The 72,089-nt window shown below is 42.2% G+C and overlaps 1 protein-coding gene across 1 annotated transcript; it reads right to left on the bottom strand.

Annotated features, from left to right (window-relative positions):
• Window positions 1-22,305: 22,305 nt before the first annotated feature.
• On the bottom strand, window positions 22,306-60,373 carry LOC145404382 (allatostatin-A receptor-like). The gene is made up of 5 exons (XM_080275904.1): window positions 60,254-60,373; window positions 59,010-59,103; window positions 56,258-56,457; window positions 22,968-23,126; window positions 22,306-22,491 (listed from the first exon to the last, which is right to left on the bottom strand). Exons 1-5 carry the CDS (start codon window positions 60,371-60,373, stop codon window positions 22,306-22,308), a joined length of 759 nt encoding a protein of 252 aa, XP_080132030.1.
• Window positions 60,374-72,089: the final 11,716 nt, after the last annotated feature.

Raw genomic sequence — 72,089 nt, 5'->3', positions numbered from 1 at the left:
CGAGGTTGTTGACAAAGATTATGTCCAGCCAGAGGAGGAGGAAACCACCAGCAGTGACGAGGAGGTCCCGTCCCCCAGGAAGCGGCAGTAAGTGACTTATCGTGCTGCTAGAGAGGGGCAGCAGGCACAAAAACAACGTGCAACATCCTCTAGCCGCCCCAACGTGATTTGGAGCCCAATTTTGATGACAAGGACAAGGACGAGGATGGAGCCGTGGGATGTGCTGCCACGTGGAACTGCCGAGAAGTTATCACTCATCGTGGCCCCGAGCGCACACCACGTCATACGAGCAGGTATGTGCCTAGTCTTTTGTTTGGGGAGGTAGGAAGTGCCATGGAGGGAGTGGGGAGTGAAAGGGAAAGTGCAGCGAGGAGTATTGAAAGTGAGAGTGGCGGGAGTGAGTCATCGCTCTCCCGTGGTGGTGTGAGGCGGCGGGGTGTATCACGTGGGCGACTGAGGGTGCGTGATGAATCACGTGGGCGACTGAGGGTGCGTGATGAATCACGTGGTGTTGTCATGCAAGGGGTAGGTGGGGAAGAACCACACCCCAGCACATCTTATGCTCCCGAATATTCCCAGACTTCATCCCCACAGCCCCCTAATGTTCCACAAGGCCATAAGGGTAAGGGAAAGGGAAATGGTAAAGGCCGAGGGAAGAGTAGTGTGAGTGGGGAAGCCCTCCGCACTCCTCCCCAACCTCCCCCACCAGCATCTACTCCCCACCCAGACGAATGTGACGATGGGGATGATGAGGACGAGGGATTTGTTTCATGGAATTGGGAGGATGGGAGTGATTTTTCTCCCATCATTCACCCCTTCACTGAGCAGGGGCGCGCTGGCTGCATTGCTCCCGGAATTCACCCTAATTCCACCAGGCTGGATTTTTTCCATCTTTTTTTCAGTGAGGGTTTTGTGTAGCAGATAGTTGACCAAACAAACCGCTTTGCTAGCAGCCAGTGCTGTGAGAGAGAAAGATTGGGCACAAGGAGCAGGCATTCTATCATATATGATTACCCAGTCTCCCTTTCAGAAATGTTTTTATTTTTTGCCCTGGTCCTTGTGATGGGTATTATACGAAAGAACAGAATTCCAGAATACTGGACAAGGGACCCTTTTATTCTGACATCAATATTTGGCTAAGTCATGAGCCGTAATCTCTTCCAACAAATTCTAAGTCGCCTCCACTTTTATGATGCTGATGATCCCGCAAATGCGAATGACACAGATAAGATGAGGCGTATTAGGTTGGTCTTTGCTCACCTGAGGCAAACATTTTATTCGCCATTTTATCCCTATAGAGACCCCATCATAGACGAGAGTCTCGTGTTGTGGAGAGGCAATATTTAATTTCTGGAGTACAAACTCAGCAAAAGGCACCGTTTTGGGTTCAAGATCTTTGTTATGTGTGACTGTAGGACTGGTTATGTGCAAGACATAGTCTTGTACACCAGTGCACGGACAGACATAATAGAAGATCGGAGTATTGGACTGTCGGGAGCAGTGGTAAAGACAATGATAGAAGACTACCTTCATCGTGGTCACGTCCTTTATCTGGACAATTGGTACACTAGCCCTCTTCTTGCTCGTTATCTACACAGGCATGACACGGGAATCTGTGGTACCGTCAAGGTGAACTGGCGTCACATGGTCAAGGTGGGGCAGAAACTTGACAGAAATGAGGGTGTCTTCTTCCAAGCAAACAACATACTTGCAACTGTGTGGAACCATAATAGAAAAGTAAGTCTCTTGTCCACGGTTCACCGCCCCTTGATGCACCATACTGATTCCATGGATTACCGAAGCGAGAACAGGCGCCACATATGGAAACCTGAGTGTATCCTAGTTTATAACATCAACATGCGCCTGGTGGACCAGTCGGGCTCCATGATATCCATGGTCGAGTGTGCCAGGACCACAATGACGTGGTATAAGAAAGATATAACTGCTCTGAATTGCCACCATCTGCATGCCATGACAACAGGAGTTCAGGAAACCTTAGAAGGGTTTGTGAGGGAGCTAACAAGAGAGATTTTTTCCCGGTATGCGGTTGAAAGACCCCAACACCGCACTCGCACTGCCCCTGTTGCCCAAACTCCCCTGAGAATATCCGCCCGTCATTTCCCCACGCCTATCCCTCCCCAGCCAAATCGACCTAGGCACCAACGCAGGTGTCACGTGTGTAGCAATTCCGGGGTGAGATCCACCACTCAGAGGAAAGACACCCTCTATGAGTGCGTGGAGTGTGACGTGGGTCTCTGTATTCACCCATGTTTCAGCGAGTGTCACACCTTGATGCACTTTTGATATGATGTGAATGCGATAGGACGCTGATACTCAGAAATAAAAACAACAAACAGACGCTCAGTGTAATTATAAGGCCCATAGATCTGTAAATAGTTGTATAAAGTGGAAATGGGTGTAATATAAGTGGAAAATTAGTATGTAAGTGTAAAAATATGATCTAAGTGGAAACATACCAAGCGAGGGTAGTTTGATGCGATATTTAGACGCTCAATGGAATAAATAAGGCCCGTAGGTATGTAAATATTTGTATGGAAAATGCAAACGGGTGTAATATAAGTTGAAAGTTTTGTAAGTGCTGCAATTTATTCTAAGTCAAAATATTCCTAACAAGTGTTTATAGATGCGATTTCCTGATGATCAGTGGAATTAATAAGGCCCGTAAATATGTAAATAGTAGTCTACAAGTGGAAACGGGTGTAATATATGTGAAAAATTAGTATGTAAAAGTGTGAGTATTATCTTAGTCGAAACATTCATCGCGAGGGTATTTTGGTGCGATATTCTGATGCATGGTTGAATAAATAATGCTAGTAAATATGTACAGTGCAGTATAGGGTGTAAAAGGGTGTAATCTAAGTGGGAAAGTATATTGGGAGTGAAAAAATAAAGTAGAAGTTGAAACACGAGTCGTAGAGATTGTGCTTGCTACGTGAATATGTGCTAGCACTTCGCTAAATGCCCTCGTAATGATTGTAAATAATTGAAAAGATTTACAGTGGTGGAGGAAAGGTTTTATGTAAAGAAAATAATATTATGAAAGTGATAAAACAATATGGTATGTTGAGATACGAGTCATAGCGAGTGTGCTGAGTAAGCAGATATGCGCTATAGTTATGCTACATGTCATCGTAATGAATGAAAACAGCTGAAAACAATTACATACAGTACAAAACGGTAAAACGGCATTGAAACAGTAGTATACAAGTAGAAAAAAATGATATGTTGACTGAAACAAGAAACTTAGCACATAGCGTGTTACCACTCTGATCCAACTCGCTATGCTTGCGCGAAGGTACAATGCTTATTTTTCATATATATGTCACTGAAAACCACTATATTGTTATTCTTATTGTTTATTAGTTCAAATTCAATACATGTAGAGGTGTTGTTTGTGGTTTCTCCCAAATTTACGTACCATAGAAACCGTGAGTGACTCACACGTCAGTGATAGAATATGATACCTGGCGCGGGGGACCTCACCTGTTCCAACCACTTATGGACCATGGTAAGCCCTTTCTTGGTGATTTTCCTTTGTTTCTCAACAAAAGCGGAAGCTTTAGCCAAAAATTTTTTTTCCAAAATTGCTCGGGATTGGGGGATATCGGAGGTGCGAAATAGCTCGGGACGTGACGGGTAAGGAGACATTTTTATAAATTTCTTGTGTTTCGGGTGCCTTTCAAGAACATTAATTGTATTTGAGACTTCTTTAAAGTGATCATCATAATTTGGGTTATAGGTTGTTATATATGGTATTGTATGTGTATCACTGGCTGTTTCTCTATTACTGGAGCTCCGAAGGTTGCCTATGGGTATTTGTTTTGTTCTTTCTATGCCAGTTTTTATTATACTTTAGAGATATCCACGTTGTTGAAGACAATTTTTCAGTTCACTTAATCTTGTTTCTTTTAACTCAGGTTCTGAGACTCCGTGGATATCCTCCATGCTAAATTAAATGCTATGTTATTTTTTTTATGTGTCTGGGGTGATTAGAACTGTATGTTAGATAATGTTTTGTATCAGTTTCCTTGTAGTGAATGTCAGTAATTATTTTCTTATCCTGTTTAATGAGTTTTATGTCTAGGAAAATGACTGTGTCTCCGCATGTGTCACATGTATATGTTAGTTTCGGGTCCAGGTATTCATGATGTTTATGACTGTTGAGAAATATCCATCTCTCTCTTCCCAAATCATAAAGATATCATCTAGGTATCGCATATAGTTCTTTTTCATTTTATCTGCTATTCTTTTACTAAAATGTGATGACACCTAAGAATATAAAATGTTTTCTAAGTAACCCAACACAAGATTAGTATAATTTGGTGCAAATTTTGTCCCCATTATTGTTCCAGATACTTGTAAGTAATTTTGTCCATTAAATTCGAATGAGTTATTTTCCAAAATTAAACTGTATCATTCTTTTATTAGGTTTTCAGGTATACGATTTGTATTATCATAGTGTTCAACAATCCAGTAAGGCATATCCAAGTTCATGACGAATATTGCTGTATAGGTTTACCACATCAAGATTTACAAAAATTTCATTATTATCTAATTTAGTAAGACTCTTGTTTAAAAGTCTAGATTGTTTTTAATATATGAAGGTATTTATTTCGGAAAGGGATGCAGTAATATGTCTAAGAAGTGACTGAGGCGGTGGGTAGGGCAAGGTGGTCCCGCAATAACTGGTCTCATTTGAAGGTCTACAGGCTTTGTTATGGAGATCACTTCTGTATTACAACCATTAACTTGATCAATTATCAATTTGGACCTATGCACTTTTGGTAAACCGTAAAATAAGCTTGTCTTACATTTAAAGTTGGTTAAGTAATTAACTTCATATCCTTATAATTATGAATTACCCTTTTTACTTTATTCATTGTTTTTTGGTCCATATTATTTGGTATCTTTTCATATGTATCCTGATCCTTTAAAATATCCAACACTTTTTGTTCATAAAACTCTTTATCAGCTTCTTTAATTACAACATCAATGCAGATCTTAAGGGCTTTTATATCTTTTTGTTCACCAGGTGTTAAATCATACTTAGGTTTACTGTTTTGTCTGGTGGCATTATATCGACTCAGTCTTAGGAAATCAACTGCAGCATCGAGAGTGGAGTTTCTGCCAGTATTTGGTTCCCATGTACTTTTAGGTATTACTAGTGATTCATTATTTAACACACTGTTGTGGAAAAATTCCTTTAATCTTAATTTTCGGCATAACTCATCAATATCATTATTAAGTTCCTCGTGAATGAGTTGATATGGTGTGGGGCAATATTTTAGTCCCTTAGTAAGTAAGGATTTTTCATTATCACTCAGTGTGTAAATTGAAAGGTTTATTATCTTTGGGTCTACTCTCTGACTTCCTTCCAATTCTGATTTCTCCTGAAAAAATTCTGATTATTATTTCTTTCACGTAATGTCTTGTGAGGCCACATTCAGTATAGAGAAAGGTTCCCCAGTTCATTCATCCCTGAAACATAATTGTCTCTGTCTCTTAAAAAGTCAAAACAGAGAATTTAATGGACAAAATTACTTACAAGTATCTGGAACAGCAATGGGGACAAAATTTGCACCAAATTATACCAATCTTGTGTTGGGTTACTTAGAAACATCTTATATTCTCAGGTGTCACCACATTTTGGTAAAACAATTGCAGATAAAATGAAACAGAACTATTTGCGATACCTAGATGATATCTTTATGATTTGGGACGAGAGAGATGGACATTTCTCAACAGTCATAAACATCAAGAATAACCTGGACCCGAAACTAACATTTACATGTGACACACGCGGAGACACAGTCACTTTCCTAGACATAAAACTCATTCAGCAGGATAAGAAAATAATTACTGATATTCACTACAAGGAAACTGATACAAAACGTTATCTAATATACAGTTCTGATCACCCCAGACACATAAAAAAAAAATAATAATAACATAGCATTTAATTTAGCACGGAGGATATCCACAATAGTCTCAGAACCTGAGTTAAAAGAAACAAGATTAAGTGAACTGAAAAATTGTCTTCAACAACGTGGATATCCCTAAAGTATAATAAAAACTGGCATAGAAAGAGCAAAACAAATACCCATAGGCAACCTTCGGAGCTCCAGCAATAAAGAAACAGCCAGTGATACACATACTGAACAATACCATATATAACAACCTATAACCCAAATTATGATGATCACTTTAAAGAAGTCTCAAGTACAATTAATGTTCTTGAAAGGCACCCGAAACACAAGAAATTTATAAAAATGTCTCCTTAATTAAAGCAAAGCGACAACCCAATAATTCAAAAAGAATTTTAACAAGGGCTAGGTTTAATAATATATCTAGTTTCAAAGGGAGGAAATGTGAAGACAAAAAATGTAAACTTTGCACGGAAATAACTGAAGGCAGTCAGTTTACTTTTCCCAGTGCCAAGTATACATTCCAAATTAAAGAAAAAACATGGGATGCTCGACACAAACTGCATTTCTGTAATTCACTGCAGTGGATGCAAAGAGATTTATATAGGCGAGACCTCAAATCTCAGGCTCCTTAATTCATATGAATCACTGTAAAGGTTTATATGTTAGTACCCACAGAGCTAAATGTGCAAAAAAATGTTCTCCAAAGTTCAATATTATGCCCTTCTATAAAGTAAAAAAGGATGATCCCACATTAAGAAAGTCAATGGAAAAATATTTCATAAATAAATTTAAACCATTACTGAACAGAGATCTATGAGACACTGACCCAGTTACAGCATCAATAAACAAACCTTTTTTCGAATTACGAAAGTGGGGCAACTGAAGCTTCACACAACTCGAAATGAAACTTACAGTACAACAGGGGACATTTCATACCAAATATCGGTGGTTATCAATTACTTGTAGAAAGCACACCTCTTCCTGGGCCACAATTTTTATAACTGGTGATCTAGGAAACTAGAGAAATGCATGTTAATTAAACTTTGATTTTAATTTACAATGTACAATTGTAGTACATACCTCCTGTTTGTGTGCATGTTGTCGATTTTCTAATAAAAGGCATCAGTGTGTATACATATTTGTACATACTTCTCCCCAAAAGAATTATAGTTTCATGTCTTATAAGACTATATATATATATATATATATATATATATATATATATATATATATATATATATTATGCGAGGAAGAAGGAACCAAAGGCCGCGAGCCCGCAATTATTGTTCTTTCCAAGAGAAAAACAAAATACAAGAGAGAAATAAATTCAAGATCCGATTATTTCGAGATGCCTGGACACACTGAGTTTGAAAGACTGGAGATCATAGGAAGCAGGAAATACAGACAGCAGGGGACAGTTCAAGAGTTGACCTATTGCATAAATGAAGAACTGGGAGTAACGGTTAACTCTTGCATTAGAGAGTTGGACAGAAAAAGGATGATAGTTTGCTGCTAGACGGGTGCGACGCACCTGTCGTAGAGGTGGAGGAATACATGCAGACAGTTCAGAGGAGCAGTGACCATTGAAGTAGCGATAGAAAAGAGATAAAGGTGCAACAGTGCAACGAAGTGACAGAGGTTGAAGGGAGTCAGTAAGAGGAGGAGAATTAATGAGACGAAAAGCCTATGATTCCACTTTATTAAGAAGAGCTGTATGTGGGGAGCCTCCCCACACATGAGAGTTGTACTCCACACAGGGGCAGATAAAACCTTTGTATAGAGTCAACAACTGTGCAGGGGTAAAGAAGGAACGGAGTTGGCTTAGCACACCTAATCTCTTGGAAGCAGATATTTCAAGAGATGTAATATGATCATTCCAAGATAAGTTCCGAGTAAATGAAACTCCAAGCATGTTCAAGGAAGACGCAGGATTAAGCTGAATATTATTAAACATTAGTGGGAATACCTGTGGAAGATTTTGTCAGGTTAATATGTGTAAAAACTGAGTCCTTGATGCATTAAAAACAACCAGATTATTTTTACCCCAGTCAGAGATACGAGCTAAGTCAGACATTAGGCGTGCCATAGCGTCATCCTTTGTTTGTTGAAGTAACTGCTGAGATGGACGTTGCGGGAACCGAATGGAAAGGTGAAGGGTGGAGTCATCAGTGTAGGAGTGGATACGGTTAAATGTACAGCTTAGAAGGTCACTGATGAATAAAAGGAAGAGAGTTGGTGATAGGACAGAGCCCTGAGGAACACCACTGTTAATAGATCTAGGAGAAGTACGATGGCCGTTTACAACAGCGGCTATGGAATGACCAGAAAGGAAGCTAGCGATGAAGGCACAGATAGAAGGATAGAAACCGTAAGAGGGCAGTTTGGAAATTAAAGATTTATGTCAGACTCGATCTAAAGCCTTTGAGATGTCAAGTGCAATGGCAAAGCTTTCGCCAAAGTCCCGAAAGGATGATGACCAGGAGTCTGAAAGGTAGGTAAGAAGATGGCCAATGGAGCGTCCCTGACGGAACCCATACTTACGATCAGAAAGAAGGTTGTGATAGGAGAGATTCTTTAAAATTTTTCTATTAAGATTTGACTCGAAAACTTTTTAGATACAGGATGTTAAAGCAATTGGACGATAGTTAGAGGGGTGGGAATGGTCACCCTTCTTTGGGACTGGCTGAATGAGAGCAAACTTCCAGCAAGAAGGAAAGGTACAAGTCGATAGACAAAGGCGAAAGAGTTTACCTAGGCAGGGTGTAAGCACAGAAGCACAGTTCTTGAGAAAAACAGGAGGGACCCCATCAGGCCCATATGCTTTATTAGTATTGAGGTCTGTGATGGCAGAAAATACATCAGCTGAAGAAATTTTAATGTCAGCCATGAGAAAGTCAGAGGGGGGAAGTGATGGAGGAACAGCACCGGAATCATCTAAGGTGGAATTGGAGGAGAAAGTCTGAGCGAAGAGATCTGCTTTGTCAGTAGAAAAAATAGTTACAGAGCCATCAGAGTAGAAAAGAGGAACGATGGATGATGAGGTAAAGTTGTTAGAAAGGTCTTTGGCAAGGTGCCAGGAGGGGCGGGAAGAATTCGAGTTGGAGAGTTGAGAGCATTTAGTCCGGATGAAATTATTGTTAGCAGAGCGAAGAACAGACTTAGCACGATTCCGGGCAGAAACGTATAAAAGATGTGATTCAGGGGTGGGTTAGCTCCGGTACCTTTTATAGGCCCTCTCCTTCTTGTGGACAGCATTAGAACAAGCGTGATTAAACCAAGGCTTTCTTGCATTAGTCAAAGGATATGAGAAAGAAATGTATGTTTCCATGTCCGAGAGAATGACCTCCGTAATGCACAAGACACACTCAGATGACTCCCGGCCATGGAAGGAATAATAATTCCAACGAAAATTAAAGAAGTACTGCCTGACTGCCTGAGGGCCTCCCAATCCGCAGCTCCAAAGTGCCACAGATGAGGTTTCTTTGGAGGGTCCACAGGCCGTACCGGAGCGATAGGACAGGTTAAGGTGATAAGGTATATATATTTTACTATAACAAAATTTTCGATCATATTTTTCTATAGCCTTTGACGCCATAATAGTTGTATAGGAGACAACTTCCTTACAGCCCGTCCATCACCGCAGCCAGCGACACGATAATGATAATTTGTGGCATTTAAAGCTTACGACACAAGCACCAGCGACCACGGTCGTAGGAAACAACTCCATCACCATCACTACCACCACCACCACCACCACAACCAACGGCAACCACACATACTGTAAAACCCCAACGTAGTTACATAATATTTTTATCCATGACCTCGAAAACAACAACACCCACATCTGACCACCGTTAGAGGACCACGACTTTCAAAACCCCAACTTGTTTTTATATTATCAACATTGGCCTCAAAGGCAACACCTCTTTCACTTCTCCACATAAGAAACTCTGACCTGGCCTGAAAACATTGTTAGCAGTGGCCTCAAGACAGTACACATTTATATCATCTTTATTTCACCACCACCACCACCATCACCACCACCACCACTCAGAAAAGCCCAGCCTGTTTCCACAATATTTTCACCATGTCGAGGACAACTCTTTCATCTGACACACAAAACCCTGATCTACTATTGCAATATCATTTTCAACCACGGCCTCCAAGACAACGCCTCCCCATGACCACCGCTAGGAGAGGCCATCGAAATAAATTGAAAATTCCTCCGAGTTTCCATAATATTACAAAAAACTGAAGCCAAGACAACAGCGCCATCTTATCCCGGCCGCCACCAGAGGGACACAAACACGATAATTTCCCACCGTAGTTTTAATAATATTTGTGCCAAGGTCTATTAAGGAAAGGTCGCCGGGATGAAAATGAAGGGAGATTATTTAATATGTAAGACGGGTCGGAGATTAGGCTAAGTGAGGAGACTGGCTAATGGAAAATAAATGGCAGTGGTTTGGCTGTGTTAAAATTTGAAGTGAAGGGAAAGAGAGGGAGGGCAACATGAACAAGCAGGAGACGAGGGGGAGGGAGAGGTAAGAAGAATGGGGTTGGGAAGGAAAGAGAGGAGTGGTGGAGGAAAGAATGAAGGGGAGGGAGAAGGAGAGGAAAGATTGAGCGAAGAGAAAGAAAACGGGAATGGGAAAGGGAAGGACTGAAAACTTTGTAGTCCTTGTAAGTCCTCTGAGCTTGGCGGGGGTGTTAGAAATGAGGAGGAAAGCACTGTAGAGTATTACTTAACCCATGGAGGATGACAGCTCACTCCTGCGCTGGATAAAACCGTCGGAAGGTTACTAGATTAATGTTAAAAGATGGAAAGACGATAACACTGAGAGAGAGAGAGAGAGAGAGAGAGAGAGAGAGAGAGTTACGAATAAGGGGAAAGGAAAGTTTTAGAGTCAGGCAAAAGAGGTGGAGAGATGTAAGGAAAAAGTGTAATGGTGAAGGAGAAGGGTACAAATTGGCTCTGAGTGGCAATTACCGAGGGTGTCGACCCAGGCTGTCTGTCACCCAGGCACGGAACACCACACGCATTACACCACACTCTGACACGCAGCTTTTTATCGGCATCGTATTACAGGCATCTTACCTGCATCTTCTTCTAGGCATCTTCTTACAGGCATCTTCTTACCGGCATCTTTTTACTGGCCTCTTTTTACCTGCATTTTCTTACCTGCATCTTCTTACAGGCCTCTTCTTACCTGCATCTTCTTACCGAGATCTTCTTACAGGCAACTTACAGACGTCTCTTTACAGGCATCTTGTTAGAAGGATCCTTTACCAGCATCTTCTTACCTTCATCTTCTTCCAGACGTCTTCTTACGGGCATCTTCTTACCGCCATCTTCTTTCCTACATCTTCGTACAGGCATCTTCTTTCAGACATCTTACAAGCAACTTTTTACCGGCATCTTCTTACCGGCAACCTCATATCGGCGCCTTCTTTCCACGACCCTCTTTAATATATTTTCTTCCAGACTCTTTTCCAAGACTTTTTGACAACACTTTTTCTTTTGCTCTTCCAGCCTCCTTCTCCCATCACCATCTTCTTCCACCATCCTCCCCTCTATGACCAGTTCGTACAATATTCTCTATCCCTTCCCAAAACAATTTCTGTTTGTCCGCTTCTCAAAGTCACACATTTTTTCTGGCACTTACTTCCAGGCTCTTCACTTCCCACTCTCTCCTCTAAAACCCCTTCATTTACGCAGACTTATAGCAATCTTCCTGGAACCTATCTTGCACCAGTCGACTTTATTACCTTCTTTCCAGGTTCACAGAATTCTTCCCGCATTCTTCTCATGACGCATTCTAGCATCCCTTCTTGGGTCTTTCCTCAAAATACCCTCATCCAGTACTCAAATCTATAGTCTTTTTATCTAAGAACACTCATTTTTACGCCAGTCGCTAATAAAAATTTCTAATAGAGCTTTCCCTCTCCCTCATTACCCCACTTCTCTCTCTCTCTCTCTCTCTCTCTCTCTCTCTCTCTCTCTCTCTCTCTCCTCAATATCTAGCCCTGCTGCTTCTCTCCCTTCCTCCTCCTCATCCACTCCCCCGCTAACCTCCTTATCTTGCTATACATACACTCACATGTACAGTAACATCTCTATTCATATCTGCAGGGAGTTTCGTCGGCCGGAACTATTTACTTTCCCAATAAACAACACTGTCATTGGTGGATGGGGAAGTTTCCTCTCTTCCTGGTTCCTCTACCTTTTGTTTTTACCTGCATCACAAAATACAAGTTATATGGAGACGACGTTGCTTACTGTACAGTTTATTATTTTCCGTCACACCTCCACGTGTTCCTCTCACAAGTTTCTTCCAGGAGTCTCTCACAGCACTTTCTTAAAGGATCTTCTCCCTTGGTACTGTTCCAGGTCCTTCCAGCTCACAAAACTCTTTTCCAGATTCTCTCTTGCAACGCTTCCTCCTCAAACAACACTCTTCTACATTACTGCCTCTTCCAAATCTTTTACGTAAAATACTTTTTACTTTTAAACACGGCATCAGTTTCCAGCACTCTTTTATAAATTTCTATCTTATACAATACTTGCTTCATGGACGCGTTTCTTAACACCCTCTTGTAGCGTTTCGCGGCACTTTTCTAGGTGTCGCTCTCAAAACACTAATTTCTGGCGTTTTTTCATAAGTATTTCTTCTCCAGATGCCTCTCTTACAATTACCTCCTGCATGACACCGTCGCACAGTACAGTTCCTGGTCCGTAATTCATATGACTTTTCTTGGCTGTCTTTTACATCAAATTTCACAACTGTTTTCAAGGTTATCCCTCTTCCAGTCCACCGTCTCTTGCAGTACAGTCTTTTAGGTTCACCTCTTACAATATTCTCTTATCCATATCAACATCGACTTCTGCATATTCTCCCAGATCGTCCCGGCCAAACCTGACCCCTTTCAGCTTAGTTGATGGTTAGATTTAGTTATAATAAATGATCGAATTTACAAACAACCAAGGGGACTCATTCCTGCCTCATTACTAAGGTACATATAATTTCATGCAACTACAACTCAGTATACAAGTTGTAGGACTGACTCAGTTCCATTAGGTAAAGACAAACCAGGTCCCTTCTATGTACCCCTCTCATACTCGTATATGTAAATGCTCTTCTTGGATCTTCACATAAATCCATCCCTTTCAGCGCTGTTCCCCCAGTACCTTCCAGTATTCTGTTCCTAATTTTCTTTGAGAACACATTCCCGTACCTTTTTCCTGCATATTCTCTCAGGTTACATTTCTGCAAACCCATCTTTGAGATCACATTCCTGTGTCCTCTTCCTGCATATTCTTCCAGGTAACATTTTTGCAAATCCATGTTACATGCTACTGTCTTTCACTCCCTGGTTCCCTCTTGTAAAGGTATCTTCCAATGACGTCATCAAGCCATCCGTCTCCAGGTTGCTCTTTCACCACACTGTTCCAGACTTCCTTTTCTCAACAAGCCCAGACAAGTACCTCTCTGCCATAGTAATTTTCAAGTTAAAATTCATTTAACACCAACTTCCTCGTGAAACAGCCCAATTTATTACCTTTCCGTCTTCCCATTATGGTACCTCTTTTATTCGTCTCCCTTTTATCTTGTACTGTATATGCTTTCAGAATTCCCCCTCCCCCCTTTTATTTAAAATTTTCAAATAGGCTATGCTCTATGTCGCCATCTTCCGGAACATCCACAACAGTGCTGTCATCACTCTCCCAGGATGACTTTTTATTTACTTCTCATTAATAACAACACCCTCACCTCTGGTTTATATGTCTCTCCAAATAACTTCATCACTCTCTGTGCCATCTGTACTGTCTTCCAGTCTATCTATTGCTTGCCTCTATACTCTGTCCAACTTTACTTGGCCTAATACTGTCACTTTTCCAACCCGAGACTGTAACAAGAATTACTATACTGTGCTTGGAACGGAGAGGTGCCACGGAATGGATGTGCAGCTGCCGTTTTATTTTCTCCAGCAGCTGCTTAATGTTTGCTGCAAAGGAAGAATATCTCCGCCAAACTGTGGTGGGCAGACTACAATATAGTACACTCCTCCGGCCATACCTTCCATCCAATCATAACAAACGCCTTTAGCAGCCTTTCATTTGTATCTTTATATTTTATCATCCATCACTACGATTCAACCGCCGTCTGTCTGGTCTCTTACAGCGCACCTTTTTTCTTTTTTATTATTTTTTTTTACCAGGCTCTCTCTGCTTCCCAAGTAAGTTTCCCCCTTTCAGCTTCTGACTGTTCTCTAAAACTCGCTTCCAGCGTCCCCATCCCCTCCAGCTCTTCCAGTTATTTTCATCTGGTTTTGCGTATTCCTTCTCACTTATATTTTTTACTACTGTCTTCAAGTATTGACTTTATTTTTTAGCTATCGTTTAATTCTCTCAAGTTTTCCGTACTCAGTTTTTCTTCAATTTCCTCCTGATCCAGATTTTGGCAGCAAATTATTCTCCCTCACACAAATGTTTCCGGTTAAAACCCAAGACTCTCCTCTTGGCAGGATCGTCAAACCTTTTCTCAGAACACCTGCATAATTTTCTGCCTCCTTGGAAGTTCTTTTATCGTTTTCAGATCCAGTGGTATCTCTCGCGGCTCCAACCTCCTCCAGTACTCTTCTGCTCCCTCGTCCTTCATTCTTATCCTCTGCTCCTTCAAGATGGATTTTACTGGGAAAAGAACCGTAACCCATTCACTACCATAACGTCTTTAAGGTCTAGATCCTGTTTTTGCTATCTCCAGATTTTATTTATTATTTTTTAAGACGGACAAAACCTTTAACTGTTTCTGGTACGATGTCGCCTGTTTTTATTTTATTCTGGCTTTCTCCAGACAAGTTAATGATAAACAGACAAGACCCTAAACTTCATCAGTTCTGGTATGCCATTTGTACCTAATACTTATTCTCTCCAGACAAATGTATAGAATTCGGAGGGAGTTTTCTAAAAAGGAAGGATTATATACAGTATACCACCCATTACCCACTGACAACGATGAGGGCTATCCGAGGCTAAATAAAGGCGTCAGGCGGAAAAACTAATAAGGCAATGAAGTATTAAAGTAATAAAGAAATAAAAGATATAAAGTAATAACTATAGTAACAAAGTAATAAAGAAATAAAGGAATAAAGTAATAAAGAAATATAGTAACAAAGTAATAAAGAAATAAAGGAATAAAGAAATAGAGTAACAAAGTAATAAAGAAATAAAGGAATAAAGTAATAAAGAAATATAGTAACAAAGTAATAAAGAAATAAAGGAATAAAGTAATAAAGAAATATAGTAACAAAGTAATAAAGAAATAAAGGAATAAAGAAATATAGTAACAAAGTAATAAAGAAATAAAGGAATAAAGTAATAAAGAAATAAAGTAACAAAGTAATAAAGAAATAAAGGAATAAAGTAATAAAGAAATATAGTAACAAAGTAATAAAGAAATAAAGGAATAAAGTAATAAAGAAATATAATAACAAAGTAATAAAGAAATAAGGGAATAAAGTAATAAAGGCGTCATTGTACTGAAAGTTAACCCTATAAATACCGAAATAAATCATAAGTAGCTTATTCTGCAGACCAGGGGATAATTAATTCAGCTTAGGAGTGGTCTATCGTCACCTAGGCGTTAAAATTATTAGGAACTTAGAACTCCCTCCCTCACTCTCCTAGGCTATGTCTACAGCTAAGCTGCTGGCATTGCAACTATCCCATTAAGTCTTTCCAGCCGCTACCCAAGATCCGGCACAAAATCTTTCATCGTATCAGTGCGGCTCGTGAAGCTTTACTGCGGCTCATTCCAAGGCCGATTAAAGTAACCTTGTGATACTGAATACAGTTTATGAGAAACTGAGAAAAAAGTAAGACGTGATGGTAAAGCAAAAAATTCAAAGAAAAGTGAGAGAGAATTTAAAATTATGAACAAGAGACTCTCTCTCTCTCTCTCTCTCTCTCTCTCTCTCTCTCTCTCTCTCTCTCTCTCTCTCTCTCTCTCTCTCACACACACACACACACACACAGTCAAGTGGTGCAGTATTCCAGCCAACAGGACCATAGCACCGGGCCATTTTTTATTGTTGACATATTTCTCTTCCGCTGATACTGAGTTTTGGCCAGCTTATTCTCTTAAACAATATTCTACGTCCTCCCACACTAAACCTACATATATACCACACATTATATACTATATCCAAGCACAAAAAAAAAAAACACCATGTACTCTCATACAGCTTCGTACGAGCCATATTGGAATCCATAGCAGGCTATCGCAGTTCAAAATATTAGCCTTGTTACTACAACGACCTATTTTTCATTTTATTCAGACTATCAGCAGTCAGTTTAATTCATCCTGGGAGCACAACCTAATGTGAATACAATCGTTCGGAGACAGCAAGACTGAAATGACGTACTCAGACTGAAGGTGTCAAAGAGTACTTGACAGGCCTGGTCCCGGGTGGCAATACAACATGGAAATAGAAAGAAAAGCAACTACTGTAGCTGTCTTGGAGTATCCTTGGCAGGATATGATTATTATCCCCATCAGAGGCTCCTTCCCAGACACGACCAAATATCCTGGACCGTTGTCTGACTCACTCATCGATTCACTGGTCTGGAGAGGTACGCTTTCACTCCCTGGCACTAGTATAACTGGCCGGCCCTGCTGCCTGCCTATACAAACGCTCCTCATTTCACTCCCTAACACCGGTATAACTGGCCGGCCCTGCTGCCTGCCTATACAAATGCTCCTCATTTCACTCCCTAACATCGGTATAAGTGGCCGGCCCTGCTGCCTGCCTATACAAATGCTCCTCATTTCACTCCCTAACACCGGTATAAGTGGCCGGCCCTGCTGCCTGCCTATACAAATGCTCCTCATTTCACTCCCTAACATCGGTATAAGTGGCCGGCCCTGCTGCCTGCCTATACAAATGCTCCTCATTTCACTCCCTAACATCGGTATAAGTGGCCGGCCCTGCTGCCTGCCTACACAAATGCTCCTCATTTCACTCCTTAACACCGGTATAAGTGGCCGGGCCTGCTGCCTGCCTATACAGATGTTCCTCATGTCACTCCCTAACACCGGTATAAGTGGCCGGGCCTGCTGCCTGCCTATACAAACGCTCCTCATTTCACTCCCTGGCACCGGTATAAGTGGCCGTCCCTGCTGCCTGCCTATATAAACGCTCCTCATTTCACTCCCTGTACCCTGAAAGGACGATGGTAGACTGCAGAAGGGCAACTTCAGTCTGGAGTTCACTGTGTTCACATTTCACATAACCCCGGGGTGTCAGCTACTACTGGAGCTGCCCATTCTCTACGATGTTTTTCGTTTTCGTTTTCGTTTTCGTTTTTTAAAGGCTCCAACATGCTTGCATGCGTCGGCCTTGGTCACCTAATGGGGGCTCAACATCCTGCACGATCCATTGCAGCCTCCCTGTTCAGTCCCTTAACCCTGAGGTCACACTTAATGACCTCGTCCCATGTCTTTCTCGGTCTACCCCTCGTAACCCCACCCCCAATATTAACGCTTCTCACCTTCCTCACTAAGTTATCACCCCCCATCCTCTCCACATGTCCAAACCATCACAATCTACCTCTCCTCATCACAATACCAATACACTCCAGTCCCATCCTACCTCTCAACTCTTCCATCGTGAACCCAGCCCCCCCAGACCTTGGACGCAGGGACGCACTACACATCCACCTAATCATTGTCATTTCTGTACGTCTGAGCCGGCGAATATCCTCCTCCTTCACTGCCCAGGTCTCACTACCATACAGCATTACATTCCTAACACATGTTGTATACAAAGACTCCTTAGCACGTAGGGAGAGTCCTCTCAATGTCAGGAGAGGCATGAGCTCCCTGAACTTCTTTCAACCACTTCTCACCCTAGCCATAGAGCTTGCTCCAGCCCCACCTCCAGCACACAACATGTCACCCAAATAACAAAACTCTTCCACACACTCAAGAGATTCACCAGCAAGTTCAATTCTTTCACGTCTGACAATCTCCACCTGCTCTCCCCGACACGCCGTACACATAAAATCAGCATTATCTCGCAGTCTACCTCTGATACCACTACAACTCTTATGCACCCATTTATCACAAACACCGCAGAAGATGGAATTACTCCCCACGCCCTTGTGGCAGGCTGCACCTGGCCACTCTCCCTCGTCTTTGACAGTACCGCCACCAGCCCTAGATATCATCACTTTTGTTTTATCTGCATTTACCCATAAGCCCTTGTTCCCCATACCATCTCTCCACTTCCCAAACCTTTCCTCCGCCTCCCTTTCGTTCTCTGCAATCAACACCAAATCACCAGCATACAACAACTCCCACGGGAGTCCGTTTCTAAAGTCACGTGAAAGGGCTTCAAGTACCATGATAAACAACATGGGACTCAAAACTAACCCCTGATGCACACCAACATTCACGGAAAACCCATCACTCAAATCTCCATTCACTCTTACCTGTTGTATTTATTATTCTCTTTGTCTCCAGACGATTTTCTCACTCTTGGACTTGGTCTCTCAGACTGTGTGGATTATATATATATATATATATATATATATATATATATATATATATATATCTATATATATATATCCCTCATTAAGTACTTTAATATAAGCAAGATCTCCTAAGCTGAACAAAAACCATCTAACAACAAGAAGGAGCACTCAGAGTACTACACCCGAACTGGTCTTTGGGCCAAAAATTTGGCATTACCCTGTGACCTTGAACTTCGACCAACATATTTCATTATCAGATTACTTCGTCTTTGTGTGACCCTGAACACGTCCACCAAGTTTTGTCTAAATCGGACCAAACTGTTTGACCTGACCTTGACATGTGACCTTGATCAGTGATCTTTCCCTGCGACCTTGACCTTTAAGTGATTGTTCTTAAAATCGAATCTCTTTATCTTCGACTAACCTTAATGCCTTCCACTGAGTTTGGTCAAATCTGAAAAAGCAACCGTTAATCTGACCTTGCTGTGGGACACCGTCCTATTGTTCTCGAAAACAATAAGTCAGCCTCTTTGGTAATCGTCAGTCTTTCCATCAAGTTTGGGTCAAAACATAAAAACTTGCTCTTTTTCTGCGCTGACACGCGGTTAAATATTTGTCCCTGAACCGTGGCCTTGACCTATGGCTGGTTGTTATCAAAGTCGATGCCCTTACCTTATTGTCCACCCTTCCTAGAAGATCGGTCTAAAAGGATAAAAACGATTTTAACTGACCTGGCTAGGTCATGCTCTGATCTACTACCGTGACCTTGACCTTTGACCAATTTTTCTCAAAGACATAATATCGGTCAACCCCTTGGCTGCCAATCTCCCCGCTAAGTTTGGTTAAAATCAGATAAAAAATTGACTTGTTCACAGACAGACAGACACACAAACAGGTAGACACACACACACACACACACACACACACACACACACACACACACACACACACACACACACACATTAAAAAAAAAAAACTTTCTTCGACAGAGCGGGTGTAATAACATGAATAATTAATATGCCTTGGAAGTGAAGAAGTTAGTTTTTGCAACAATGATTACCTTTCCTTGCATTTTTCGCTTTTCAAAACAACATTCTTCTCCTCACAGCTTCGTTCCTCCTTCATATTCTCTTCCTCTGGGGCTACTGACAGCAATCCCTCTTCTGTATCCTCCTTGTTATAAACTCATTCCCGAGAACATGGCTGTTTTTTGCGCCATGATCTCACTTGTTATCGTGTTGCCCAACTTGATGTTTCGAAATTATCTCCACCTTGGGTACTGGTTTCTTGCCAATAACTAATTAAATCTGTAGTGATTTTCTATCCTATTTTTACTGACGATCAAAATTCTTTGACAATATAGTTCCAGACTGGAAAACATACTGCTTTCTCCTTCCTTAGCAGTCATCACAAAGGGAATTCTAATGTTTATCACCACCTCTGGCATCAGTCTCCACTCGCTGATCTACCTTAATAACCTTCTAATGGTGGGGATAACTTTAGTATTGTAATTCGGATAACGTCACACATGTTTTATTCAGCTGAGAGTAAGCCACAGAAACTTATGTGATAATGCTGTTACCAGTAACCTCTCTTTTTCCACTACATTCCCTGAATACATTATTACGAGTTTATCAGTAACCTGTTTTCTCGCTGCAATAATTGTGTGTGTGTGTGTGTGTGTGTGTGTGTGTGAGAGAGAGAGAGAGAGAGAGAGAGAGAGAGAGAGAGAGAGAGAGAGACTATTTACGACGATGCATTTCTCCAGTCTATCTATCTATCTATCTATTGCCAGACGCCTCAATCCCGTTTGGGGTGGCCACAAACAAATCGCCTCCATGTCGCCCTGTCCCCAGCCATTTCACTACTCTGCTCCCAACTCACACCCCCCTCTCTCATATACCTCTCCACCCCATCCCTCCATCTCATCCTCGGCCTCCCCCTCCCTCTTCCCCCCTCCACCTCACTTACATACACTCTCTTCGTCAGTCTCTCACCCTCCATCCTCTCCACATGGCCAAACCACCTCAGTGTGTTCCTCATAACGCTTCCTATCACATCCACATCCACACCACAACGCTCCTTTATATCCTCATTCGTCAGCCTGTCTCTCCATGTGACTCCACAGACTCCTCTTAAATAACTCATTTCCACTGCTCTCACTCTTGACTTGTGTCTTTCCAACAACGTCCAAGCTTCACTTCCATACGTTAGAGTTGGTATCACAATACTGTCATGTAGTAACTTTTTCACTTCCATGCTCACTTCCCTGTTTCTTATCACTGCTTTCAAAGAACCAGCAACCTTTCTTCCCTGCTGTACCCTTTCAAGCACTTCACCCTCCAAACCTCCATCCTTACTCATCACACTACCCAAGTACTTAAACGTACTCACATTTTCCAGTTCCTCCAGTCAGTTCTATTAATCCAATGGAAAGTACATCATAAATCTGTCATTCTAGAACACAATTAGTATAGTCAAGTGCAGTCGTCCTGAACCTAATCTTTTCACTGCTTACGAGTCTCCAGACTTTTATATGTACACTGCTAAGGCGTCTCGAATTCATAGGATCTTGTGAATTGGTTTCTTTTGCTTAGACCTTGAAAGGCTCGAATTTGGCTGCTTCCTTGCTGGATTCTCCTGTCTTCATAAAAGTACACACACACACACACACACACACACACACACACACACACACACACACACACACACACACACACACACACACACACACACACACACACATAGAGAACATGGTTTTTAAGTGACATACCAAAAACTGTGTGATGAATGTAAGAAACACGAATAATAATAAATGCACATAAAATCATATGAAAATAACTCAGAAAATGACAAATAATTACATTAGTAACGAGAATAATCATACAAATAAAATATTTTACAATAATAAATAATAAGCAGGTTGCCAAAATCTCACAGGTCATTTAAACAGAAAAAAACAACAACCAGAATTTAACAAAGGTCTCTGTGCCCGCCCCCCCCCAAAAAAAAAAAAAAAAATGTGTGTGTGTGTGTGTGTGTGTGTGTGTGTGTGTGTGTTTGGGTGGGTGGGTGGGTGGTAGGGTGTGTGTGTGTTCCATGGTCTATCTCATTTCATTTCCTATTCCACAAAGTTTATCTGGCCAGACTCTTTTTCGCCCCTGTCTGCCTCGGAATTGACCATTACGGAGAGGAAAGACTTTGGGAAACCACTGAGTAAGCACAAGAGCTTAGAGAAATAGAGAAGCTGGAGAAAAATAAGGTGAAAGAAGATTGAGACTGTTTCGATGATTCTTGAAGGGAATATTCTCTCTCTCTCTCTCTCTCTCTCTCTCTCTCTCTCTCTCTCTCTCTCTCTCTCTCTCTCTCTCTCTCTCAACAATGTACATAAACGGTTTGTTTGGTTCAGTCTCTATAGCTTAGCTCATCGAACAACCAACATTACCTAGAAAAGCTGTACCTTATCATTTACAATCTAACTAACATGCCTCTTAAGCCGATCAAGATTTCACCGTCTAGAAATTTGAAGGATCAGACATAACTACTTGTAACTGAACTCTTCCCAGTTAACAACAGTTTCTTTAATTTTTCCTTGGCATACGGGCTAATATATGTAAAATAGGCTATAGTTCTGGCGGTGAGTTTGCATATATGTATGTAACACAGGTTCCAAACCTATACAAACTTTTTAAATGAAATTTGCACCCTCTTTCACGGAGGATTCAATAACACATTCCGAAAGATCGTCCCCATTAATGTCCAGTGAGGGAGTGTTTTGTGTACTTTTGTGCTTCTGCAATGGTTTTGTTGATGAAATGGGGGTCAAGGCACACAGAGCTTTTGCATGTATAAGTGTGAGCATATGTTTGTGAGAAAGATCAGGGTAATGTCCTCTGGTGGGGTGCTTTGACCGCTTTTGTGTTCCTGTGACGGCCGCTTTCGTGATCCTGTGAGGGCAAAGCCGTAGCTGGCAAGTGTGACCCCGCAGCGTCCCAGCACAATAAGCACCTTCGTTTGCGACGAAAACTAATCATACTCTGAAGATCGTATTGTGAAAGGCTTTGAAGACTTCCCAGAACGTCTTCGTAATGTTTGACACACACATAGTGTTGCTCAACACCTACGATGACATGAACTGGAAAGACTAACAAGCTAAGGAACTTTCTCAACCAACAAAAACAGGGCCCAACACCTAGTATGATTACTATATGGAAACCAGGCATTACCTACCATCCCTCAATATGTTCTACCATGACGCAGCCTGTCTCCCATGGCCCGTCTGACCTTCCCTGACCCCATGTGGCCAACCATGATCCAGTCTGACTCTCCAATTTCATGCCGCAACCTGCCGTACTCTACCATAACCTTACACAGTCTATCATAACTCACTCTCACCTATCATGATTCAGCCTGACATACAGTACCATTACCCAGTCGAACCTACTATGACCCCAGATGATCTGCTGTGATCACAGTTTACTTACCATGGCCCTGATGACGGGCGAGGCCAGCAGCAGTGAGGTGACCCACACGAACAGCACGGAGCAGTTACAGTTGCTCATGGTACACAGGGACCGGGACCGTATAGGGAACACGATCACGATGAACTTGCAGGGGAAGGAGGTGAAGTCAGAGGGATGACACTGGTAGAGTGAGATTATGGTGGGGTGAGGGTATGGTGTTTGTGAGATTAGTAGGGGTGAGATTAGGATGGGTGTGATTAGTAGATGCAGTAGGGTTGAAGATTAGAAGGGATGAGATAAATAGGGGTAAAATTAGGAGGAATCAGTCTGGTAGGCTAGTGATGAGATTTATTGGGTGACATTAGGATCGATGCAATGAGAAGGGTTGAAAGTAGTAGAAGTGAGATTAGTAGGGGTAAGATTAGGAGTTGTGAGGTTGGTTGGGGTGAGATTATTAGGGACGGGGTTAAGAGGTATGAGGTGAGAATGTGAGGAAAGATGATCACGATGAAAGAATGAGAATTACCTGCCACGTCAATACCTGAAGAGAAGGGGGGTTAGCTAACTCAAAATTTAAATACAAATTACATAAATGTGTTATTTTATTGCCGTGACATCAGATCAAAACTGCATGTCCGGCAATATAATAAAATGTGCGTATATGTGAAACAGATTAAATGTAGGAGGGAAAACAATATGAGAATTTCAGAAAACGAAACTTTGTTTAAGTATGAAAAATAAATGAATGAGGTTGAAAGTGAGTGTGAAAGTGGATGCATTAGTGAGGATGAATGAGAGAGAGTGAGATGAGTTTGAAAGTGGGTGGAAGTGACAATGTGGGAGTAAGTTTGAGAGAAAGCAAGAGAGTATGAAATGGTGAGTTGGAGAGTAGGGAGTGAGTGGGTTATAACTACCACTGAAAAGGTGTGATCAAGAAATAAATTTTCTCTCCCTTTTGTCTTTCCAATACCTTCCTTTTTTCCTATTTCTTTTCATGGCAGTGGAAAGGATATGATATTCGGAAAACAAACAATTAGTATTATTAATATTATTCCATTCAACTTGTATCATACTTTCATTCAATATCTAATCTTTTTTTACCTTACTAGGAGCGTTGGGGCCCGGGGCTAGGCTGGACAATCCTGATATTTAAGGTGAGGGGGACCAGCTTCACCGTTCCCTGAGTGGCATTATGTGAGCAATAAACCCCAACCACCCCTGTATGAACCATTATGGGTCAACCTGAATGTAATATATTTTTCTTCCAGGTAACAAATGAAAGATGGTTAACCAATGTACATGACGCAGACACGCTGAAGGAAAACAAATATTCCCAGTCCTTCTCTCGTTTTCTCTACGATTTTCCATCTCCTGGCAAGCGGGACGTGAATCGCGTTTTTAATGCCAGTAATGGCTGTCTTGTGCTACTCTTTCCAACACAGCAATACCTTCAAGTAAACCACAGAAGACAACAGCCCTCCCTCACACACACACACACACACACACACACACACACACACACACACACACGGACACACACACACACACACACACACACACACACACACACACACACACACACACACACACACACACACACACACACACACACACACACACACACACACACGATCATATCCAGTTCTCATTTCAGCTGTCTTTTAAGGAACACTAATGTATAAGAAAATCTAATGATCAAAGTATCGTCACTGTTAACAGGATCCAGTGTGAAATGAACACAAAGAGGCATAAAACACCTCGTTATCTTAGCCGTATAGTGAGCCTTTCAGTGATAGGCCGCTTATTGTCTCTTTCCAGTGATCTAATTAACCCCTTCACTATGATGACCTAATTATCTTCTTAATGCGACCAACAACAGAAGATTCTATGCAACTTAGGGAGAATCCCAGAATCTTTAGTAGCCAAGCAGATAATGGAAACTATATATATAAACCCTCCAGTACGAAAAGTCCCTCCTTAGCTGAATAAAACACTGTGGAGGCGACAAGGATACAATAAAAAGTCACCGTAGAGAAGAGTGAGTTTTTCAGCCAAAAGACGTCATTTACAGAAAATATCCTTCCTGCTGCTACAAGACGATTCCACGTATAACAAAGGCCTAATGAAATGAAGGGGTCACTGATGGCTGTATATACTTCTACAGTCATAAAAGCTTCTGAGCTGAATAGATACGTCAGGTGGCAGCAAAAATATAAAACACGTCACCGTAGTGAAGGGGTCACGCTCTGTTGTCCGAGGATCTCATTTCAGTTTTCTTACTCCAACTAAACAGTTAAATTCAGTCTGGGATAGACTTTCATAACTGGAGGGGTTAGAAAAGTAATAACTTCCTAGTATATTCCCAAAGCTTAACCCTTTCACAAGGATCTCATTTTTATCTTCTTGCTGCCAAAAGGCAATTAAATTCAGTTTGGAAGAGACTTTTCTAACTGTATGGGTTAGAAAAAATATCCACTTCACAATATCCTCCAAAAACTTAACTCTTTCACTCCGCTGACAGTTTTCTTGTCTGCAGTTGGTAAAGATTGAAAGGCCTGTCATGGTGTAATGCTTATATATTTTCTCCAGTAACTTCTGCTTTGGGTTTCCTTAATATAAACTGAGTGAATGGCTTATTGAACGCTAAATTTAACCCTTCTAACTCGAATAAAATCATCTGGAGGTAGCAAGAAAAATATAAAAGACTTTATCGTAGTGAAGTGAATAAAAGGAAATTAGTCTTGAATCACTATTAACCCTGTTTCATCCGAGGACGTCATTTTCACTTCATTCTTGTTATCTCCAGACAGTGTTTTAAGTTACAAGACACCGTTTGGACAAGAGACGCAATACAATTTATAGTCTTTAGTAACATCCCTCGCTAATAATCCTCATGACCTGAATAGACTCATCAGGAACCAACAAAAATATAATACAAAGGACGTTTTCGCAGTACAGGGATTAAGAACTCAGAATACTGTTGAATTATTAATCCCTTCAACCAAATAATGTATTTTCAGTTTATCGTTGCTACCTTCAGACGATTTTACGCAGCACAGGGAGAGACATCAGGCTGTGAAGGGGTTTGTGGAGACTTTGTACTGTAATCCCTTCCCTACAAATTGTCAGTAAAATCGTCTGAGATATTAACAAAATTAATTATAAGTTTCGAGGTGAAAGAGTTCATCTCAACTCAAGTGGGCAAACAGGACCCAAATAGGTCTTTTATTGCGAGGATCATGTGAGGAGTTGATGGTACACCTAAGCTGCCTGGTGCAGGTGTTTGGATGCGGTGAGAAGGCAGGTGACTAAAGGTGTGGAAGAGTGAGGAGGAAAGAGAGGAGGGAGGTGGTGGGGGAAAGAAGGAGGGTTGTGGAAGGGGGAGAATAGGGAGAAGAGTTAAAAATGAAGGAAAGGCAGGGGGGTGAAAAAAGAAGAAAGGAAGGAAGGAAAGGAAAGAGAGAGAGAGAGAGAGAGAGAGAGAGAGTTTAGGGTGTGTGAGGGAGAAAGTGTCACAAGCAATACAGGACCATATTGGCAAAGTTGGCACAATATTCCCGGCAAGGACGCCAAAATGCCGCTGTGTCCACATCAGGAGCAAGTTCAGGCCGGACTTTGATCACGGAAAAAAATCTGGTGTGGAAAGTATATCTGGCTGGGAAATCTTAGGCCAGGCATGAAAAGATGGAAAGAAACTGGACACATGAGTCTGTCTCTGTTTTGGTCGACACTGTTTGTATTTATTTTTTCCTCGTTTCATTTCATATAATTCTCACATCATCCTGCTTCCAGTGTGATTTGCTTTGTCTACATTTTTCTCGTCTTTTTTAATAGTCTCCATACTACCATTACATCTTTTACCACACATTTCACATATATATTTTTTGTTCTTAGTTTCCTACTGCCATGTTTTCACATATTTCTCGTTTTTCCTTTCCATCTTCCATGTTACTGTGTCTTACATTCTGTCCAGTGGCTGCAGTCTCGTTTTCGCTCACAAAACTTTTACCTCCTTTTGTAATATATTTGTTTTTCTTTACGTACCCACATCAAACTTCTTTATATTATCTTCCTTTATATGCTAACACACAGACTGACCAAAAACAATCTTATAAAGGCAATGACAGATAGAAAAACAAAGGCAAAAACAAACTAAATCACAAAAAAGCAGGCAAATAAAAACACTGAAGGCAGACACAGATAAACAAAGACATACACAAGAATTAGGGCAGACAGTTATAAAGACTGCCAGACAACTTAACAAAGACAGAGAAACAGAAAAATAAAGATAATGAGATAGATAACCAAAGACAGACGATAAAAAATACGGACAGAAAGATAAATAAACCGAGAGAAAAAGACACAGACAAGCAATAAGACTGACGATGGGAAGATAAGCAGACTCTAAAAGGAAAGACAGACAAACAGAAAAAGAAACAGACAATACGAAAATGGACAGAAAGACACAAATGGATAGAAAGAAAACACAGAATCATATACACATAGGCAAAGACAGACACATAATGAGAGAGAGAGAGAGAGAGAGAGAGAGAGAGAGAGAGAGAGAGAGAGAGAGTCTGGCGAACGCATTGAAAAATATTCATGTTTCTTCTTTCCTCTCAGTGGTTTAGATTAATTCTAACAGTCTTTGTAAAGAGGGCAAAGGGGAATCCTTCTTACACACAAAATCTCTCTCTCTCTCTCTCTCTCTGACCCCAGAGCGAGGGTGAAGCCCGAGTTCTATTAGTGATTTGATATTCAGAAACTTAAAGGTACTTATTGAATTTCTCGTTATTAACCCATAAACCGCGGGCTTGTTTTGCTTTGACTTGCATGTCCCGCGGGCATATTCGCGCTCCAACAGACTCTAAAAATATTTTCCAAAAATCAATTATTAGTCCTAGAATATTAAAATTACATATGGATATGACACATACCTTCAGCTTTCTCCTGGGATGTTTGTTGAGCCTTCTTCGAGTACCGTAGGACTTGTGGAGACCTCTGAAGTTCGGTAACGAAGTCTCCACTTTAGACTTCCCGGCAACTCGTAATATGATTACCACAACCTGATATTATCACCAGAAACACTATTCTATGATTCCCAAATAGTTTAGAATCCATACTGCAAAAAAAAAAAACGCTGTGAAAGCAATGAAAATTACGAGCGGGTATGACCTTTCCACTTCCGATCGTTCGTCGCTGGTGTTCTGTCATTTATTATTCATAAAAACACTCACAGTTTATATTTCTATTACTATATAACACTTATATCTACAGTCTTTATCCATAAGTTTCCTTCAGTAATAGTAGTTTATTGTCACTGTAGGCATTCAACTTCTCTTTCAGCAAAATACGTAGCATTCACACTCTCGTCCTGTATACTAGCGTTGAGAGTGAATCTGTCACTTTCACCTTCACTTTCATAACTCATGGTATTCATACATGCTAGAGTGAAACTTTCACTTTCATTACTCCTAGTATATATACTCGTATTCTTATATTACTACTCATTTACATTTCTATTTACATTCTCTATTTTATTTACATTATTTACATTCTTTATTTTATTTACATTAATTACATTTCTATTTTATTTACACTGTGTTAGGCACTGTCACTTGCTGTAACTTATAAAACTATTTTCCACTGTTCACTTATATTTACATTCATTGCTTTCACTTGCTGTTTATACATTATTTACATTTCCACTTGCACTGTTTTACTCACCAGAAAGATCGTAGTCACTCTCTATCATTTTCATTGACAAATTAGCCAGTTCACGTTCCACACCACTCACTTATCCCTTTACCTCTTTCCACACGAGGTTTAGTAGGGGGTAGAGGTCACAGGGCCCTTAGCATGGGGCTAAAAAGCGGCGGAATTTGATAGGCGCAAATCCGACGTGCTTTCACCTTGAAAGATGAAAGTAAACTGAATACAGTGTGTGGTGGCCTGCCTAGGGGAAGTGCAGTGCTGCCAATCTCAGCCTGGTGACAGCTGCTAATATTATTATACGCTATGAAATGATTGGCAGGAAATCTAGACAATACATAATAAATTAGGTAGTTCCAGGTGAATGTAAATATCACTTTGGCTTCTCCCTTCCCTCCTTATATATATTTTTATTACGGGAATAGATTATACGGCATACTTCAAGGGGAAATAAACAGCGAAAATTAGCGAACGAGTGCATGTGAGGTGTTGTCAGGTGATAATTAGCCAATTCCAGGTGTATGGCACTATCACTTACCTTATTTCTTTTCTGTATATATTATTTGGTATAAGAATAGGGCATAGGGCTTATTTCAATGGATGAAATCAGTGGAAAATTCCAGGGAAGATTTACTTAGCGTAGCATGGCTGGGCAGGCGAGAGGAGAGGGTAATGGAGGGGAGGTAGGGAGGGGAGTCAAGAACGGGGAGAAATGGCTAAATTGTCAACAATGGATGGGAGTACAGATGAGATTAGGAGTGCTGACTAGTGTTGGACATTGGCAGTACTGGTAGATGATACAAGCCACCACTTGAAAGCCCGGGCGAATTCAAAATAACACAGAATCACAAAAGTGACGCCCCGCAGTTAAAAATCCGTTATCGTGAACCTCTCAATTTCGATAATGTAAACTTTCCACTTCGGTCTCGATTTCATTTATTCTATGGACCTATCGTAGCGAAGGCATTAAGTTCTCTTCTCTTGTCGGCTCTATTTTCGTTATCAAAATTCCAATGTGCCACCTCCCTTAATCTTCCTTCATTTCCCAGGTTTCTCTTCCTTCCCCTACAGTCTTTCATTCTACTGACTTATTGCCTCTTACTTTTCCACCTCTCCTTCTTCCTCTTGGTGTTTTTTTCTTTTTCTTCTTTTGACATTCTCATACTTCTCCAACGTCTTTCTTCTCTCTTATACTTCTCTGTAATTCCGCTGCCTTACTTCCTCTTACATTTCTAACTTTCTTTTTCTTCATCAATTCCTCTTTACTTCTACTTCAACTTCTTTCTCCGTTTCATTCCTCCTACTTCTATACTTCCTCTTACTCTTTCAGCTTTCTCTTTCTTCTTCCACTTTCTGTATTTCTTACTTTTGCTACGTCTTCCTCCCATTTATTTACCATGTTTTTTACTTCATTAATATTTGTTACTTATGAAATTTCCTTTATTCTCCCCAGATCCACTTCCTCACTCTACATTTTCTTCTCCACACTCCCTGACTTCCATTTTCTTTCAGTTTTTCACTCCCCTGCATAACATCCTATTTCTCAAATTTCCTCTTCCTCATTCTCATTCATCTTACTCTTCCTTCTTTTCTTCTCTTATTCCCCCTTTCTCTTCCCCCTTTTCCTTTTTCTCTTCTTTCTTCTCTCTCTCTACTTCCTCCTTCTCTTCTTTCCTTTTCCTCTTTCTCCTCCCGTTTACACTTCCATCGATTCTTTCTTCTTTCTGTTCTTGTTTCTTCTTTCTTCTGTTCGCTCTTCTCTTTCCTCGTCATCATACCTTCTCTTTCTCTTCTTTCTCTTTAGCATTTTCTTTCCACCTCCTTCTCCAGTCTCCCTCTCTCGTATCCTCTTTCCTTCCTTCCTACTTCCCTCTCCCAATCGCCTTAGATGATAACTTTGCTCATTCTGACAAGGGACGAGGGAGGGCAGGGAGGGAAAGGAGGAGGAGAGGGAGGAAGGGAGCAGGAGAAGAGAGTTAGGGAGGGGAAGAGGGTAAAGGGAGGTGGATGAGGGGTATGGGGAATGAAGTGAAGTTGGAGTTGTGAAGGAGAAAAAATTGAAGAGGGATGATACGTGAGACGAAAGTGTGTGTGAGTGTGTGTGTGTGTGTGTGTGTGTGTGTGTGTGTGTGTGTGTGTGTGTGTGTGTGTGTGTGTGAGAGAGAGAGAGAGAGAGAGAGGTATGCAAAAGGGAGTAAGTGCAGGGCCTGAAGCGGTAGGAAGCGGGATGTAGTGGAAAAATAGGAGGGGGAAGACGATAAAAAAATGAAAACGAACTAAGCGGTAGGGAAATGAAAAAAACGAAGAAATAAAAATGAAAGAAACAAGAAAAATACAAGCTGAACTGGAATGGATTAAGAAAAAATTAATACCGTGAATCAGAGATGAAAAAAAAAAAAAAGGGAAATGCTGTGTTCCACTGGACGAATTCCTCCCACGCCTGGAAAAGCTGTTTACTGGTGAGATACAACCGTTTGGGCCCGACTTGCACCCTGTTAAGACACGTATTGTGATAAAAGTATATGTGTGTGTAATGTATATGGCGGGGTGAGTAGGACACAGCGGGACGGGATGGTAGGGAGGGGTGGGGAGGGCCAAGGGAGGGGTGGGGAGGGCCAAGGGAGATGTGGGGAGGGTCAAGGGAGATGTGGGGATGGCCCAGGGAGATGTGAAGAGGGTCAAGGGAGATGTGGATAGGGTCAAGGGAGATGTGGGGAGGGTCAAGGGAGATGTGGGGAGGGCCAAGGGAGATGTGGGTTGGGTCAAGGGAGATGTGGGGAGGGTCAAGGGAGATGTGGGGAGGGCCAAGGGAGATGTGGGGAGGGTCAAGGGAGATGTGGGTTGGGTCAAGGGAGATGTAGATAGGGTCAAGGGAGATGTGGGGAAGGTCAAGGGAGATGTGGGTTGGGTCAAGGGAGGGTGACAATCAGCGGCGTTAGGAGGAGGGAAAATGGGGGTGGGGGGCGCGAGGAGAGGAAAGAGAGATGAGGGAGAAATAATGCCAAGTGTTCATTGAAAAATCCTTGGTTTATGAGATAAAAATAAAATGGAATGGAAAATGAATATATATCTGTAATATATATCTATATATCTACATCTATCTATCAGTCTATCTATCAGTGTCTGTCTGTAGACAGATATAGATATACTTGTAAATATATAATTAACGAAAGTTTGTGCGAGAACCAATTCTGTGTTCTGGTAACCATAGCAACACAATACTCCTGCAATCAGCGCTCAGTTTACCACCCAGGGAATTTTTCTCTCATTACTCGGGAATGAGGAAATAACAGACTCCCACATTTCTGAGAAAATTACAATGACTGCTGGTTTGTTGGGATTACTGAATGTGGTGATTAGACTCCCACGCTTGCCACTACCAGCTAACTTTTTAGAACATAAAAGAATCGACAGAAGCTTAACAGAAACTAACGCTGCTTCTGCAGTGCAGCACATCACCGAGACAGTCGATGATACAGCGAATATTAGAATTTTAATTATATAAATGAAGGACGTCTCACTGATAAAAAAGGCCAGGAAAAACTGACGGAGAACAGAAAGGAGAAAAATGATGCTACGGTAAATTTGTGAAGGAACACTAAAGATATAAAGTGAGGTGATATAATGGCAAAGGAGGGAGGAAATATGACGTGAGCGGAGGAGCTTCATGAACAAAAAAGTTGGACGTCTTTTAAGAACACCGTTTCAGATGGGAGTGTGGCCAAAAAAAAGGATGCCATTCACCGGCCAATCAGAGGATAAGGACTTCTGTAATACGTTGATCGTGCTCTCTCTCTCTCTCTCTCTCTCTCTCTCTCTCTCTCTTAAAAAAGATAAGAAAAAGTAAGAAAATGCTGAGCACAGAATATGTAGTAAACTGCGGTAGAAAGAAAGAAAAGAAAAAAACAGCGTGGAAAGCTCACCATAGATCTATACAAATGCTTGTACCAGGCCAGCAAGGGCGTCAGAACACACAGACGTGTGTGTGATGCCTTACAGACGCACGAGGCGAGGCCAACACAAGGAAAGTCCCTGAAATGTTTTCCACGCACGTATATCAACATGTACTGTGTAGGCAAGGCGCCGTTGTTATTTTATCACGGGTTTCCGCAAAGTATGGGAGACGGATGATGATGTACTCTATACCGATACAAAGTTGTTTTCTGATGCCTAAAAATGTATTGTGTTGTTCCTCTTCTAATATGCTCTCGTCTTTATGAGTGAGTGTATAAGAAACTTGTGATGTGTGACTTCATGCACAGGTGAACCACTGCTTCTGTACAGACAGATGTGGATTTGGAATCATTCCTTTGTTGCAAGAAGAGAAGGAATTTACGGCTGAGCGCACTGAGAACTTCTCCCTTAAAAAAAAAAAAAAAAAAAAAAAAAAGTTAACGCAAATAGGGTGCAAAAATTAAGATCCATTTATTTTGAGATGCCTGGAAACATTGTATTTAAAAATCTGAAGATCATAAGCAAGACACAGACAAACAGAAAGGTGTGTGTGTGTGTGTGTGTGTGTGTGTGTGTGTGTGTGTGTGTGTGTGTGTGAAACTAGAAAAACTGCTATAAAAAATTCGGTTGCCAGATTCACATAAACCTTTGTCAATGTCACCTAACAGCATTCTTGTCTTCTGTCTTTCCCTGTGTCTTTATATTCATCTTCCTTCATTAGTAGCTATTCACGTCTTTTTTCATCCATTTTCGTCTTTCTTCCAACATCCTTTATTATAGCCTTTCTAAATGCTAATTTTTTTTTCTCTTCCTTTTATCCTCCTGCTCTTCTTTGTCATATTCTGTCTTTTTTACTTTCTTTCACTTCTTTCCTCCTTTCCGCCACCTTCCTTTATCACTGCAAATCACCCTATCATCAATTTCCTATCTTTCCTTTTTCCTCTTCCTTTCTCAGTATGACGTACCCCTATTTTTTCCCCTTTGCTTTCATTCTCTCACTTTTTTCCTACATTTCTTCCCAATCCTTTTTTGTTTCTCTTTTCTACCTTTTCATCTCTCTTGTTTTTCTTTGAGCTGTCCTTGCATTCACCTTCATTAACCTGTTTTTAATTTCCTTTCAAGTTTTGTTTCTTGTCGTCATTTTAAACATCTTTCCTTACTTTCACCAGCATTATGTGTTGCTTCTTTCAACTCTTCCTATCTGTTTTTCCATTTTTCAACTGTCATTTCTCTCGTGGTACCTCTTCATTTTTCTTTCTCTTTTTATCTTTCGTTTCAGGCTCTATCCTCTGTTCCTAATTTTGTCTCTCCCTTCCCCCGCCCTTCACCGCCCCGTCGGTCCTAGGCAGAGATAATGTCCGTTCTCCCCTCTTCTGCATTCCTAACCCTCACGTCCGTCCGTCGCACAGCCCCCACTCCTCTTCCCCCTTCCATTCTTGCCTGTCCTTTCCTAATCCACTCATCATTCTGTTCTTCCCTTCCATTCTTCCCCATCCCTTCCTCCCTGTGAGACTATCCATTACTCATACTGTCCCTCCTCTCTCCCTCTTCGCTTTATCACTGTCCTCCCCTTCTCTGCCATTCCTGCCAGCTTTCATCTGTTCCTCTCCTATACCTCTACAGTTCACCTTTCTTCACCATCCTCCTCATTTCCTTTCCTTTTAATTTCCCCTTTCTTCATTCCAATCCCCTTTTCCTCCGTTTCCCCTCCTTTTTCCCCATCCTACCTGTTCCCCCTCGCTTCCCCTGCCCTATCCCCTTTCCCTTCTGTTCTCCACCCCTTCTTCCCTTTCCTTTTCGTTCCCACTCTCCACTCCCCTTTCTCTTCTTTTCTCCCTCCCTTCTCCACCTTTCCACCATTGCCAGGGCCAGGCAGTGAGGTGAGGCAGTGTCCGTTGCAAGGGTGAGGCAGTGAGGTGAGGCAGTGTCCGTTGCCAGGGGGAGGCAGTGAGGTGAGGCAGTGTCCGTTGCCAGGGCGAGGCAGTGAGGTGAGGCAGTGTCCGTTGCAAGGGTGAGACAGTGAGGTGAGGCAGTGTTCGTTGCCAGGGCGAGACAGTGAGGTGAAGCAGGGTGCCAGGGGCCATCTAACGCGTCATTGGCTCCTAGTATTGATACGGATGCCACAAATAATTAGTCGCCGTCGCACCTTTGATCGCCACCCCACTCTCACCTGGACCGAGGGACGGGTGGGTAGGTGGGTGGGGGATAGTAGTGGTTAGGGAGGGAGGTGAGGGACGGGTGGGTAGGTGGGTGGGGAATAGTAGTGGTTAGGGAGGGAGGTGAGGGACGGGTGGGTAAGTGGGTGGGGGATAGTAGTGGTTAGGGTGGGAGGTGAGGGACGGGTGGGTAAGTGGGTGGGGGATAGTAGTGGTTAGAGAGGGAGGTGAGGGACGGGTGGGCAGGCGGTGGGTGATAGTAGTGGTTAGGAAGGGAGGTGAGGGACGGGTGGGTAGGTGGGTTGGGGATGGTAGTGGTTAGGGAGGGAGGTGAGGGACGGGTGGGTAGGTGGGTTAAGGAGGGAGGTGAGGGACGGGTGGGTAGGTGGTGGGGGATAGCAGTGGTTAGGGAGGGAGGTGAGGGACGGGTGGGTAGGTGAGTTAAGGAGGGAGGTGAGGGACGGGTGGGTAGGTGGGTTAAGGAGGGAGGTGAGGGACGGGTGGGTAGGTGGGTGGAGGGATTGGGGTTAAGGGGGGAGGTGATTGGTCGTGTGATGAAGGGAGACGGCCAGGGATGGGTGCAAGGAGGGTTCAGAAGAGAGGCGTCGTGATTCCTTTGTTTGGGCCTGGGACGTAGAAGGATGAGGTGAGGGGGGGAGGTACGTGGATGAAAGGTTAGGTAACGAGAGGAGAGAGAGAGAGAGAGAGAGAGAGAGAGAGAGAGAGAGAGAGAAAGATAATGATGAGAGTACAGTGAGTGTGTCAGTGTTTTTACTGGTGGCATTCATCAGTCCTGTGTTTTACCCCAGCTATAATGAATCACCAGGTCATACTCGTTACCCTCCAGACACAAAACAAGGGAAAAAGCAACACGTTATGCATGATCTATTAACGAGTATGGGGGGGGGGGATCGAGTGCGTGTGATTCAAGACGGGTATTGTGAGCTGAGTTTATATGTGTGTGTGTGTGTGTGTGTGTGTGTGTGTGTGTGTGTGTGTGTGTGTGTTTTGAGTGCGGATGCGTGTCATCATTTTGAGTGAGGCAGACTTGCGTGGAGCAATACTTGTTCGCATTAGGAAATGTTATAATTTAAAAGATTTTTTTAAAACTTCGATATGGGAAGAAATTAGACAAAATAATGTAAGGAAATCACTTTCATCAGTACAGAACATGAAGTTTCTATAAGCCTTCCAATGTTGTAAACTGTGATGCAGTGCCAACATTTGATAATGGCTAAGTATTTCGCTTTTGCTTCCCATCTAAACATGTCCATTCCTAAATAATGTATAATTAAAGTTTGTTCTACAAGACAAAGCATGAAGAACTCGATCACAGAAGAGGTTCGTTTTGTATTCAACAGTATTGTGGGGATAATTTTTATCTACAAGTAAAGCCTGAGCAGAGTACTATTTCTATTCATCCTTTCTACTGATATATCCATAACAGGTTATCGGTGTTGTATGGTTCCTTTTCTCACTGTTTCCTGTTGGCATCGGCTGCAGGGATTGGTGGATGGAGGCAACCTTCCTACATTGCAATCCACGTCTTTGATTCACAGAATAAATAACTTTTATATAACCCATCAAACAAAAAACAGCATCACAAGCACCAAAGGGTATGCTGCTATTTGCATTCCCTTGTTAATCATTTGCTCTCATTCGTTATGATAAACTTCGGTGTTGATAGACAAGGTATTTCTATTTATATTAATTCAGGGTTTGTGGTAAGATAGTGAAGTCTGTGTGCCCTGTGTGTCTAACTCTCTCTCTCTCTCTCTCTCTCTCTCTCTCACACACACACACACACACACACACACACACACACACACACACACACACACACACACACACACACACACATACACACACACACACTCAAACTATAACGTAGCCAAAGTCTTGCAATGCAGTAATTATTGTCAGGTTTGGTGACACAGGGCATGGCAGGTATAGCAAATGGTGGTAGTTGTTGTGACTGTTGTGGTGGTTATGGTGAGAGTGGTAAGCTGTGATGGCTGAGGTGGTTGTGATGGCTATGTTGGAGTTGTGATGGTTGTACTGTTTTTGATGAACTGTGATGGTTGTACTGGTTGTGATGGTTGTACTGTTTTTGATTAACTGTGATGGTTGTACTGGTTGTGATGGAGTTGTGTTGGCTGTGGTATATTTAAAAAAACTGTCTTCGTATAATGACATTTAACTCATAATCAAGTGCAGTATTTAGTATTTTATTCTTGTTACCTCCAGATGACTTTATTCAGCTCAGGGACAACCTCTTGTACTAAAACGCTCAACGCAGGCTATAACCTAACCCTTCCAGTTCTATCAGTACATCTCAAGCAGAGTTCCCGACACCGAAGTGGAGGTTCCTTGCTGCGGCTGAGCCAGCATCGGAGTGTTCCATCCGTCCGCCTGGTTTTTCACGCTCTACAGGCCGTAATGATGGACAGACTTTGACGATTCTCGTCTCAAATGAATCCTGTCAAATTGAAGATGTGCCCTGGTCTTGGAATCTCTCTCTCTCTCTCGCTCTCTCTCTCTCTCTCTCTCTCTCTCACACACACACACACACACACACACACACACACACACACACACACACACACACATACACACACAAAATAACCAAAAATGTCACGGATATAGAGCAAACTTTTGTATTTACATGAATATAGTCATAAAACTGGCATAACTGGGAAAGGCGTTCAAAATGCTCTAAGTTATGCCCTCGTCATAGTCTTGATACAATCCACTGATCATTGCCAAATTGAAAAATATATAAATAAATACATAAATACGGACCTGTGATGCTACTTCATTAGGTGGTGCAGGTAGACAGGGAGGCACGTAAAAAGGGAGGCTGGAGGCTAGGTAATAAGGTAAGCAGGGAAACAGGTAGGGAGATAAGTAGGAAGGTAGACAGGAAGGCAGGAAAGGTGTTTGTTGAGAAGGTGGGTAAGCAAGGAGGTGGGTAGGTACTGTAGTTAGGTAGGCAGAGAGTAGGCATGCAGGTAGGTAGGTAAGCTGGAAGGAAGGTGTGGAAGTATGTAATGAATAGGTAAGAAGGGAGGAAGGGTGGAGGGCGGTAGGCAGGGAGAGGGGGAGCTAGGAAAGGAGATAGTTAAGCAGGTAAATAGGTAAGCACTGAGACAGAAAGGTAGGTATGCAGGGAGGTGAATATGCAGAGAGGTAGGTATGCAGGGAGGTAGGTAAGCAGGCAGGCAGGTAGGGAAGTAGGCAGGGAGGTAGGTAGGAAGGAAAGCAGGTAGGAAGGCAGGGAGGTAAGTAGGAAAGAAATCAGGTAGGAAGGCAGGGAGGTAGGTAGGAAAGAAATCAGGCAGGAAGACACAAAGGTAGGTAGGAAGGAAAGCAGGTAGGAAGGCAGGGAGGTAGGCAGGAAGGAAAGCAGGTAGGAAGGCAGGGAAGTAGGCAGATATGGAAAAGGAACAAGAAGCGTAAGTTAGTCTTTCGTATCGTAAAAGATAAACTTACACCTTTATTCCTCCTGGTGAAAAGATCATTTAGCTTAACAGAGTGGTTGCTAAACCTGGAATCAGCGAATAACAAAGAATCAGCCGCACACAACAAGGACCATACCAGACAGCGGGCCCTTAGCGTGGTACAATACAATCAGGACACAATTATAGTAAAGGGCTTCCATAAACAAAGACAATACGTCATCGTGTTGAGAGGGTAAACCCTTTTTGCCGGAAAACATATTACTTCACTTTAATCTTGCTATCCTCAACAACTATATTCGTCTCAGAATACAGTATACGTTTTTTCAACTGAGGGGTTACATACAGACTAAAGAAAAAAAAAAATCATTGGGCTGTAAAGGTTAAAGTGAAGTTTGCGTCAGTGGAAAATAATTTGGTATGGGTCATAAAGGGTTGCAATTAAGCGAGTCTGATGGACTTAGTTAACCTCAGCTGAGCCTATTACCCCACTTTTACTTAATCTCGGCTGAGTCTATTATCCTACCCCCCCCCTCTCTCTCTCTCTCTCTCTCTATCTATCTCTCTCCACACGCACACACACACACACACACACACACACACACACACACACACACATCATATCCTGCCTGTCATTCTGTTTATTTTCCTTCATGCTCCTACAATTCCTTCTTCGCGCAATTTTCTCTTATATTTGTCTTGACCCTCGACTCATTCATTCCTCTTGCTTCTCGTCTGTCACGCTTCAGTCTAGTTTTCTTTAGTTCGTTCTCATCACGCACCTGGACAACCTTATCGGCATTTCCTCATTACAGTATTTTCCTTCACACTTCACTATATTTACACCCCTGAACAGTTCCCCTTCCCTTTGGGCCGCCATGCTCCTTTTCTTAATATTACTACCTCCTCTTGAACTCAGTATTCCCTCCATGCTCTCGGCCTTGTCTCATTAAATGCTCCTTCACGCTCCAGTCTATTTGCTCCTCCCACTCCAACATTTCCTCTCGCCTCTCGTCTGTCACGCTCATATCCTCATTTTTATGTTCTCTCTCTCTCTCTCTCTCTCTCTCTCTCTCTCTCTCCTTTCCATGTAACTTCCAAGAAACTCTTTTCGTCGTCCCCACTCAACTCCTTTAATTATCTTTTTAAAGCGCCATTTCAACCTTATACTCAGAATTCTATACGTAAACATGCTCATACATCTTCAGTTCTCTTGTGACCATTCTACACATTCTTTTAATCTTTCCCTCTTCAAATATTTTTATCTCACATTCTTCCCTACATCGCTTTAATTGCAGTTCCCTCCTTTTCTCTCCATCACCCTCACATCCAATCCATCTTTCCCATGTCCCTTTTCCGTCACAAGCTACTTGTGTATGTTCCTGTGTCTCTTTTCTTCCTAGTTTTGTCACTTTTCTCTCTAGTAATTCATTTTTCTCATATTTTTCAGACACAGTTTTCTTTTCACGCGTATTTCACTCTGTCGCCTTTCCTTCCAATAATCCTGTCTCATCACTCTTCCTCCCTTACCACACACTTCACTCCCGACCCTCCTTCTTCGCCCATCTTTCGACACACTTTCTCGTCTACTTCCCTCTTCTCACTCTACCCTCTCTCCACTCTCTCTTCCCTATTCCATTCCCTCGTCACTTTCTCTTCCCTCCGTCCTTCCTCCACACTTCCTTCCTTAGCTTGTGTCCCCCCCTGTGGCGGGGGGGACACAACCTGGCCGCACTATGGGGTGGTACTACTACTCTGCGGCGAGGTTGTGTTAGGAAGAATACTGCCACCGTATTCCCTGCGTGTCGTAAAAGGCCACTAAAAGGGGCGGGGTGAGGGGACTAGGGACCCCCTCCTCTGTTTTGTAGTTCTAAAAAGAGACAGGCCAGAGAAAGGGACTGGGGATGGAGTTATCCTCGTACCCTGAAGATTGGGTCTATGAATGTGCGTGGATGTAGTACGATTGAGGCTAAAAGGGAGGAGATTGGGAGAATGTTTGTGAGAAGAAAGTTGGATGTGTTAGCTTTGAGTGAAACGAAGATGAAAGGGAAGGGGGAATCTATGTTTGGAAGTGTGAATGGAAGATTGTCAGGTGTTGATAGAGGAAGGGCAAGAGAAGGTGTGGCCTTGTTAGTGAGTCCGGAAGTTCAGCAATGTGTGATTGAATGGAAGGAGGTGTCATCGAGACTGATGTGGGTGAAAGCGAAATTTGAACGTGAGTTGTGGGTGTTTGTGAGTGCATATGGGCCTGGTAGTGAAAGGGATGAACAAGAGAGGGAGTCTTTCTGGAATGATGTTGATGAGTGTCTGCAGAGTTTTGAAGCGAATGTGAATGTGGTAATGATGGGAGATCTGAATACTAGAGTGGGAAATGTAGCAGTTGAAGGTGTAGTTGGTATGCATGGTGTGCCTGGAAGAAATGAAAATGGGGAACGAATGATAGCGATGTGTGTTGAGCGAGAGATGGTGATTGGGAATACGCTGTTTGAGAAGAAAGATATTTATAAGTATACATGGGTGAGACAGGAGGGTGGAAGGGTTGTTGATAGAGCCTTGATGGACTATGTGGTTGTGTCTAGGAATGTAATAGGAAGATTGTTGGATGTGAGAGTTCTGAGAGGGGAGGGTGGAGGTATGTCTGACCACTACCTGGTGGAGGGAAAGTTAAGAGTAGGTAAGAGATGGATGAGAGCTAGGAGGGTTAGGTGTGGCAGGGAGGTTTTGAAAGTGAGTGAGTTGGATAAAAGAGAGAAAAAGATAGAGTATCAGGAGAAATTGAAAGATGAGTGGAACGCAGTGAAAGATCGGGAAAATGGCAGCGTGGAGGAGGAATGGCAGTTGTTTAAGAGTGCTGTGGTGGGGCATGCAGAAGAGGTGTGTGGTGTGAGACGTGTGGGTGGTGGTGTAAGAAAAGGAAGTGAATGGTGGTGCGAGGAAGTAAGTATGGCTGTGGCTGAGAAGAGACGTGCATATGAAGTGTGGCTGCAGAGGAAGGATGAGATGTCATATGAAAGGTATAAGGAGAAGAGGAATAGAGCGAGAAGGGCTGTGCGTGATGCTAAAGTGGCAGCAGATGAGAGGTGGGGTAGGCGGCTGACAGAGAATTTTCAGCAGAATAAGAAAATGTTTTGGAAGGAGGTGAAAAGGGTGCGAAAGGGAGAGTCTGGGAAGGAAGAACGAGTAAAATCAGAGGATGGAAGGATGTTAATTGAGATGGATGCAGTAAGGAAGAGATGGGCAGAGTATTTTGAAAGATTGTTAAATGTAGAGGAGGAAAGGGTGGCTGAGATTGTGGCGGATGGAAGGGTGCAAGGAATAAATGTGTTGGGAGAGTTGAATGATTCTTTGATCACGAAGGAGGAAGTGGAGAAGGCAGTAAAGGAGATGAAAACAGGGAAAGCTGCAGGTATGGATGGGTGTGCTGTGGAATGCCTGAAGGGTGGTGGAGTGACTATTGTTGACTGGTTAGTAAGATTGTTGAATGTGTGCTTTGAGAAAGGTATGGTGCCAATTGGCTGGGCAAGTGCTTGTGTGGTCCCGTTGTATAAAGGTAAGGGTGATAAGTATGAATGTACTAGCTTTAGGGGTATAAGTCTGTTGAGTGTTGTAGGTAAGGTGTATGGTAGAGTGTTAATTATGAGAGTTAGAGAGGGTACAGAGGGAGTGATTAGTGATGAGCAGTGTGGCTTTAGGAGAGGGAGGGGATGCGTTGATCAGGTGTTTGCTGTGAGACAAGTGTGTGAAAAGTATTTAGCGAAAGGCAAGGATGTGTTTTGGGCATTTATGGATTTAGAGAAAGCGTATGATAGAATTGATAGGGAGGCTTTGTGGACTGTTTTAAGATTGTATGGACTTGATGGTAGGTTACTAAAAGGGGTGAAAAGTTTTTATGTAAATAGTAGAGCGTGTGTAAGAGTGGGAAATGCTGTGAGTGATTGGTTTCCCGTGAGAGTGGGGCTGCGACAGGGATGTGTGATGTCGCCTTGGTTGTTTAATATTTACATGGATGGTGTTGTAAGGGAGGTGAATGCAAGAGTTTTAGGTGGTCTGAGTCTGGTAAATGTTGATGGAGGAGAGTGGAATCTGAAGCAGCTGCTGTTTGCAGATGATACTGCACTGGTGACTGATTCAGAGGAGAGATTGAGACAGTTGGCAGAGGAGTTTGGAAGGGTGTGTGAAAGGAGGAAATTGAAAGTAAATGAGAATAAGAGTAAAGTGATGAAGTGTACGAGGTTGATAGATGGTAGGGGGATGAATATAGTTTTGAATGGTGAGTTGCTTGAGGAGGTAGATTGTTTTAAATATCTATGGTCACATGTTGCTGTGGATGGAAGAATAGATGCAGAAGTGAAGTTTAGAATAAATGAAGTAGGAAAGGTGCTGGGAGGAATGAAAAAAGTGTTTAAATGTCGTTCGCTTAGAATGGATGTAAAGAGAAGGCTGTATGAGGGTGTTGTGGTACCGACTGCATTATATGGGGCTGAAACATGGAATATGGGTGTAGCAGAGAGGAAAAGTTTGAATGTAATGGAGATGAGATGTCTGAGGAGTATGTGTGGAGTGACGCGTATGGATCGGGTGCGAAATGATGAAGTGCGAAGTAGACTGGAGTTGTTCGGGAGATGGCTGGCAGAGTTGAGCAGAGGGTGTTGCAATGGTTTGGGCATATGGAGAGAATGGATAATGAGCGATTGGTGAAAAAGATAACTAGATCTGATGTGAGAGGTGTAAGGCTGAGAGGAAGACCACGAATAGGATGGATGGACAGTGTGAAGAGAGCGCTGGATGCGAGAGGGATGTCTGTTGAGCAAGGAAGAGTGGCTGTGCGTGACAGAAATAAATGGAGAGAAATTGTGAATAAATAAGTGATGACGCAGCCCTGAGGGGATATTCTCCCGCATTTGGTCTGATCAGCTAGTCAGGTCAGGTGTGGGTAAGGGGATGGGTCTGTTATGATGTGGCAGGGGTAAACCAGTTCTGCTGTCGGGCCCTGCTGCGGATGTCACTGATTGCATTGCCCAGTTGACCCTTGTGCGGTGTGGTGCGGTGAGGATCTGTCCGTTCTCCCCTTTGGGGCTAAGATGCGAATGAATGTGTTTGAATGGATGAGTAAATGGAGAGTGAGTCATCCTGTCTCGGCTACCTCCCTTTCCTTGGGGGAAGCAGCCTAGGTATATAGATAGATAGATAGACGTATCTGACACATACACACGCACACACACACACACACAAACACACACACACACACACACACACACACACACACACACACACACACACACACACACACACACACACACACACACACACACACACACACAGCTGGTTGGAAGGAAAGTGTAATATATTATTAAGTATACATGTATTAAGTCTTAGAACGACCAACAGTGAATATTTGCAGTTAATAAAACTAAAATCTTTTTTTTTTTTATTAAGGCGAAAATGCACTTGACAGGCTGGTGATGACTGGCTGAATGCAACATGTCCGAATAACATTTACTAACCCAAATTTCCCCCTCAGATATATGCTGTCAATTAATAATGCTAACGAGTAAAGAGAGTATGAAGTGATGTTGCATTCAGCAGATTATCACCAACCAGTCAAGTGCTCTTCGCCTTGATGAAAAAAAAAAAAAAAAGAGTATTAGATGTCCCAAAGATGACTCTATACAGCACACAATAAAGGATCTTTAGAGACGTACGAGTTAAACAAAAATCACCCAGTTCCCATCCACTTCCCCTTGCCTCGCCTCAGTCAGCGAGGTCAGAGGTCGCCTTCCTTTAATCTCACTCCAATGAAATCTCTAAGACTATCAGTATCATTCAAAAATGGAACACCTTCCTTCTGACCCTTCCTTTCCATACCTTCCCCTTCCCATCAAACTTCCTTCTTCCTACATCTTCATTTCCTTACTTTTCCTACCCTTTCTACTTCCTCCATACTCCCTACTTACATTCTCCTTTCCCACACATTTCTCTCCTTCCTTTCCTTCTCTCCCGTCCTCCTCCCCCCCCATCTCTCTCTCTCTCTCTCTCTCTCTCTCTCTCTCTCTCTCTCTCTCCTGTATACATCCCTCTTTGCCCTCCCTCTTCTCACGCTTCCTTCCTTACCCTCTCTTTTATCTCTTCTAACTCTCCCTTCTTTCACTCCTTCCTACACATTCCCCCCTCCTTCACCACCGTCATTACCCTTCCCCGTTTCTCTCCTTTCCATCCAAAAGCTCCCCTCTCTACTCTCCCTCCAACCCACAGACACACTACCCTTCTCACCCTCACCCTCCTCCCTGTGCTCCCTGGTGCTGTAACTGCGATAGGTCCATCAGTGGCGACAATCATTTTCACTCTCCCCTTCACCTCCGCCACCCTCATAGAATCAGCACCCCACCATTACTGACTGAACGTACGCAATTGTTTGGGACTGAACTGTGAAGATCAGTGATAACAAAATATACATCGATAACCAACACAACACATGCTTTAAACTGACTCATAACGCTGATACAACTAAGCATCTTACTCTCGTTGGGTTGAGCGGCTGTTTAACACATTTTCCTATGTAATTTCTCTCTCACAGTACACCTTCATATTTTCTTCTGTATTACTCAATAGCATTCAATATCGACAGACTTTGTATAAATATCATGAAGGAGAATATTAACGTATCCTTTACAGAAATAAACTCTAAATGAGGAGGTGGTACAGGGCCTCACTGGCCAACAGACTAAGGGCCTAAGTGCTGTGCCAGTACAAGGGTGCCACATCCCTGCACGGCCATGTTGACCCACCAGCAAGTGACTTCATTGATGCACCAAATGAACCTCCAGCACAGTAATGAAAGGCATAAGAACTTTTCATAGCTAATCTGGTACTGGGAAATTTCAGTCTCGTAGGTTTCAGTTAAATGTACACTGCTAATTTTACATTACGTGACCGCCCTGTATTAAAGTTTGTCAAGAAATATTGCACGATCATTAAAGGGTGGCTTGGATAATTTCAGGAATAACCTATTTTTTTTTTTTTTTTTACTCGTACGTCTATATCCTTTCAGAATTAAGCCAACTTCCGAGAACGCTGTGCTGCAACCCACAGCCTCAGTGATACTAAGTCACGTCTTCTGAATTAACGTGTCAACTTTTCCTGGCATATACTTTGACCATAATTCATACAGTGCTGGACGTAACAGGTTCACTTAACAAAATATTAAATGTTATAATATTCGGGAAAAACAGTTTATTCAATTCCACCGAACTCCAAACAATTACATTCAGTTGAGAGTACATCAGAGGAGCAGTCACCATTAACACGCTCAAGGTGGGACTATTCTAGTGGCCGACTCCAGCTAAAGCCAGACCATTTTAATCAGCCGAGAGAGAGTCACAGGAGCCTTAGAGTTAATTTTGACAGGAGAGGCTCAGACCACCTGCCTCACATCACCAGCCTTCCCTGATTCATCCAGCCCGATTTCCGACATTCCTCCCAACCCTTTTTCCCAAACTACTCTCCCAGCTTTGTTACATGTACCGTATTACCAATTCCACCACTGTTGCTTTTAACCCTCTCTTCCATCACTAACTCCTCCACTAACGTATCCACCACTCCTTCTACTCCCCCTTCCATCACTACCTCTCCACTATCCCATTCACCACTCCTACTCCACCTTTCATTGCCATGCTACCACTTCACTCACTCCAAAGATACCTCCATTTTCTCTTTAACCATTGTTTTACTCCTGTTTTCTGTTCTTTTCCATCACTGTCCTCCCCCAGACTACTCCTACTCCACACCCCATTCCACATTAACCTCTCTCCGCCACGCACCCCACTACCCTTCTCATTAACACCCTTCTACTCATTTAATAATCACAACTCCAGCCTCCTTTCATGCACCTTAACCCACTCTCCGCCACACATCCCACTCCTGCTCTCATCAACGCACGCCCACTCAATTATCACAATCCCACCAGATCAGAGCATCCTTGGTGAGAGACGGTCTAGGATCTGTGTGGGAGGAGGCAAGGCGCAGAGGAAATGAAGGAAGATGGAGAAAGAGTATGAGGATGGAGGGAAGTGGATGGAGAAGAAAAAAGGGGAAAGGGATTGACTGACTAATTAACTGGTTAAGCTAAATACAACTGGTGATGCAGGAAAAGGAGGGAGATGGAGAGTATGATGGTGGAGGGAGTTGGAGGGCGAAAGAGAGAGAAGAAGGGAGAAGAAAGAAGCTGGAGGAAAGAATAAGCAGGGGGGAGGAAGGAAAATAGAAGGACGAGGAAAATAATTATGAAGATATGATGAGTGAGTGAAGAAGAGACTAGCAGGTGGTTGGAGAGGTAAGTGTGTAAATGAGCTGACAGAGGGAAAGAGGGAGGTGGATGCGAGAAAAAGGAGAAATAATGATGGCCGGAACAGCTGCGTCCGTATTCATTAAAGATCAAAGAAAATTTATACGGCAAGCAAGTCTTCATTGCAATTAAGTATTATTACGAATATTTTTTTTTTTCTGTCGTAATTTATCCAGTCCAAAGAAAGAGTGAAGCACACTATTTCTCCACGATGGAGGAGGAGGAAGTGGTTCACTGAGACAACGGCAGAGTCTGGGAGTGTCAAGGAAACCGAAATTTGAACAGTGGTAGATCTCCACCCAGATTAGGTTCTAGGCAGGGTGGGTGTCGTCTGCCTGTACGAGGGGGGGAGGGGGTCAGGCAAGAGCAACTTTAGTTTATTATCTAGAGGTACAAAATGTTGTGCAATGGTGGATCTTCAACTGCACCAGGTCATAAGCAAGGATGTATGACCATAATTTCTTTTACCAACAAAAAAGGAAATTACAAACGGTAGCAGATTTCCACCCAGACCAGACTTTAGGAATCCTCGTGAGGAGTGAGGATAATGCCAGCGTGCACGGTCATTATTATTATTATTATTATTGTTACTATTTTTTTTTTTTTGCGGGGGGGGGGGGAGCGGAGGAGGGAAACGAAATTTGCACAGAGGCAGACCTCCATCTCTACCAGGTTTTAGCCAGGGTAGAACCCCCGGGGGTCGCTTCCCCGTAAATAATTATTTCTTTCGCCTTAGAGTACTGCAGGGGTAAGAGCTGCTTTTAACGGTGTGTTTGGCCTAACTGTGGCATTATCTACGTTTGTTTCCAGTCTCTGAGTTTCTATACATTCAGCTGCTGTGGAGCGGGAATGCAGAGTTTTGCTGTGGTTGTTTTATCTTCTTTACTCTCTTCTCTCCTGCTATTCTACTTGTTGTCTTGATTCCTTCTCTTGTGTTTTACCCTCCTTTTTTATTCTCTTCTGCTTTACTATATTCTTTCCTTCACCTATGTTGTTTCTTTCTTTTTCTTTTTCCATTGCTTGTCATTTATTTTTGTTCTTTTCTTGATCCCTTCTTTGCTTTCATCCTGCATCTCTTCCTCAACGCACATCTGTTCCTCTCCGTATTCGTGTCTTCTCCTTCCTCTCCTTCAGGCGTTATTACATTACTTTTCTCCCGGAACTCGATTACCTGTTCTTCTGAGGCACATCTCGTTTTCTTATACTTCCCTTCAAAGTCGTCTCTTCCTTTACACTTTTGTATTTTTCACCTCGTTCTTCACTCTCATCTCTTCCTTTCTTTTTTATTCTCTTCATTTTCCATATCCTCTCCCCTCTCTTCCTCTTCCTTTTCCTGTTTCCTTCCCTTCCTTTTCTTTCCTTCTTTCCGCACTTCTCTTCCCATCACTGTCCCCCTCTTTACTCTCCCCTCCCTTCTCTCTCTCTCTCTCGCTCTCTCTCTCTCTCTCTCTCTCTCTCTCTCTCTCTCTCTCTCTCTCTCTCTCTCTCTCTCGCCCTCTCTTTCTCTCTCATCCCATTCCCTTCCCCATTCCCTCCTCTCCCTTCGCGTCACACCAGGCAGTGTTCAGTAATGACGCTCAGGGAAGGCAGGGTATTTAGGGTGAGCCGCTGCTTACTGTGAGCACTACCGTTATGCCCACATCACACGCAACTAATAATACAATTAGGCAGAGGTGTGCACGAAATAAAACTAGTGTAAGCCTCTCCTAACACTACACAGTGAAGGAGCCAAGGGAAAAGGAAGAACAGTAAGTCCTCACCTAACACTACACATTGAAGAAGCCAAGAGAAATGGAAGAACATGTTGTGACCCTAGACTTAACAACACATAAACTCGGTCGACGGCAAGATGAAGGTAACCTCTTGTAGTCCACTATCGTCCTTTTAGAGACAGGGAGGGAGTCTGAGAAAATGTATTGGTGCCACCGCAGAACAAGAGAAAGGCAAGAAGGAGCGCTCCAAAAGTGCAGTACCCTCGCCCTACAACTGGTCAAAGGGACATACATTTGGGTTTGCACTGTGACTTGAACGCTGGATCGGTGGTCTTAAAAAAAGAAAAAAGAAACATCCCTGCCTGACCCCTCAACCCTTCTACCAAGTCTGGTCGAAAACGGATCAAAACTGAACTGACCTTGCTCTGAAACCATGACCTTTGGACTCTTGGTCACAAAATCAAAGCTTCTCATCTCTTCCTCACCTTCAGCCATTCCACCAAGCTTTGATCACATCCAATCTATACGAAAGGGTCGAACATTTGGCCTTGCACACCGACCCTAGCTTTGGGCTGACATGTTCTGAGAATCGAATAATTCATCCTTGCCTTACCCTCAACTTGTCCACCAAATTTGACAAACTGGATTAAAATTTGTTTAGTTAATCTTTCTTGACCTTTGACTAATTGTCCTGAAAAAAGTAACCCCTGCGAAAACCATCAATCCTTGCAATACGTCTGTTGTAAAACATCAACCCTTGCAAATATGTCTGGTGTAAAAACATCAACCCTTGCAATATGTCTGGCGTAAAAACATCAACCCTTGCAATATGTCTGGTATAAAAACATCAACCCTTGCAATATGTCTGGTGTAAAAACATCAAGCCCTGCAATATGTCTGGTGTAAAAACATCAACCCTTGCAATATGTCTGGTGTAAAAACATCAACCCTTGCAATATGTCTGGTGTAAAAACATCAACCCTTGCAATATGTCTGGTGTAAAAACATCAACCCTTGCAATATGTCTGGTGTAAAAACATCAACCCTTGCAATATGTCTGGACTAAATCGAACCAAACGTATATGAGCTATTTTGTTCACACACACACACACACACACACACACACACACACACCAGAGGAGTTAGACTAAACCAAATACATTCTTTCACTACTAACATTCATCCTTAGTACAGCAGAAACAAATCCTTGAGTGTTACAAAGAATAATCTAAAGAAAATATCATCCAAGTGAAGGGGCTGAGGCAAGTTTCTTGTACAGAAAGTAAAAGAAATTGAAACTACAGTACTACTGCAACTATTACTACTACTACAACCAATATTAACAATAATACTGTTATAAAAATAATACTAATATTACTACTACTGCAACTACTATCACTACCAAATAATAATAATAAATAAATAAATAAATAATGATAAAAGACCAGTTTATAAATACATGAAGAGGAAGAGCGAGAAAGAAAAGGACTGGAGGAAAAAAAGGGAAAATAATGGCAGAACAATTTCTCGGGTCCAGTGTCTTTGTGGGAAGCCTACTTTCTCACCCCAAGCCATCCTATAATTTCTCCCAGGGAGAGAGAGAGAGAGAGAGAGAGAGAGAGAGAGAGAGAGAGAGAGAGAGAGAGACGAATACAATATTGTTTCCCAACAGAATACCAACAGTTTACCCTGCGTCAATCTCTCTCTCTCTCTCTCTCTCTCTCTCTCTCTCTCTCTCTCTCTCTCTCTCTCTCTCAGTTTTCATTCCTGTCATCCAGGAATCTCTGTGTTTCTTCTCTGTTCCTCTTCCCTTCTCCCCTACTTCGTCTTCTTTTCTTCTTCGATTTTCTGATTTTCATCTTTTCACTTTCTCTTTTTCAGTTCATTTCTTTTCTTTTAATTCTTCCTCCTTCCTTCTTTTTCTTCTTCCTCTACATTTCTCATTCTTGGTGCTCTTGCTCTTCCCCATTCCCCTCCCCCTCCACATTTTTCTTCATACCTCAGTTCCTTACTCCTACTCTTCTTCACCTTGCCTCCTCTTCCCCCACCCAATCCTCTTCTCCATCTCTTCCTTTTTTTACTCACTCCACTCACTCTTCCTTCAATCCTTTCCATTTTTATTTCCAAATCCTTATTATTATTATTATTATTATTGCCTGGTAAGCATCCATCTTTTCTCTTCAAAGGATATAATACACAGTTAATAACATGTATTATGTGGTGGATTACTCTACTTCGCTTTAATTATATTTTTCGAAAGAGTTCTTTATCCACCACTTTTTTTTTTCCTTTCTTTTTTCTTTTCCTTTCTTTTTTCTTTTCCTTTCTTTTTTCTTTTCCTTTCTTTTTCCACTGTATTTACCTTTCTGTCTCATTCCCTCACCTCCCTATCAACCTATGTGGAAGAGTCCTCTTCATTTTATCCTTGATAGGCCCTTACCTTCCCATGCTTAACCAACTCATGGCAGAGACAACTCTAGCATTATATTCTAGATGATGCCACAGGATTGTATTCAGCTGAGAATGAGTCGTGGGAGGCTGACAGTGTTTAATGCTATGAGTCATAGGAGGCTGACTGTATAAATACCGATACCACTGACCCTCTCATTTCCAGAACAACTCTGGCATTATATTCCAACAATCGCCAGACGACTTTTTTCAACTGAGAGAGAGTCGCAGTGAACCCACGAGTATTTAATATAACAAGTTTCACAACGATGAGTGGGAGGATGATGTACAAACGAAGGGATGTTACAAAATGTATTATTATCCACACAATCGCATAAAGTAAGTTAATGAATCCGGTGGACTTTTACATGCAAAACCTTCATTAACGTGTTGATAACTAAAACTGTGTGGTAAAAAATGACAACTGATTCATAAATTCATGAGTCTGGAGAAGAAAAAAAAGTAGCATCAATTACCATCAGTGAGCGCTTTGACCGAATTTGAACGATTCCAAGTGAAGATTTTATGGACTTCACATCAGATTAACAATAACATACTCGACCAGTCTGACATACACTGCGCTGAGTTTTAGTTTAACCCGTCACGTCCCGAGGTTTTCCGCACCTCCGACATCCCCCAGTCCCAAGGTATTTTCGATTTTTTTTTTTTTGGCTAAACCCTTTGCTTTTCGTGAGAAACATCGAAAATTCATAGAGAAATCGCTCACCTGAGGTTTAAAGTGCCCAATCCAGGTAGGAGTTCCTCCTTACCTGAGTGGGTTTTCTAACATGCTGGCACCAAAGAAAACGAGTTCTATGGGAGGGTAACTATTTTATCCACTCATAAACGGTATTTATTTATTTACTTGGTACGAATGTATATGTAGTATGACAGTATATTGGTTTTCAAGCAGTAATAAAGGCATTATAAGCATTGTTTCACTCACTAACTAATCACCATACCTGACCTATTTTTGCCACACTACCTGATCATTATTTCTGGCTGTTTCTTCTTCTAATGCTATGTAAACATTGTCCTCCACATTGTCATCGATTGGGGAATCACTCTGGCCCTGAATAACTTTACTAGCCAGGTCACTGGTAACAGGTCCTTTGCCAAGACAATGGCGTGAGGGGGGGAGGGGGGAGGTTATGCAGTGTAAGGCATTGTCCCTGCTTGGTATCTTGTACAGGAATAGAGGAAGGTGTCCCGTGTATACATACGAAAAATCACGTGCGAAAATTGAAAATTGTGCAAATTAGGTACCTAGCAATTGCACGACGTACTGGTACGTCGCCGGGACTGGCAAATGCAAATCGTGGTGACGTACCCATACGTCGTCGGGACGGGGCGGGTTAATGGATGTGAATTAACCAATACTCTCAGAATGATGAAAAGGTTTATCTCCAAATCCAGGAATTACAATGGGTCTTTTGATAATCTCTTTTCTTTTATTCAACGCATTACATTCACAGTTCAGTATAGCGAACAGGCGAGCTGCAAAACTTAGTTAAAGCCATCTTAGTATCCTCGGACTTCCACTGAACTGCGGCAAAATATTGTGTTTTGTTGCACTGTTTCTGCATATTCCCTACACACTGGATCGTGTTGTCTTTAATATATCAAGACGAATTTCAGTGTTTTGTAATTTAGTTATCCAGTCCTCTTTTTACCTTCTTTAAACTATATTTTACACCGATCCATGACAATGTTTTTAAGTTCACTGTTTAAGTCCAGGACCTACTGATTTAGGACACGCTTACAACTACTCTCCTCCATCACTTCTATCACTCCTTTACACACACACACACACACACACACACACACACACACACACACAGAATGGAAACAACACAGAGACAACTGAAAGAGAAGTGAAGGGGGATACATGTCAATGTGTTTCTGATCCGCTTCCCATTTTCCTGCTGGCTGGTGTTTGTTAAGCCAGGTCAATAAGAGACTGAGCAGATGGATGAATGAGGTGGAAAGATACATTGAAACAGTGTGTGAAGGATGATGTCTTGTGCTGGTTACGATAAGTAGAAAGGAAGGTGTTATTCTTTCGGCTGTCTTGTACAAATTCTACACTTAGCCCACTTACAATGGATGGAGAACTCACCAAAGGAATCACTCCACTATATCATAATGCATCGCACACCGACCCTTCCACTAACACAAAAATCCTATCTATCTACAGCCCGCTGCCTTAATCCCGGAAGGAATGGCCAAAACAAATCGGTTCCCTGTCACCCTGTCCTCAGTTATCAGGCTGCCCTCTCTCCAGCTCACAAGCTTCTTTCTCATGTACCTATCCACCCCATCCCTGCATCTCATGTTTGGTCTTTCCCTCCTCCTTCACTACCCCTCCATCTCACACACATTTGCTCTCCTCATTAATCTCTCACGCTTGATTCTTTTCACATGGACAAATCATCTCACGATACTTCTCCCAGTACTGTCCATCAAATCTATATTGGACACCACAACGTTCCCTCATTCCTCATTTGGCTGTCTGTCTGTCCACATAACTCCTCTTAAATAACTAATTTTCACTTCTCTCACTCCTGACGTGTGTCCTCAAGCAGATTCCAAGCTTCACTTCCATATGTTAGATCGCAATGCTGTCATGCAGCGACTTCTTTACATTCATGTTCACTTCCCTATTTCTTGTCACTGCTCTCAGTGAACCAGCAACCTTTCTTCTCTGTTGTACTCTTGCTTGCAGTTCATTCTCTAAACTCCGTCCCCGTTCTTCACAACACCTAAATATTTGAAGGTACTTCCATTTTATAGTGGTAGGTGAGGGTGCTCACTATCCACACACTCGATGTAGTGCTGCTTTCGGGTGACTACCCTTTCATCTCTTCCTTCCTTCTTTCCTTCCTTCATTTTCTGTCTTTCCTTCATTCTTTCCTCTCCCTTCTGTCTACAGACTCTTTGCTACAATCACCTTTAAATTTCGTTTCTTACATACTGTATTTCCAAACTGACTCACCAAGTTTCGCAACTCCCACTCCTCTTCTCTTAATGATACAGGACCATCAGTCAACAATAGTTATGGCACTTTCCAAACTCTACCCTCCCGCACTAAGAACACCTACACATCCTCTGTCTACCATGTATTCGTTTAAGATACACGTACCGAAATAATACAATATTTTGCTGTAAAATTTACCAAGCGCCATTAGCACTGTTTTTCATGGCAGTAAAAATGTAAGAGCAAGTTATAGCATGAATAATGTCCAGCTTGATAGGGTAAACCATGAAAAAGACTTAGGAGTTATAATAACAAATGATCTGAAACCAAGCAAACAATGTACAGAAGCTGTGAAAAAAGCCAACAAATTGATTGGGTTCATAAACAGAGCATTTGAATATAAATCTGATAATATCGTCCTCACTTTGTATAATTCCTTAGTACGCCCGCACTTGGAGTATTGCGTTCAGTTTTGGTCACAGTATTATAAAAAGTATATTGAAAAGCTTGAAAGAGTGCAGCGAAGGATGACAAAGATGATACCTAGATTGAGAAATAAACCGTACGAGGAACGTTTAGAAGCCCTGAATCTCTTTACCCTAACAAAACGGAGGATACGAGGAGATTTAATTCAAGTTCAAGATATTCAAAGGACATGATAACATGGCTGTAGATAAATACTTCACAGTTGATCACTCGAACTACACTAGAGGCAATGGGCATAAAATAATTGGCAAACGATTCCAGTCGCATGAAGCTAACCATTTCTTCTTCAATAGAGTTGTAAATATATGGAATAAACTGCCCTCCAACGTAATACATTGTAATACAGTACAAACCTTTAAAGGTCGCATGGATAAGTATTTGGCATCCAACACCCAGCTTAATATGTTTACTCCTGAATAAAGCACTTGTGTACATATAATTTTCTGTTTTATTTTATTTTAGTTTTTTAGAGCCTGGATCAGTTTATTAAATGCAAATATAGTATATGCACAGATTACGATATGCATAGATAGCCCTGAGTTAACGGTCACTACTCATACTTTCGACCTGTGATGGGTTGTGGATCACTGAGAGTCCCTGTTAGTTACGTGACCACCATCGGGATTTTTTTAATGTACCAGTTGTCACTGCTTCAGGAGGTGACTTGTTTGCTTGTCCTGCATGGGAAAGTTCCTAGTCTCAGTGGAATGAATGGAGCTGGGGCCTAACTGACTGCTGCCTACCTTAATAGCGCCAGGCAAGACTGCCACACCACCCCTGAATATCCACACTGTGCACTGTGCAATTTCCACACTGTGTCCGCAGACTCCCCGTCAACTCAACGTACCCATACAGCGACATGCATTAGTTATTTATTTATTCGATTACTCATTGTACTTTACTATTTTCTCTTTCAGGTTATTCATACTGGTTGCTTATACATAATTTATTTTAGAATGTAGTTTTCCTTTTCAGTCTTTCCTATGAAATTTCCATGTCAGTTTTTCTATGCTGCATGGTGGTTTTTCTCACTTTTTCTTGCCAGTTTTGGCTGGAGGGTTTGGAGGTGGGGGAAGCCTTCTTGCTTTACTATCCTTATCCTTCAGCATGTAGAGTTAGATCTTTTAGTCATAGTCTACTCTGTACCAAAAAGCCTCGAAAGGACCATGTAAGGTCTGTTGCTGTTTGCTTTCCTTTGTACTCCTTTGTACCTTTGTACTCCTTTCGCTTACTCGTTTCGTTCGTTCGTTGCCAGACGCCATGTATCCCAAACGGGGTGGCCAAGGGCTTAGAGTTAATTGTTTTACAGGGAGGGACACTAATCCTCCACCAACCCCACTTGACACGTAGGGAGAACCCCTGTATATAGAAGATCGATTGACAGAGGACTCATATTGAAAGAAAAACGATATGTACACCAAGAGTACCGCACTGAAATGACAACATATTCCACCTCTACTAAGAACATAGGTATTCCTCATTTTCCTGCGCTTCTATTGTCACACACCTCTGTACACTGACGGCGTTAAAATGAAGGACACAGGTAGTGAAGGAAAAACATCATCAAGCAGAATGAAGATAATGAAATGGAAAATCAAAACAAATTAATAGTTCCTCCATAACAGCTTACCTCTCTCGACCACTTACCTTTCTATAATACGAACCATAAAATTTGGCAAGCCGTTTGGTGAAGGAAAAATTATCATTCAAACAGAAAAATACTGTAACCTGAAATATTTCGCGGCTACAAAGGAGGAAAAATATTAGCTTCTCACTTTTCGAGACTGACGGCCATAAGACTGAGGTGCGGACGCTGGTGGGGATGAAAATACATGAATCAGACGGATAAATTCTGACACTTGATATTCTCTACTACTACTAAAAGATATGATTATTTCCTCTCACACATTCTCCCCCTTCCCGCCCTGTCTTACCTTTCTAGACTGACGGCGGTAAGGCTGAGGACGCTGGTGGTGAAGAAGAGCAGCATGCACTGTGAAAGACAGTCATTTGGATTTCCTTTCACGTACTGTTCCCTCTCAAGCCCCCTTACCTTTCTAGACTGACGGCGGTAAGGTTGAGGACGCTGGTGGTGAAGGAGAGCATCATGACGTAGTTGGCAATCTTACAGGCGGCGCCGCCGGAGTCCCAGAGCACCACGAAGAAATGTACGATCTTGAGGGGGACGCAGTGCAGCAGCATGAGCAGGTCAGCCACTGAAAGTGATACGAGGAACATGTTGGTGGTGTTGTGGGACATGGGGTCGCCTGAGCAAAGGGGTGTGGGGTGAGTGATACCAGGAAAATGTTGGTGGTGTTGCAGGACACGGCAGAGAGGTCAGGAGTGAGTGATACCAGGAACACGGTGGTGGTGTTGTGGGACTTACGGTCGCCTGGGAAGAGGACAGGAGAGAGGGTGGCAAAGGTGGTGAAGGGGAAGGATGTGATAGAGTGAGAGGGGTGAGTTGGGGTGAGAAAGGGGAGGGGAAGAAGGGTGTGCGAGAGGGAGTGACAAGAGGAAAAAAAAGGCGAAGAGAAGGGAAGATGGATGCTAAAGAGGTGTGTGAGGGAGGGAGAGGGAAGGTGTCAGGAGGATAAGTATAAAAAGTGGAAGGAAGGGATGAACGAGGCATTGGGATGAGAGGGAGGTGAAACAGAGGATGAGAGGGGAGCTGGGGTAAGAGTGAAAGAGGAAGTGGGACGAGAGGGAGATGAGAAAGAGGAAGAAAGGGGAGTGAGAGGCAATGTGGTGAGAGCTGGGAGCAGACGGTTAAATAGTGAGAGGAAGGGTAAGCAAGAGGGTGAAAGGAAAAGCAAAGGTGGAAATGAGTCGGAAAATAAAAATCCGTGAGATACTGGTGAGGGGGGAAAAGAATGATACGGGCACTTTGAGAGACAGGAAGCCGGGGAAGAACTGGGAAGGGTTAAAGAAATGAGGAGAGGCAGGAAAAGGGGAACGGGAGTTAGCGGAGAAGCATGAGAGTGTGAATGTAGAGAAGATGAGTGCAATGGAGGAGAGGCACAAGAGTGACACAAAGGGCCTGGGAAGTGAAATATGTGTGTGTGTGTGTGTGTGTGTGTGTGTGTGTGTGTGTGTGTGTTAAAGGGGGAGTACGGGGGACTGGGAGGAATTATTTGTGAGCTGCGATGAGAGGGAATGACATAGTGAGGTGTGAGCAGGAGGAAGGAGGGACAGGAGGAAAGGAGGATACACAGGGGTCGAGTCTCAGATAATAAGCATGGCCTGAAGGAGTAAGAGAGTGGATGGTGTAGGTGGATAGGTGGAAGAGTGGACTATTTAAACGGGAGGGTGGATAAATGGTGTGGATTCACAGGCCAAAAGGATGGATATGTGGAAGAGGGGAACAAGTAGCGTAGGTGGGCAGGTTGTGTGGGTGGATGACTTAAACAAGTGGATGAGTAAAATAGGTGTGTGGTATCATGGTATGGGTGGATGGGTGAATGGGAGGGGTGAATGAGCTGGTGGGTGGGAGAATAGTGTGGATGGGTAGGTGAAAAGGGTGGATACATTGAGGAGAGACAGACGCAGAGTAAGTGGAAAAGTTGTGCAGGAGGAGACGAGAAGATGGATAAGCGTAGTGGGTAGGGGAGAGTGGTGTGGTGAGGTAGGGGGATATCTCGGTAAATCGATATTGATGAGTTTGGTGGATGGGCTAGCGGTGTGGGAGGATATCTAAAGTATGTGGATCAATGAAGGAGGAACATGAATGAGTAGATGGGTGCGTCAAGTGGGATGATAAAGGTGAGAATGCATGGAAAAATAAAGGAGAATTATTCACGAATATTACAGACACAAGAAATAAAAGCCCTAATTACCTAAGGATCTTGCACAGACCAAACTTACCAGACCTAACAATCTAACCAAACCTTGAAAGCCACCCATTTCTGCTTTCCCTCCTTACCAAACTTTGGATCAAAGGGCATTAAGGTTACGTTCAAAGTAAGGCTTTCACTGTTAGGTTAAGTTTAAGCAGACTTGCTTTGTGTAACATAACGCATTGGGCTGTGCAGCTGAACTTACTAATTACCACAGTGAAAGAAGTAAGGCGAATGAGTGAATTAATACAAGGAAGGGATGAGTGAACTGAATGAGTAGAGTCTGAATGAGTGTAAAAATGGGTGAATGAGGCGGTGTGAGGAGAGATGACAGGGGAGTGGGAAGAGGACAAAACAGCTATTGAGAGCAAGTGTGGGTGGGTGATTGGGAGTGAATGGGGGCGCTTATTGGGAGGATGACAGAGACAGGGAAAGTGATGGATTAAATGATAAGGGCAGAAATTTACATGGAATTTATGGGTTTCTATTTACTGTCTGGCGCCGCATCTCGTGTGAGCAACGGATTAAGATGATGAGTAAGAGAATGAATGAAAAAAATAATATGCATTATAACAGACGGAGAAAAATGTACAAGTGATTTATATTCATCATCATCCTAAACATATTTCCTACTGAAACATGTGGCGAAAGTGAGTAAAACTGCCAAATAAGTAGGAAAGGAGTACTGCATTATCATCACTATCATCAACATCAACATCATGATCTTAAATCTCTTGCTCTTTGTGAATGAGGTGGAAATCAGTAAAACAGGCATATAAATAAGTTAAGATCATGATCATCATCAATAGCAGCAGCAGCAGCAGCAACATACTGCTCACTAGTATAGGGGGTAGAAGTGTGTACAGCAGCAGGATGACTAAGTCAGGAATATGGAAGTAAGACAGCCAGGTACGTGAATTTCTCATTCATCTACCTACATTTGTTCTTACCCAGGTACATCCCCTCCATCATGCCTTACTCACCAGCCATAAGGACGATGACGGCCACGTTACCCATGATGCCGAAGACGGGGGTGACGAAGTAGGTGGTGATGTGCAGGTAGAAGAACGGGATGAACTGGACCGGGAGGGAAGACAGTTGATAACAGTTAATGGCAGTTAAAACTTTAGGTCAGTCAACGTAATTATATACTTAACTCTTGTTGTTTACATACGGTTTGTTTCAGTTTGACATTTTTTTTTACTTAAAGGCATTGAGCATTGCCTAAACGAGGAGATCCCTCCAGTGTAGAATGAAATCGTCTGTCAGTAGCAAAATTAAAATAGGAAAATTCAGAGTTAGGTGGCTAAGGTGTGCTATATCTTTTTAACAGACCTAAACGTTCTGGCGCACAATTTCTAAATATCACTCCAAATTCAAAATATGGTCTTCACAATCTGGATCTGCGCCTCCCCATTAGTCATTGTAGGTGGGCGCGTTTATTTAGTTTTTAGGAGGCGTACACAAGCACAGTCTCAACTGTCAGTCCAATCGCGCTGTTTGAATCGAATATGCAGGTTGAAGCATGTGACTGCTTGGTTTATGGTATGTGAAGCAGGAGTGAGTGGCCTGTGGGCAGATGCAGTGATGTGCGACGCATCTTGCTACAGTTCCTGTTTCTGTTTGCTGTGCATCAAACCACAGCATAATTATTACACACAGAGACTAAGCTCTTCCACTGGTGGCCAAGACGCCGTTTCTGCACATTATCAGATGAACCCTGAAGAAAAATATCAGACTCCACAAATCACACTGTACAGCTGGACTATCTATCTATCTATCTATCTATTGCCAGACGCCATAATCCCGTAAGGGATGGCCATTTGACTTTGAGTTATATGTTTTACAGTGAGGGACACTACCACCAACCCACTTCTTGACACGTAGGGAACACGTATGGTTTGGCTATATGGTTACCACCCAGCGTTGTAAATGGTTTCTTGGCTTACAGGAAACCATTTGGTTTGTAACTCAATGTAAAGCCACCTGTAAAGGAAAGAAAAGCAATAAGAAGTGACAGGAAAGATGAGAGAAATAGAAAGAGAGGAGGGCAGGCACAGAAAATGAATGATAAAGGCTAAGGAAGAAGTAGGCAGCACTACATCAAGTGAGTGGATGATGGTCGCCACCACCTACCACTACAGCTGGACTGACAGTTTAAATTACGAGTGTATGAACGATCAGGTTTCTCTCTCTCTCTCTCTCTCTCTCTCTCTCTGTGGCCCACCTTCCAGGGGTAATGCAGGTCGTTGGGGTCCTTAATGACGAGGTACACCTCGTCACTGGAGATCAAGTTGTATTCAGTGGCATTGTCGTCCCCTGCCAGTACCCCTTCCACGCCACCCATACTCTCCCCCACCACCCCGACTCTGTGTGTAGCCAGGGGGAATGATTACTGTAGGTGTGTGTGTGTGTGTGTGTGTGTGTGTGTGTGTGTGTGTGTGTGTGTGTGTGTGTGTGTGTGTGTACCAGTATCCCTTCCACGCCACCCATACTCTTCTCCATCACCCCGACTGTGTGTTTAGACAGGGGGAATGATTAGGTGTGTGTGTGTGTGTGTGTGTGTGTGTGTGTGTGTGTGTGTGTGTGTGTGTGTGTGTGTGTGTGTGTGTGTGTGTGTACCAGTATCCCTTCCACGCCGCCCACACTCTCCCCCATCACCCCGACTCTGTGTGTAGACAGGGGGAATGAATAGGCGTGTGTGTGTGTGTGTGTGTGTGTGTGTGTGTGTGTGTGTGTGTACCAGTATCCCTTCCACGCCGCCCACACTCTCCCCCATCACCCCGACTCTGTGTGTAGACAGGGGGAATGAATAGGCGTGTGTGTGTGTGTGTGTGTGTGTGTGTGTGTGTACCAGTACCCCTTCCACGCCACCCATACTCTCCCCCATCACCCCGACTCTGTCTGTAGACAGGGGGAATGATTATGTGTGTGTGTGTGTGTGTGTGTGACAGAGAGAGAGAGAGAGAGAGAGAGAGAGAGAGAGAGAGAGAGAGAGAGAAATTAGCTCATGAAAGGGGAACACCTACAACAGCCCGGCTCATCCATGCAAGTTAATGACTGATGATGTTGCTGTTGAGCAGCCCCATCTGTCTGGCTGAGGCGACCCATCAACTGCAGGACTGTCCCGTGCAGTGAACCCATGTTCCCTTGCGGCAGACAACGCCTCGCTGTGGCGTGAAGTAGGGAAGAGTGTGAAGGTTTTGTTCCTGGATGAATGCAACATTTGCATCCTTCCACCTAGTTAACAGCGGTACCATAGTGGGCTTTATATCACCCCATTATCTGATTATAAGGTTACCACCTAGCGTTATAAATGGTTTCCTTGGTAAGACATCATTAGGCTTCTCATTCAGTGTAGAGTTGCTTGGATTGGAAAGAAGGATAATATCAGGAAAAATGGAATAAATAGAAAAAAAAAGTTATAAAAGCGAAGGAAGAAATAGGTAGCACTACATCTAGTGAGTGAATGATGGTCATCAACACCTACCATCAGACAGCAGCTATATTCGAAAAGACCACCACAAGAATACGACAAAGGCAGGGAAAAAGAGTCGTATGGGATTATCGAGGAATAATTCACAGAAACGGTGTCACTTCTGGGGAATTCCAAATTGACGATACGAGGCTCCAGCTATTCTGATTCCTGCTGATCACCTTAGCAAGACCTCAATAGAATCTGACACAGTTTACAGACGGTGTAAATGGCCGCTGCTGCACAATTCCTTCAATTATTTCATTATGGGTCCAGGGCTTCAGTACTGATTAAGCGAAATTTCAAGTCATGACGATAACTTTGGATCAATCCCTTGCCTACGATGACTTGTTTTGTGGTTGTTGCTACGATGACTTGTTTTGTGGTTGGTGTTGCCATGATGACTTGTTTTGTGGTTGGTGTTGCCATGATGACTTGTCTTGTGGTAGTTGTTGCTATGATGACTTGTTTTGTGGTTGGTGTTGGTATGATGACTTGTTCTGTGGTTGTTGTTGCCATGATGATTTGTTTTGTGGTTGGTGTTGCCACCATGACTTATTTTGTTGTTGGTGTTGCTATGATGACTTGTTTTGTGGTTGTTGCCACCATGACTTCTTTTGTAGTTGTTGTTGCCATGCTGATTTGTTTTGTGGTTGGTGTTGCTACGATGACTTGTTTTGTGGTTGGTGTTGCCATCACTGGACGGCCTCATTAAGTTCTGGAAAGACATCTGGTACTGAAGTAGTTAATGAAGACTTTATCTAAGACTTCCATTCCGAAATGCCTCTCTTGAACTGAATAGACTCGTTTGCCTGAAACAATAATTTAATACAAAGATGCCATCGTAGTATGGGGTTAATTAACAAGATGTCATTAGGCTCTATCAGTGTGGCGACGGAGTAATGGAACTATTGATCACAGCTCTACCATCACCAGCAAAAGTTAGCCAGCATTATCTTTACTAACGCATTCATCCCTCCCTGAACGTCAGCGAGCATCCTTCCTTATACTTTTCTGTTTCTACTTCACATTACTAGTTACCCCACTGTCCTCATTAGATTTTTTTTTATATCACTCCTTACCTCGTCACTACCGGCAGTGGCATCAGCTATTTTCATTTTCTCCGAATATGATTCATTTTAAAACTAATGCGTCACAATCGAAGTCCTAAGCCCTTCACTCCAACGACGTGTTCTCGATACTATCTTGAGATGATATATATATTTTTTTCAGCTTTGGGGAATCCTCTTTATGAAAGGGTTATGGAAGACAATTATCTAACCCTCCATTTCGAAAAGTCTTTCCAAAGATGAATGAAATCGTCTATAAATAGTGTTACGGAACAGAGAAAGATAATGTACACTTTAAGTGAGAATACTAAAAATCACTACTGTCCCGTAAAGTTCCAGGTTCAAAAGAAATGAGTTAGGTAAAATTACAAGTTAAAGTTTAATGCTCAAACTAACAACAAAACATTCAGGACTCATAAGGATGATGTAATGGCAAAAAACCTAGGTTAAATATATGGTTAACTGCAATAGCCTCTATTAACACGAAATTAGCATGAGTAAATTTATCTATGTCAGCCCTGATAAAATGAGAAAACACTGGATAATGCTCAGTTAACGCAAGATATATTATTACAAATATAAAATATTATCACTGGCTGACAATATGAATCACAAAAACTCTACTAGGCCTACGAATCAACACCTTATGCTATACAGTACAAGAACAAAATGTAATAACACTTATACTCAAATTACACAGCTGCTAGATGGTTGGAGACTTCCTGAGCACTCACAATAATAACAACTGTACAGGGGAGGACAGAGATGTGAGCAAAATGAGGAGTAGATCTAAGTGGCAATTAATGCAGAGACTGAGCTCATTATATAGGGGCCGGCAGAGCTTGATACAACTTGTAAGAAGGACGCGCAAATGAAGCCAGAGGGGACAAAGAGTTGACACTCCTGCTCTGAACAACAGAAAGAACGACTTACTCTGCTATAAGGGAGGAGGGGGGGAGTGAGGTAAAACACGCTCGTGATCAAACATGCAGCATACTGTACAGTACGTTAGAATTACACAAAGGATGATGAAATCATAGGCTATGTAACACCTCCCCACAAAGAAAAAGAAATTTACAAAGGAAATTTCTTATTATTCTAAAACAATCTGTCTAAAGTCTAGATAAGCAATCTGCAATAACATTTTCTTTCCCCTTGACATGTTGTATGTATAATGAATACTCCTGAAGAAGTAAACTCCATCTTGTCAATCTCTGATTTTTATCTTTAAACTTACTAAGGAATTTCAGTGGGTTATGATCGGTATAAATGACTATGGGGTCAAAACCAGAACACAAATAAAATGAAAAATGCTGTAAACCCAAAATCAAGGCCAAAAGCTCTTTCTCAATAGTTGAGTAGTTCTTTTGAGGTGGAGTGAACTTCTTACTGTAATAAGATACAGGATGTTCAATACCCTAATCATCCTCTTGCAGCAAAACAGCCCCAGCTCCTGTTTCACTTGCGTCAACAGCCATCTTAAAAGGCTTAGCAAAATTTGGAGTAGCGAGCACTGGCTGACTTAATAGGATAGCTTTAAGTTTGCTGAAAGACGATTCACAGTCATCGGTCTAGACAAATTTAACTCCCTTTTTCAGTAGGTCTGTAAGTGGTGATACAAGAATTGAAAAGTTAAGAACAAATCTCCTGTAATAACCTACCATTCCCAAAAATCTTTGTAGCTCTTTCCTACTTTTAGGTCTGGGAAGATCACTTATAACCTGAACCTTAGCTCCTGGTGGTGCAACATGTCCATCACCAATTACGTACCCAAGGTACTGAACTTTAGCTTGACCAAACTCACACTTTGATAAATTAGCTACAAGATTAGCCTGAACCAAACGCTCAAGAAATTTACTGACATGGCATAGGTGATCTTTCCAGTTGTCACTGAAGATTAATACATCATCAATATAAACAACACACCCTGCCAAACCCTCTGTTACAACATTCATGAGCTTCTGAAATGTGGCTGGTGCATTCTTCATACCATATGGCATTACAGAACATGCAAAAGTCTTTCCTAGTGTTACAAAACATGAGATCTCCCTAGCACGTTCAGTCATAGGTACTTGCCAGTATCCCTTTAACAAATCAAACTTACTTATGTACCTAGCCTTTCCGATCTTGTCTATGCAATCTTCCACGCGAGGGAGAGGGTAAGTGTCTGTTTTGGTTATGTGATTAACACGTCTGTAGTCGATGCAAAGCCGCTGTGACCGACCTGGCTTAGGGACTAGAGTGACAGGAGAACTCCGCTTGTTCTGACAGAGCTCAATCATCTTGTGGTCCAACAGGCAGCCAAGCTCCTTCTGGATGAGAGGAACTTTCACTGGGTTCACACGGTAAGGAGGCAGTTTAATTGGCTTTGCGTCTCCAACATCGACATCATGCATCAACACAGTGGTTCTTCCTAGAGTGGCACGGAACACTTGCGGGTACTCCTGCAGTAATGCCGATAACTCCTGCCTTTCCTCAGGAGGTAGATGAGAAAGCTTAGTCTGCAGATCATTCATGATATCAGGATTCTTCCCCAAACTATCACTCAGGCTCATGCTGCATGGGAGAACTTCACTTGCAGACTTGGGAGGAACAGCTACATTGCAGACTGGGTTATTTTCTTCCCGCCTGTGATATAACTTTAGCATGTTGATGTGACAAAGTTGCTTGTTCTTTCTATGATCTGGTGTGGCGATGACATAGTTGACATCACTGAGTTTCTTTTCCACGAAATAAGGACCGCTAAACTTGACTTGAAGAGGTTGCCCATGCACTGATAGCAGAATCAAAACCTGATCTCCTGGCTGAAAGTGGCGTAACCTGACTTCTTATCATACCAAGTCTTCATCTTCTCCTGAGCAGCTCCTAAATTCTCTCTCGCCAGCTGTAAAGCAGTGCACAGCCGTTCTTTGAACTTCATCACATACTCCAGCAGGTTGACATCATCTTCCTCCGACAGCCAGCATTCCTTGAGTAACTTAAGGGGTCCTCTTACTTCATGGCCAAACAGTAGTTCAAAAAGTGAGAAGCCCAGTGATTCATTTGGAGATTCTCTTACGGCAAATACAACGAATGCAAGACCTTTCTCCCAGTCTTTCTGATGTTCCAAACAGTATTTCCTGAGCATCGATTTGAGTGTTTGATGATATCTCTCCAATGCTCCTTGGGTCTGGGGATGGTAAGCTGAAGACGTGATCTGGGTGATGCCCAACTCTTTCAGAGACTGCTTGAAAACATTTGACATGAAATTACTTCCCCGGTCTCACTGTACCTCCTTGGGCAGACCAAACTTTGTGAAGAACCCTAGCATTTCCTTAACCACGTTCTTTACTGAGATATTTCTAAGTGGAATGGCTTCAGGATAACGAGTAGCAATCTCAATCAGGGTCAACACATAAGAAAATCCTGAAGAAGTCTTAGAAAGAGGGCCCATAATATCCACCAACACACGGGTGAATGGCGCCTCAAAAGGAGGAATGGGAACTAGAGGTGTAACCTTTTAGGTCTGATTACACTTCCCCACAACTTGACAGGTGTGACAAGACTTACAATACCAGGAAACATCCCTGAAGATACCTGGCCAGTAGAAGTGTTTCAAAATGCGTGCCACAGTCTTCCTCACTCCAAGGTGTCCTGCCAAACTGGAATCATGAGCCTCTCTAATGATATCCTGCCTACAAACACGAGGGATGACAACTTGATGTACAACCTCCCATTCACAGTCGGCTGATGCTGTTGGGGGTCTCCACTTCCTCATAAGTACTCCTGACTTTATATAATAACAAGTAGAAGCACCAGCTGACTCTTCCTCACTGCAAGCAGAGTTAGCTAGACCTTTCAACTCAGGGTCAGCAACCTGCAACTCAACCAACTCTTGACGAGACAAATTATCAACACTACGGGGTACTGCCTCATCTGGTGAGTGGTCCAAATTAGCAAGAAAAGTGTCAGCTAGGATAACATCATTATCCTCTAAGTCACCAGTAACTTTAGACTTAGCCCTATTGACAGCACATGCAGAGAACACATCAGGGACATCACAATCCTGGGCCGCAGCCACTGGCTCACTAGGCAACTGAGGAGCTGGACACACTTGACTTCCACCAATATCATTTCCAAGTAAGAAAGTTACACCTAACATTGGGAGTGTCTCAACCAACCCAACCATAACGGAACCATTAACAAAACCAGACTCTAAATTCACTCTGCACAGAGGGACAGAGAAGTAATTATTCCCTACACCTTGTAAGATTACAGTTTCATCAGAGGAAATAACATTAGAGCCTAGAACACTGGTCAGCATAAGGGATTGGCAAGCACCTGTATCACGATATATTTTAACTGATTTCCTGTCATTACTGTCCAGAGGACTGACAAAACCATCAGACAGGAAATTAGCACATGAACTCTTGAGAGTGTCACCCACGTTACTGCTCAAAAGAGAAGCTCCATCATGAGGATTTAATTTACCCCTCAAAGCAGGTTCAGTTAACTCAGTTAAAGAATTCTGGGAAATCTCAAGGGTAGACACTAGACCAATTGACTGAATATTTAAAGACTCCTTTTTGTTCACATCACGCTGTCTCCTGAAACATTTCTCTGTAGTATGACCAAGCTTACTACAATAAGTACATTTACTTTTCTGAAATCTAGAGGTGAAGCTGGTATTTACTTCCTGAAAAACATCATCTTTATTCTCTTTCCTGTTACCTGTACTCTGAGTAGAGGCAACGTACTTACTCTCAGCTTTCCTTTTTTCTTTATAATATCTCTTGTGAGTGAGAACATATTCATCAGCTAAAACTGCAACATCAGACAAATTATCTATTCTTCTCTCATCAAGATATAGGCTTACATCATTATTAATACACCTTTTGAAGTCCTCCAGCAAAATCATCTGCTTAAATTTACCAAAATCAGAATCCACATTCTTAGAATTTAACCACTGCTCTAACAGATCTTCTTTGATTTTTGTATACTCAACATGGGATTGCTTATCTTGCTTATAAGTTGTCCTAAATTTTACTCTATAGGCTTCAGGAACAAGTTCATAGGCCTTAAGAATCAAGCTCTTAACTACATCATAATTATCACATTGATCCTGAGGCAAAGATGAAGAAGTTACTTGAGCTTTACCAGTGAGAACAGTTGGAAGGAGTACTGGCCAGTACTTTTTGGGCCAATTAAAACCTGTAGCTACCCTCTCAAACAACTGAAAATACTTTGTTAAATCAGATTCATTAAAAGGAGGGACAAGTTTAATATTTTTAGCCACATCAAAATCATCAGAGCTAGATGATCCAGTTCCACCTTGTTTCATGCGATACTCATGGTCTGCCTGAATCCTAGCAAGTTCAATTTGTGCCTGAGCCTGTGCCTCCTGAATACGAGCATTTGCCTGAAATTCAGCCTCCTTAGTACGAGCCTCCTGCAGGGCTAGCTGTAACTTAGCTAATTCAATTTGCGTTTGCTCATTTGGAGGAGTTACATTAAACAAGCTTTCACTAATCATGTGAACAATTTGATCTTTAGAATGATGAGAGCGAACAGCAATTCCCAATTGTTGAGCAACACGCTTAAGTTCATTCTTTGTTCTGTTTTCTACATCACACACTGTTTGCACTTTTGACAAAAAATCTTTGGCTTCATCAAGAGTAGTAATAGTAGACATCATGAATAAATCACAGTCACAAAATATCAAGCAATATCCTTATGATAATATCCTGAATATCCTGATAAAAGGTCGCCAAATTTATGTTACGGAACAGAGATAGATAATGTACACTTTAAGTGAGAATACTAAAAATCACTACTGTCCCGTAAAGTTCCAGGTTCAAAACAAAAGAGTTAGGTAAAATTACAAGTTAAAGTTTAATGCTCAAAATAACAACAAAACATTCAGGACTCATAAGGATGATGTAATGGCAAAAAAACAGGTTAAATATGTGGTTAACTGCAATAGCCTCTATTAACACGAAATTAGCATGAGTAAATTTATCTAAGTCAGCCCTGATAAAATGAGAAAACACTGGATAATGCTCAGTTAACGCAAGATATATTATTACAGATACATACTATTATTACCACTGGCTGACAATATGAATCACAAAAACTCTACTAGGCCTACGAATCAACACCTTTTGCTCTACAGTACAAGAACAAAATGTAATAACACTTATACTCAAATTACACAGCTGCTAGATGGTTGGAGACTTCCTGAGCACTCACAATAATAACAACTGTACAGGGGAGGACAGAGATGTGAGCAAAATGAGGAGTAGATCTAAGTGGCAATTAATGCAGAGACTGAGCTCATTATATAGGGGCCGGCAGAGCTTGATACAACTTGTAAGAAGGACGCGCAAATGAAGCCAGAGGGGACAAAGAGTTGACACTCCTGCTCTGAACAACAGAAAGAATGACTTACTCTACTATAAGGGAGGAGGGGGGGAGTGAGGTAGAACACGCTCGTGATCAAACATGCAGCATACTGTACGTTAGAATTACACAAAGGATGATGAAATCATAGGCTATGTAACAATAGCAAAAATATACCACAAAAATATCGGAATGAAGGGATGAAGATGACTAATGTACGTTTCGGTTGGCTTGACTTTTCTGCCTTGTATTCATTAAATCCTACGTATATATTTAGTCTCCCGCTTGAACAGCTGTGGGCAGTAATATCACTCGAGTTTTTCGTCTTAAAACTTCTTACGTAAATAAAAAAAAATAAAAAAAAATAAAAAATAGGCTCACACAGTAGCTATACTGTGTTTTGCACGTCATTGATCACTGTTTCATATTTTGTCGTAATGATGTGATTCAGTATTTATGTCGGCAACTGTATCTATGAATGCGGGTACGATGCCGGTGCCTTTGTGTGAGATACAGATGTAAACAATGCTTTTCATGGAGGCATTCAGAGAGTATTTGCATCTGAAGCGTGAATAGAGCGTGCTTGTGCCTGGGACATGAAAGAGGGGCATGCACACGATTAAGCGTACAGTGTGTATGTGGGATGAGGGCGGAGTAAAAATCAGAGCAGAATGATAATACAGTATATAGTATACTCATACGCAAGGAATATGTATTGATAGGTTATGTCTAAGTTTTTAATATTTATTCCATATCTTTTGCTTCATCGCTGTAATGGACGCATTCGGACGTTTTATTCTCTCCGACAAGGAGTGCGTGTTTTCACTCCTGTTCGTTTGTTTGTTTGTCTCCTAGCCGAATTATTAAAAAAACTATAAGAGATATTTGGACCAAATTTGGTGGGTAGATAGTCCACATCCCACGGAACAATCGATTAACCTTTGGGACCGATCCTGATCGTATTACAGATTCTGGTTCCGGGAAAACATTTTGCGAAACCCTAATCAATAATGAGAGAACCTAACTCATTATGAAGAGTAGTTTGGATATTACATTGCCCTTGTCGGAGGGGTGCGCGTCACTGAGTGCCCCTCTAGTTATGAATAAATCGGTATAATTTTCTGGTAAGAAAAAGTCGAGCAATCCGTAGCATACTCTAAACACTTGTACCTCACGGCTATAGATATTATTTAAAATCAGTAGCCTTAATAAAGTAATCTGTTTCGTCCATACAGCGTAAAAGGCTTAACCATAACATTTTCTTCTCTGTATTCCATTTCATGACTGTGGCCGACGATAGCAGAGATGGTACATGTGATTGGGTTGGATGGTGCACAAAGAGGAGGTCTGGTGCCTGAAAATATGCCAGTGACAAAACTGAAGAGAGATGTGGTATGGATGATGAAAGGCAGTGAAGAATATGATAAATGTAACAATGATAACATGTAGTGGAGGGAGGGCAATAAATAGTTGAAAGAGCGTCATGTGTTTGTGCAACGGTATACAGAAGAATGACGAAGAAGGGAGGCAAACGTCAGAATGTCAGGCGAGTGTTGAACAGGGTACATCCCGGAGTGGCAAAAGAGAATGTCGATCAAATGCTTTGCAGAAATGCAACTCTGCAGAAAATGTGACAAGGTGTTTATATTCTTTTTAAATATGGAAATATTATATGACAAGCTGAACAGGGATGGATAATGAAAGGTACTATACATGTGTGGTGTGCAGGGAAATCTAGTAGTTGTAAAGTGCTTTTATGATGGCACAGACGCATGTGTGTTTTAGGGTATATGGATGTCTGAATGGTTCACTATCAGTACTGAAATTAGAAAAGCGTGTGCGATGACCCCATTTTTGTTAAACATATACATGCATGACATGAACAAGGCAGTCAGAACAAGAAATGTGGACGCAGGAGTGAAGCTGCTAATGAACGGTGAGGGTGAAATATATTAAAACTTAGTGATGGTGTGGCGACTGCTGATAATAAACTTAATCTTTGAAGATTGGATCGCCTTGTAAATGTCTATGAGAGGTGAAGTTTGAAAGTTAAAGTAAAGGGAAAAGCGACAGATGAGAAAGGAGAAAATGAATCGCAGTGTAGGCTACTGTGCTAGTGAATGCAGAGAGAATTCAATTGGTGGAAGATTTAAGTACCATGGTATCGTGATACAACAGGAAGGTAAATGTGTAAAGGAAGCTGGGAATAGCGTGTCTCAAGGAAGGAAAGTGGAAGGTGTTATGGTCTTGCTGTGGAATAAAAGGAAATTGGATGGTGTTATGGTCTTGATGTGGAATAAAAGGAAAGTGGATGGTGTTAAGGTCTTAATGTGGAATAGAAGGAAAGTGAACAGTGTTATGGTCTTAATGTGGAATTGTTCTGAGTTCAAAAGATCAAAGAGAACTGCATGAACCATGAGAGGGTTAACGTGGGAGTCAACTGAAAGGTATCTATCCCACAGGCACTGTGAAGGCTTGGTGTGTGAGGGGCAGCTGGGAATTTAGGAGGCTTAAATAGTAAGGGGCCGAGTTCACTGAGCACTATATTGACTGTTCCATTATTCCTACTGATGCTCAGTTGTACCCCACTTATCAATGAGAAATAAGGATAGAAATACGGTGATGATATGACATTACACTTCTTCATATTCAAACCTTTCAAATATGTATTTCCTAAAACTCAACTTTTTACTACGAATTTTAGCGTCAACCAAACACCCACTGTTTCTCAGATTTTTTTTTTTTTCCATGAAGAGTTACCCCAGTCCTGCGCCTCTCACTCCGGCCACGTTGGTGAAGAGAGGAAAATGTGTAGAAGGGGGATAGGTCAGTGTGTGGCAAGAGTACTAAGAGTGTGGCCGGAGGATGTGGAGAGACTGACTGGGCAGCGAGAGGGAAAGTGCACTCAGTTTATAAATACATTGCCTCCCCACTCTTACCCATTCCCCTCACACACTGCCTACCTCATTACCCTCCCCCCCTCACACACATACCATACCTTCCTCCTGCTCGCATCTCTCTCTCTCTCTCTCTCTCTCTCTCTCTCTATTGCAGTAGTAGTAGTATGATGATTTCAGTGTAATCATCCAATCACGTCACATAAATTTACATTACAATTTCCAAGATTATACAAACAAATA

This window comes from Coenobita brevimanus, chromosome 63 (assembly GCF_032717465.1).
Source record: "Coenobita brevimanus isolate Jiangsu-jjx chromosome 63, ASM3271746v2, whole genome shotgun sequence".
NCBI lineage: Eukaryota > Metazoa > Arthropoda > Malacostraca > Decapoda > Coenobitidae > Coenobita > Coenobita brevimanus.
This window is presented reverse-complemented; position numbering and strand designations above follow the sequence as displayed.

Coding starts and splice junctions, on each gene's coding strand:
- LOC145404382 (XM_080275904.1), bottom strand. CDS start 60,373: ATGGGTGGCGTGGAAGGGGTACTGGCAGGGGACGACAATGCCACTGAA. Junction 59,104..60,253: donor ACCTGCATTACCCCTGGAAG/GTGGGCCACAGA, acceptor CTCCCGGTCCAG/TTCATCCCGTTCTTCTACCT. Junction 23,127..56,257: donor GCGTCCTCAACCTTACCGCC/GTCAGTCTAGAA, acceptor TCACTCTACCAG/TGTCATCCCTCTGACTTCAC.